The following is a 70,830-nucleotide window of genomic DNA, read 5'->3' on the forward strand; positions in this document are numbered from 1 at the left end:
AAAGCTGTAGGTTGGAGGCCATGTGAGGATGAGACTTTTATTAACTAACCAACATGATAAAATGAATTCACATGTAAAATAACATACAAAACATTTTAAAATATGTTCCCTTGTATTCTCTAATTAAACTAAGCTGTAAATATTATAAAACTGCTTGTCAAATTATGTAAATTGTCACACAAATGATTCATTAGATCATTCTAATAATTCCAAATAAGTTTTTTATTTTTAGAAATTGTCAGTCTTATTTTGCTCGACTCACTACAGGACTGCCCCTGTCTGAGCTTGGATCTGACAATAAGGAACCACGTCAAACTTTTCCGATTACATCTTTATTGAATTGATAGTCTTTACACAACCTATAATCTCAATGACTAATTTCTCCTAATAGCAACAGTATCATTCATGGTCCTGAAGTCTCTATCAGCTTCTGCTAAATTGGTAGTAATTACATCCAAAATGTTTCTAGTCCTTCGGACACTGTCTGACATTTTTATGTATTCGGTGTATCTTTATTATCAGCTGAATCATGACAACAATTTATTGAATTTTTTGAAATTTGAAAATTTATTGAATATTTAGTTTTCCTAATTTTCTTAATTTTTATTCCCCTTCAACCCTGAGAGTTTTACAAACACCACAGACAAAGTTTTAGGATTCACAATTTTTTTGAAAAACTTAAAAGTTCATCAATTTTTTTTACTTTTGCCATTAAAACAAAAACATTTTCATATAATTATCTTTTCCCTTAAATTGATTTTATTTTGTTTTATATCAAATTTATAATCATTCCTGATTTTGTTAAAAGCTCTTGCTCTGCTTTCATAGTTTCCTTTATTTTTATACAATTTCATTATTCATTCCCTAAACTGTGAACTTATTAAAGTTGAAATATATTTTCTTGAACATCTGAAGATAATATTGACATACTTGCTAGACTATCATGAGCAAATCACCAAAAAGCGTATCTAAAATAAGCATATCCACTTTCTAAATATTTGCTCTTATACCGCAGTATCTATCAAAGTGAACCAAGCAGGCTTGATATGATTTTCAAACTGCTTTTGTGACCCTAGCACTACCAGCTGCCTGTCAAAATCCCAATATTTTTTCTGTTTTCATTATTGTAATTTTTTTCATTATTGAAGTTTTTAAAGCTTTTCCTATTTTTACTTACTTCTGCCTAGATATGCAGTAGTAAACACTGAATTTATGAAGACAATATTTTAAGTGAGATTTTGCTTGGCTCCTATCTGTAGTGTCCAGAGACACTTGATACCTGCTTGACAGGTAATTCAGTCAACACCAAATTGAACAGCTGGGAACTTCAGAATTTTTGCTGAAGCCTGACTCTTCCCTGGCAATCTATTTGTACCAATAAGGTGTTCACATAAATATTCCTCATTGACTCCTTTTCTCTCACAAACAGTTTGATATGTTGTTCAGTTGTTCCTTCCAGTACCTTGAAATCAACAAAACCCATTAAGGAGTCTTCAAAGTCCCCAATTTTTTATTTCACGTTATTTTAAAGATTTTTTTAGTTGATTTTCTCAATGATTGAAATTTTATCACCTTATTTATATTTTCCAAAAAGCTGTGTTCTCATTTCAGTAGGTTTAAATTTTGCAATAAGTAGGACCGTAAATCTAAATTGCAACTTTATGTTTTTACTGATTTTCTTCTCTTTTGAAATTCTATCAGGTGTTTCAAGTATGAAAATTCTTCATCATTTTTAGCCATAGACTAGAGTTAGATTCTAATAATACTTTCTAAATCTTTATTTGCTTGATGGATACTCTGATAAAAATGTTTTTCTGGTTTTTATTATTTCAAATGTTTTACTGTATGAAATTGATTTGTGATGTTATTCTATTTTTTTCTCATTGATGATCACAGATTTTCTTTATCTGAATCATGATTGATATTCTGACCAAAATAGGTGTTTAGCACTCTGATCTTTTCACAGTCTAACTTTTGAGCACCATTTGCATCCAGCTTTCACATTGTAAGGAAGAATAAACCATTCCTAATTTTACTGAAATAATCAAGTGCTCTTCATTCCAGAAATACAAATTATTTGTCTTATATTGTACCAATTCTTGCATAGTATCAGAAGACATCCTAGGCTGTTCTGAATGTTGTGCAGTATCAGATGATTCCCAAGCTGTAGTTCTTTATCAATATCATCTCTTCTTTGTTCTCCTGTCCATTCAGAAGATTCATATTTATGACATTTAAAAGGAAATGTTAAGAAATGTTTGCATATTTTATTATCTCTTCATTCTGGGTGTCCATTTTTTAATATATACAAATTTGAAATTTATATAAATATCAGAACACCACACATTTACCACTTACCCCAAGAATTGCTGCACACAAATAATAAGCCAAACTAAAAACTAAACTATTTAGAACAGAGGACAACCACGCAGTCCAAGGATAATGATAATTGTGTGTCCCCTAAAACATGGGGTGCTTGGAGTAAAGGTATAAATGGAAAAAAGATCAGTGATTGTGGAAGCTGAGGTTAATTGACTATTCCCTCTTCTGAATATGCTTGAGATTTCCTACAACAAAACGTTTTTAAAAATAATGATAAGGCTCCAGCAGCCACACTGCTTACCATGACAGGGGCTGAACTGGTAAACAGTGCTGGGGATGCTGCTTAGATATTGCTGCCCGGGGCAGTCATGTCTTAATGGTCATCGGGAGAGCATAAGAAAATCAGCTCGAACTGATGTGTGCACCCTCGTTAAATATTACTAGTTAAAATTTACCATATATGCAGTTACTATAAGTATACGTTCAGAAGGTTTTCAGGATTTAACAATTAGGATCACTGTCAGAGTTAAATAACTGATCATCAGTCCCGAATCTATAGCAATGAGTCAGACCCAGTCCCTGCCTCAAGAAGTTTCCAGCCTAGCTGAAGACAGATATATGGAATGAAAGATTGTGATAGAAATTCAAGTATAATGCGAGTAAGGGGGAGAGAGAGAGATATTTATGACAAAGAACATCCAGGAGTGTTTACTGGATACCTCGAGAATTGAAGATGTGTTTCAAGATGGGTAGAAATGCAACAGGACGACGCAGGAAGAATGCATTCTAGGAAAGGGAGCCAGTTTCTTGACGACTCCTGAGTTCTTTGGGAATCCCAAAGTAACCCTCTTTCAAATCCTCCCAAGTCTTTCACATATCCTGCACTTCTCTACAAGGTCATCCATTGCCTGCTACCAAATTCTTTTTTATTTTACTATATAACATTTGAGGATTAATGTTGTTCAACTGTAGAGAAGTTCTTTTAATTCCTGGTTCTACAGAGTAATGATAAGAAGCATGTGTATAGTGCTTGCTGGGTTGTAAGCACTTCTCATATGTTCACAACAGTTCTACAAGGTGGGTTTTATTGTCATTCCCAATTTTCCAGATGATGGGTCTGAGCCTTATTTGTCCAGGGCCACATAGCCGACAAATGGCAGTCTTAACCATATGGACATTGTCACTCTCCAATAGCCACTCAATATAAGTTTATACTCAATAACTAGCCATGAGGAACTGGAATTGTTAAGAGTTTATACTTGTAATATCATAACATGAATGTGATAATCTTACTTGTGTGCCTCTCAGGCGAAGCTGTTGTCGAGAAAGACTCTGAAATCACCTTCATTAAAAAGGCGACGTGTGCTAACGCTGACCTGGAAAAAGGAAGACAGTATCTAATTATGGGTAAAGAAGCCCTCCAGATAAAATACAATTTCAGTTTCAGGTAAGTCATTTTGGAGTCTCTGATCTTTCCTTCAAAACTAAGTGTCATTTATCCTTAATTACATGTGTTTATGTGTCCTGCTGTTAACCAACAAAACATTAGGAGCATAAATGCAATAATGTGAATTTACACTTGATCTTAGCCATAAGGCCAAGAAGCAATGAAACAATATGAATTTAAAACGAAGAACCACTAAAAACCATGAGGGCGGCTAAGCACTCACTGATGGATAAACCGACTGAGGACCTGGGTCTGAGGATGCTTCTGAAGGCACTCATCCATCCCCCTCTATACAACATCTGCCCCCCTCAATAAGTTCTCGGACTGTTGTTTGTAAAGAGGGAAATGTTTAAATATGCATCTTATTGTCTCTTTTTAAAAAATAGATCTTGAAACAGATACCGTTCCTGCCTTTAATCATGGGAGCCCCAAGCAGCTTCCTGAGATTTGGGGGTTTGTGGTCCTTCCCAGGGGGAGGCCCGTGAGGCAGAGCCTGGCTGACAGTGTGGCCTCACGGGGCGTAAGCAGGCTGAGCAGCCTGAGCTCCGTGGAATTCAGCTCTTCGCTCTCTGCGGCCATCACCACAACAGGTTCATTATCCTTTTTTCCTTGGCAGGTACATCTATCCTTTAGATTCCTCGACCTGGATTGAATATTGGCCTACAGATACAACGTGCCCATCGTGCTCAGCATTCTTGGAGAATTTGAATGAGTTTGCTGATGACATCTTTTTAAATGGCTGTGAAAACCCCTGAAGTAGTTCAACTATGCACAGTTTTCACTGTGGACTCCTGTTGTTGAAGTGTTTTCCTTTCCTTTTTTTTTTTTTTTTTAACATTCTCAGTTGGTCTTATTTGGAAAGCTCACTTTACTTAGAATTAGTGGCACTTGCTTTTATTAAAGAACAATTTTAAGAGCTGTAACTTTCTGAAATAACATGGCCTTGGGGGGCATGGAGACAGACACTCATTCCAAGGTTATCGGACACCAGAAGCAATAAAAATTGGAACGTCTCCTAAAACCTGCCACTCAGGAATGTTTGTTGGGGACGAAAGAATAGCTCCATTGAAATGTAGTATCTTACAATAACATGGCCTTTGCTTGAAAGCAAATACCAGGGAACAGAATACTGATCATTAAAACCTGACTTGGCTTTCAAAATGTTCGAAAAAGCAAAAAAGCCTGTTATTTTATGCTAGGGACTCTTCAACCACACAGATGGGCAAATTGAAAGGTGGACAGAGGCAGCGACGGAGACCTGAGAAGGCCTGATGTCAGAGCCTCAGCAAACTGAGAAGGTAGGAGCGTCTGCCCTGGCCCCTCCCCTCCCAGTGCCCTCTCCTCACCATCACGGGGATCCCCCTCCTCCTTGCCCCTCCTTCGCAGCCCCTAGTCATTTCCCCCAGGGACTTGCTCTTGCCAAGACTTTCTAGCCTGAAAGGGAAGCCGCAGTGCAGCAACCTGGGGAAGAGAAACCAAGCGGGAATCAGGAGACCTTTGCTCTGGTCTCTGAGCCCGTTTGAACTTTACAAAAGAGGATTTGTAATAGGACGTTCATTTTTAAGTGACATTTTGTAAGCACTTTAGATCTCATGAAAGAATTTTCACCTAGATTCCCATTTACTATCTCAAGAACCTCACGAGGTGCAGGGATTTTTATTAACCCCACTTTATGGTTGAGGACACTGAAGCTCAGAAGAGTTAAGCCATTTTTCCAGCCTAGTAAAGGGCAGAGATGGAGACCAAAGCCCACTTGCTCTCAGTCCACACACGTCCCTCTTCCACATCATTACACCATCACATTGCTTGTCAGGTTTAATTTTCTAAGACCAATGTAGGATGCGGCTGGAGTTTCTTAGGTAGAGTTTAACCAGCTCCACTGAAATCTCACAAGGAGACATGAAGATAAACTCTGGATATAATAGTGACAGTGACTGAAATGCATTCCCTTCTTGAAAAATCTGCATTTTACCACTTAGGTGAAACGACATAAGGTTTACAGTGTGCCTTGTAAGTAACACTAAGATTTTCCACTTCCAGGGGCTAAGAATTTATTTTTGTTAATGTCAAAGCTCACATTGTAGGCACTCCCTTGGCAAAAACAACCCATGTGTCCAGTATGTGTCCAATATGCCCAAACTCTGCCAGCAAGGAGTGAGGGCCAGCACCCCCCACCCCCAGAGTACACCTGAAGCCTCTCCTGTCACCTTCTTGCTGAAGGCAGTGCTCAGGGGCACCAGAGTCTCTGAGCGGCTGGGTAGCCCTCTCCGTGAGCTCAGTGGCAAGTAGATTGGGCCACAGTGGTCTGATTAACCCTGAAGCACTGCAGGTTTCAAACATCAAATCAAACCTTTCTGAGTTAGCATGGTACCATTTAGAAATCCACCAGCTCCTCTTCAGCTGTGTCTTATGCATTTAAACCTACTTCTTTAGTGAGGCTTTCACAATCCTCCAAACAGGCTGGGGTCCCTACTGAGCCTTGCATTTCTCTTCCAAGGCACTTGCAACTACTTATCCAAGCACGTATAATTGTTTATTTAGTGTGCAGCTTCCTAGCACCACTGTAAGCTCTGTGTGGTCAAGTCTGGATCTGTTCTGTTCACCACTCTTCTCTGGTGCCAGGCACAATGCTGGACACATTATAGGAACTCATTGCTTGTGGATTCCCACTGAGGATGGGTCCAAGTTCTAGTCTTGACTTTGCCCCCGCGGGGACTTAGGGCAAGCCTCTTCATCTCTTTGGTGGCCTGTAAAACAAGGGAGTTGAATATTCAAATGTCTTTCTATAGCTCTAAGAAGGTATTTTATAATCTTACGTTGTGAAACAAGACAGAACCACATGGCATGTAAGCATGACATGTTTTTTTTCTGTGAGTATGGCGGGGGAGCTCAGTGAAGCGAGTGAGTGCGAGAGCTGGGGGCGCTTCCTGAGGCCTGAAGAAGGGCACACAGGATTTGCGTAGGTAGAGGGAGGCAGAAGGATCTTTGCGGTTGAAGGGAAAAGCATAGGCAGGTTTCTACTGGGGTAATAAGATTTAGGTGCTACAAATGAACACTATTCATTTAATAGCCATATGTTTAATTTTTTTAAGTTTTTATTTTAATTCCAGTTTCGGGTATATGATATAGTGATTCAGCTATATGTTTATTTTAACATGTATTAGAAAAAATACAACTAGCACCTCAAACTGTGATATACAATTTTCTTCAAAAATAAATGTATTTGTCAAAAAGTAAGTCTGTTTAAGGAAAAGTTTTAAGTAAACAAAAGCATAGGTTGTTCTTAGGGCAAAAATCAGGAGGTTGGCATGTACAAGAATGACGTTTAGGAAACTGTCTTAAGAAAATATGTGGAATTGACAATGAGCCAAGCTTAAGGCAGGCAGCTTCACTCCATATTTCTCAGTGAGGGATCCTGAGCCAAAGTCATGTTCAGTCTTACTTTCCAGCCTCCGTGATGCTAGTTTATTCAGCAACATCCAACAAATACGTCTTGATTAGTAATTGTAGGCCAAGCCCCATTCTAGGCACTTGGTACCTAGATCCCCACCCTTGTGGGACTTAGATTCCAGCTGGGGAGACACAACATGGACAATAAAGACAGTAGTTAGGCGCCTGATGCCCTCTGTTTGAAGGGGATAGAGCTATGGGGAAAAGGAGAGGAGAGCAGAGTAAGGGAGCTGGGGAGCGGTCGAGGATGTGGTTGCAGTTTTAAATAGAGGGATCTGGTCCGAGTAGGCTTCACAGTGAGACCTGAGCAGAGACTTGGAGGTGGCGAAAGAGGGAGCCATGTGGCCACCTATGGGACGAGTGTTCCGGGCAGAGGGAGCACCAAGTTCCCGCACCTGAAGCAGGAGCGTGCCCAGTGTCTTACAAGAAGAGGCAGGAGGCTGGTGTAACAGATGTAGAGTGAGCCACTTGGGAGGGAGGTGGAGAGGAGGCCAGCGAGGGCACAGGGACCAGATCACGCAGGTCATGGAAGGCTGGTAGCTGTACTCAGAGGGAAAGGGGAGCCATGGCAAGGTTTTGAGCAGAGGGATGACAGTAGGAGGTTATTGTAGTATATCAGGCAAGAGATGGGCACGTGAACAAAGCAGAGCTGACTGCCTCTGCAGTGAAAGAGAACGCACGCCATGGGAAGCATGGAGCTCCTCAGAAAAGGATGTTAGGATTTCTTACAGGATTTGGGCTTGTGATGGATTATTTTAGGGAAGGTTTAAGGAAGCAAGGCTTTGCTCTGTACTGGACACGGTCAGGAAGCAGGAGTAATCCTGTGATTGAGTATCTGAATTCTTATCTAACTAGAAGGAAAAGAAGTAGCAGTCACTGACATTAGCCAGCAAAGGGGGGATGTTTGGTCATTTTTGTGGTTTGGATAATGTTCTTGTCTTATTTTCTACTCCAACATGATTATGGAAAAGTCTCTTTTTTTTCCCCCCTCATCTTGATCCATTTTGTCTGATGTGATGTCTTTGTGTTCTGTGATGTCAGCACAGCCTGACTCTGAATACCAACAAGGTCAGCTCCTAGGGTCACCAAGCCCAGCTCCCAGTCTATCACCCAGCTGTCTTCTCTCTCACAGGCCCTTTTTTCCTAGAAAATGCACACACACAAATGATGCACAGATTTGCATCCAATTTCAGAAACCCCTGTGAAAGTCCAGCGCGTGGGCCTGAGGACCGCCTCGGGAGCCGCGCCTCCAGCAGCCAGATTGGAGAGACTCCCACAGACACAAGGCAGCTCTGCATCCTGTTTCCATAGGTTTCCCGATTCCTGAAAACAAACTGATTGTGCTTACTCAATGCGATGTGAGAAACATGTCACCAGGGACGTGACATGATCTTTAACTTTGACTGGGAGGTTGAAATATTCCTTTATGGTTCTGAATCAGAAAGGAATTGAGGAGGAAGAAAGAAGTGGAGGAGAGAGGGTAGAGGAGAAGAGAGGGAAGGGAAGGAGGGAGGGAGGGTTTGTTTTAAGACAAGATGAGAACTCCATTTCTAAGAACCTTCTGGATTCTTCTCAGCTGGCAGGGTCCACACCCTGACAGACATGTTGGCAGAGGCAGATCTGTTCCTTGGAACACAGGGTCTGCTCCTTCACTGTTTCCATCATTATAATCAGATATGTGTGCATTACACACACAGTCATGAATTATATGATCCTGAAATGTCCAAACCAGGAAGGACCTAGAGCTCCTCTCATCCAATTCCTTCATTTTCACCTGGGAAAACTGACCCAGAGGAGCAGCTAGCTGGTGATCAGAACCCTGTTAAGGGGAAGGTTTGGGACACGAGCCCGAGGCATCTCTTAGCCCGGCGTTCTTTCCACCGCGTAAATGAGAGGAGGTTACAGAGAAATCGATTTTGGCTCCCTCCTAAGACGCATTTTCTTATAGCCAGAGCCGTTCCAAGACAGAGGAGCCTCTCTGGGAGGGACCAAGTACCCGATCACTAGCCCCTTCCAGGAGTGGTACGGGAGACATTCAGTGTGGCAGGTTTGCCCCAGTGACGTCCAACGTGCCTTCAGCTCTGAGAGGTCATTAAGAGAAACAAAAACATCAGCTTCACTTCTTAAAGCCTCCATTTTCACATTTGAAAAATGGGGAGTACTAATAATTCCCACTTTAGAGGATTTCTGTGAGACTTAAGTGAGATAATACAGACCATGCATATAAAGTGATGGACACAGTGCCTGGCACGGCAAATGTAACTTGGGGTAGTTAGTAATACACCCCTGGCACAAGATGGATGATGAGTTCAACACATTTCTTGCCTGGCATCATGCAGATTGCATTACGTGGAGCATCTATCGACATTTCACAACTCTGTGGTGATTGTCATCATTCCTACTTTTAGGAAGAAAACAGCTGAGGATCTGGGAGGTTAACTTGCCCTAGGTCACACACCCTCACAAGTGGTAGGGCATCTTTTGGACCTGGGGGCCCAGGCTTTTAGCCTCTGAGCTGGATGGCCTTCTCACATACCGGAGGGGCAGTATTATCTCAGGACACAGGTGGGGCAGAGTGTGGCCAGTGAGAGCTCTGGGTACAGGGCACGGGGGCAGTGGGAACATAGGGTGTACAAAAATGAAGGGAGGCAGCACCAGAGATCAACTCTGCAAAATGTTACCTGAGGTCATTTTCCACATGGATACAACACAATTTGAAGAACTCTCAATGGACAGATCTCTCCACGTCCCCTCAAAGGACTCGAATTTGCCAATAGAGTTGATGTTTCCTCCCTTGTGAACCTCCTATGTAGAATCATAACATATGGAAGTTTAAAGCTCTCCTGGAGGGGCATCAAGGTGGCTCGGCTCAATCTTGATCTGATTTCCTAGAGATCCATCCAATCAACCTCTCCCCATTTCATAGATGAAGAAACAGGCCAGGAAGGAGCAGGGACTCGTCAGGTCTCCCACAGGGGAATCAGGGCCAGAACCTCATATTAGCACCTGGTGTCTCCTCCTACCAGTGGGGCCTAACAGGCAAGCAGAGACCAGAGCCCCAGGTGGGGTCCAGAGCTAACATTTTCAACAGATGAGATACAAGAAGTCAGAACTATCCTAGAAAGAGGGTTTTCTGTTCGTCTGAAGCTTGGGTTGTTGGGTGTGTGTGTGTGTTTTATGCGTTTTGTGTTGGTGTTTTGGGGGGTAGATGGAAAGGGGGTGGTGGCTGAAGCTGACTAAGGCAAGAGAAATCAGGACTGAGGAAAGGATTACTTGGCTTCATAAATTTTTTTCCGAACAGAGAATCTTTCAGAAATTAGAGCCAGGACTGAACTCGAATTCTCTGAGAACAGAGAAGGAGAAAGGAGATATGCCCAGAGTAGGAGGAGAAATTAGAAAGGAGGGTTCCTGGGTCTGCTGGGGCCTTGGGGCAGGGTTGGTCAGCATCCAACTCTCCTCCTGCCATCCCCTTCACTGCTAAAGGCAAAAGGCCAACGTGTGACCTGCTCATTAATTAAATGCTGAGTGTGGAAATGAAAAACAGCCCTTTGGTTTGGCTGCTCTGTGTGTGTGTGTGTGTGCGCGCGTGTAAGAGACAGAGACAGGACTTGTTACTATGGGGAAGTAATATGGTGAAGAAGTAAGAACTGCCACTGCTTGTGACCTTGGGAATGTTCTCGAACCTCACCAAGTCTCTCAGTTTGCCCCTCTGTGAAGACAGAGTAGCATTATCAGCCTTGGAGGGTGGCAAGGATTAGAAATAGTACCCAACTGCCAGCCCAGGGGGCACAGTCTGTGGGGGCCAACGGCAGCCAGCTGGCTGTGGGATTTCTTTCTTTTTTTTTTTTTAAAGATTTTATTTATTTATTTGACAGAGAGACAGCGAGAGAGGGAACACAAGCAGGGGGAGTGGGAGAGGGAGAAGCAGGCTCCCCGCCAAGCGGGGAGCCCAATGTGGGGCTCGATCCCAGGACCCTGGGATCGTGACCTGAGCCAAAGGCAGACGCTTAACTGACTGAGCCACCCAGGTGCCCCTGGCTGTGAGATTTCTTCCTCTTGGAGCTCTCTGTGCCTCAGTTCTGTTTTGGAAATGAGGTGAGATTCTCCCAGCTCAATTTACAGGGTTGTTGCAGGATGAAATAAGATCAAACACATGAAAGAACTTTTAAGCTGTAGAATTTTGGACAAATATGGAAAATAGCATTAATAACCAAAAGCATTTTTGTGCTAAGATACCATAGGCGGAGACAGCCTGATACGTTTTTAAAAGACTGGCAAGGGTCAAAAGGAATGAGATCTTGCCATTTGCAATGACATGGATGGAACTGGAGGGTGTTATGCTGAGTGAAATAAGTCAATCAGAGAAAGACATGTATCATATGACCTCACTGATATGAGGAATTCTTAATCTCAGGAAACAAACTGAGAGTTGCTGGAGTGGTGGGGGGTGGGAGGGATGGGGTGGCTGGGTGATAGACATTGGGGAGGGTATGTGCTACGGTGAGCACTGTGAATTGTGCAAGACTGTTGAATCACAGACCTGTACTTCTGAAACAAATAATGCAACATATGTTAAGAAAAAAGAAAAGAAGATAGCAGGAGAGGAAGAATGAAGGGGAGTAAGTCAGAGGGGGAGACGAACCATGAGAGACGATGGACTCTGAAAAACAAACTGGGGGTTCTAGAGGGGAGGGGGGTAGGGGGATGGGTTAGCCTGGTGATGGGTATTAAAGAGGGTACATTCTGCGTGGAGCACTGGGTGTTATGCACAAACAAGGAATCATGGAACACTGCATCAAAAACTAATGATGTAATGTATGGTGATTAACATAACAATAAAAAAATTAAAAAAATAAGAGACTGGCAAGGGGTCCACTATCTTAAAAAGTGATCTCCCCCAGTGCCTCCGATTTTCCCATCTTCCTATGAGGCTTCTTTCCTTTGATCCTGGAGGCTGGCCGTCTTAGGGCAATGTTTCACCAAGTGCCGTCCCCTGACCAGCAGTATCCCCATCACCCGTTAGAAATGCAAATTCTCAGGCCTCACCTTGGACCTACTGAACAGAAACTCTGAGTGGAGCCTAGAAATCTACATTTTGAAAAGCTCTCCAGGAAAAGCATACACACATCAAAGTTTAAGAAGTATTGTTTTGGAGCTTGTGGGAGTGCAGATTCTGATTCTTTAGGTCTGAAGTTGCCTGAGATTCCACATCTCCCGGGTGATGCCTGTGGTGCAGGTTCTCAGACATAACAAGGTTCGAGAGTGTCCTACAAAGTCAGGATTTTTGCATGAACGGAAGTAACACCCTAATAACCAAGACTTCAGTTAAGAGCAGTTGTGCACAGGCCTTTCAGGAATGGATAGCAGGAAAGCCTGAGGGATTCTGGGAGCAAGGGAAACACAGGGAAGCCATGAGAAAGAGGTCTTAAGAAAAAAAGAGAAGATAGGAGATCACTGAAGGTAAAGTAGGCCGCCCTTGCAGAATATGCTCAGGGCAGATCCAGGCGTTTATTAAATCCATTCACCCACTAAGTGCTGTCTATATGTTAGGCACTGTTCTGTATTTTTTTACACTCATCAACTCACTGAGTCCACTAACAACCCAGTGAGGCTGGTACTATTTCCATTTTACAGAGGAGTAAACTGAGGACCAGAGAGGTTAAGTAATTTGCCCAAGATCATTCAGCTAGTAAGTGCTGGAGCTGGGATTTAGAACTCAGGCACCCTGACTCATTAGCAGTAGACTATTTTGCCTCAGATATAGTTTTTTTTTTTTAAGATTTTATTTATCTGACAGAGAGAGAGACACAGCGAGAGCAGGAACACAAGCAGGGGGAGTGGGAGAGGGAGAAGCAGGCTTCCCGCTGAGCAGGGAGCCCCATGCTGGGCTTGATCCCAGGACCCTGGGCTCATGACCCGAGCCGAAGGCAGACACTTAACGACTGAGCCACCCAGGCGCCCCTGTCTCAGATATAGTTTCTGCCATCAGGAAGCTTACAGTACCATGAGGAATGCAGGCTAGGACTAAGAATGACCAACACTTGGATGATGCCTGTTATGTGCCAGGCACTATTCTGAGCCCCTTACACATATCTACTGTTTTAGCTCTTATAGCAATTCTAGGAGATGGGGCAGGGCACTGCTAAATGGGTCTGGCTATGCGCACAACTGCATAAAACAGGTCTCTCTGTTCCTGGAGGTTTATGCATAGAGGTCTCAAACACCTAAAGTCCCAGACTCCCTGTGCTAAGCAGAAAAGCTCCAATCCAGAAGTAACCTTTGCAGCGGGGTCTCCAATACCTGGTCCAAGCCCCACTTTGTGTCCTCAGCCTCCACACACCCTTTGCTTCCCAACGTGGCCTCCAGAATTAGGCCTCACTGTGCAGAAGAGCAGGTGTACTTGCCAGCCCTTCGGCTCACCCTGGCTCCCACAACTACACCCAAGTCCATGCAGCAGATGCGTCCCCCTGTGTGTGCTGCCCCAGGCAGGCCTGCGGGGCCAGGCTGTGGACCCTCCTGACAGGCACCAGAATGAGGGGCCTGCTGATGGTTGGTCCCTGCTGCTGCTGCTGCCTCAGCCCACCAGGGGCAGCAGCTCTAACCTGCCCTCCCTCCCTCCCCGACACACCAGACATCACTACCTCAGCACTTGGGAGTCAAGAAGTTGCCCAACAAATGAAAACTGACCTCACGTCTTTGCAAACCATTTTGACAATACATTTCAAGAGCCAAAATATGTGTCTATCCCTTGATCCAGTAATCCTCCTCCTGGTTGGATTATTTATAATAAATTTCCAAAAGTAGGGGGGAGGGTTCCTACACAAAGATTGTCTATACAGGATTAATTATTCATTTAATAAATATTTATTGAGTTCCTCCTATGTGCCAGACACAGTTCCAGATGGCGTAACCAAGATAAACAAGGTCCCCGCTCTCCTGGGAATTACATTATAGCTGTAGGAAAAGACAACAAATACCTACATAAATGAGGAAGGATAATCTATTTACAAAATTATCTGCAGAGAATTAAAATAAGGGTCTGTGGTGGAGAACAACTGGGTGGTTGCTCTTGATTATGGGGTCAGGGAAGGTCTCTTCAATGTTGGTAAATAAGATGACCTCTAAAGCTGAGATTCTCATGACGAGAAGGAGCAGTCGTATAAGGTTCTAGAACAGGAGGCTGGTGGTCCAGGGAGCTTCAAGAAGGCTGATCAAAGAAAACAAGTGATCCGAAATGAATTCAGAGGTGGGGGAGGGGCCAGATCACTAGTATTTTATAAGCACGGGTGGGATGTTTGAACTTAATCCAATAGCTAGTGCTAAGCAAGGGCATTGCACCAGATTATAGATGAGAAAGGAGCAGGGAGACCAGTTAGAGCTATTGCAGCTATTTTGGTGAAAAGTGATAGTAGCTTGAACTAGAGAGGTAGAAATGGAGATGAAGAGAAATGCTAGATTCAGGATATTTTTAGAGGCATGGCTAAATGGGTTTGCTGAAGGAATTGGGATGGGGGTGATGAAGGCAGAGAAATCAAGGATTATTCACGGATTCTTGACTTGAGCTACTACAGGTGCCAATTACACAGTGAGGGAAGACAGGAGAAGATAAAAATTTGGAAAATGAGAAGGGAAGATGTTATGGGTTGAACTGTGTCCCCCTGAAAAAGATAAGTTGAAATCCTAACCCCTGGCACTGCAGAATGTGACCTTGGAAATAGGGTCTAATCGATATAATCAGTCAAGGCCCTTACTCCCAACATGACTGGTGTCCTTATGAGAAGAGAGAAATTTGGACACAGAGACAGAGACACACACACATGGAGGAGAACAGCACGTGAAGACACGGACACTTGAGGAATGCCAGCCACATGAGGATGGGACAGAGGTTGCAACTGCCAGCTCATCATCAGAAGCTAGGGAGAGGCAGAGCAAAGGTTCTCCAGCAGAGCCCTCAGAAGGCACCAATCCCGCCGACACCTCGAGTTCAGACTTCTAATCTCCCAAACTGTGCGAGAATAAATTTTTGTTGTTTTAAGCCATCCAGTGTGTGATACTCTGTTCCGGCAGCCCTGGGAAGCCATCTAGAAGACAATAGGGGTTTCCGCAGGGAGCTTGTTATGTGTCCATGAGAAGTCCTGTAGATACCCATGTAGAGCTATCAAGCAGCGATCGGATACATGAGTCTAAGCTTGTGGTAAATAAAGCAATGCACCATATGCTATGACGTGCTTTAGACAATACATCAAGTACGACATATGAAGTGATGGCCTGAAGAGGTAAAAATGATTACACACATTCTATGAAATATTATGACGCCTCTGAAGGGAGTCATTATAAAGACTAGGTAGGAACCTGGAAAAATGCTTATGATAGTGTTACACACACAGGGCCCCATGATTGCCATTCTGCAATGACTGTCTGTGGGTGAGAAGCAGGTGTCAAACCATCTGATTCAGATCCCAGCTCCAAATCTTTGGAACGGCCTAGGATAAGTTGCCTGTCACTGCATCTTGCAGGTTATGTTTGTTCAATATATTGACAGCTACAGGGTAAGTGAAGGCAAGGCTGAATTGCAAAGTGCTGAGATGGCAGAGTAAAGAAGCAATCAGTGTGGAAGTAGAACTAAGCCAGGAAGTCTTTCTGGAAGAGCTGGCCTTTGCAAAATAAGTGCATGGCCCAGGGCAGAATGCCTACCATAGGCCAAGCATTGTGGCAGCATCAGGGATTAGACTCGGTAAAATCTCCAATAAGTCATTCTCTGTGAACACACTTGTGCTGGAACTCTTAGCATACACTGAGTGTTCTGATGGCTTATCCATGTCCCTTCATTCCTATGTGAGTGAGAACTTTGAGGACTGGGGCTGTGTCTTGTTCCTCTCCGTATTCTTAAGCACAAGACCTGGCACAGCGGAGATATAAATTAAGGTCTATTACATTTAATAGAACATCGGAATCAGAATTTGATTTTCATACAGGAATGTGCAACAAAGGACCACTGATAACCGAGTCCATTGACCTGTGGACATGAGGCTCCTTAAAATCCATTCAAGGTAGGGATCTGAAGCCTGAAGCACAGCTGAACTCTCAGTGCCTGTTAAGCGACTTTATCTAAGGTGAGCACAGGGACTTAATTGCTTTGAAAGATAGAAGCAAACCCCGCCAATTAGAAAAATATAACCAAAGAAGCCAACCCATTTTATAATAGCAAAGAGGATCAACACATTGAGTAGATGAGACTCACAGTGTGTAATCATAAATCAACTTAATTTCATTTCCCAACCCCCCCGACGGAGAGATGCCCTTTCTCTGCACCTTAATGAGAACTCAAGCATCCTACAACTTTTCTGATCACTCTCAGGAAATAAAAAGTCCTGTGATTGCTTCAGTCACCAAACAAACTTTATTTTTAAATAACTCAGTCCTATACAAAAGCAAAATTCCAAATTTGATTTAAAATTCAATCTTTTCTTCCAGCTGGGGCTTGCTGCCCGTGGGACCCCTACAGATGGGGGCATGGACAGCTGCCTCTTTATTTTCCCCAGATTTCCCTCCCCAGTTTCCTAAACGTGACTTCTGACTTCTCCAGGGCTAGAGGGGTGGGGGGTTGAGGAGGTGAGGAGAGGCAGAAGAAAGGAGAGCAGGAGAGGTCTTACCTGACCAATGTTATCATACAGTGGCTTTAAAGCTGACTCTTGTGTAGACACATCCATGGATTTTTCAGACGTTCCCCCCCATAAACCCTGAGGACCTCCCCATTATGTGGGCATGGCACTGCCTTGTATCCCATTGTTCAGTCCTTCTGCAGTCCTAAAAATCCAGCAATACCTTCAGCTAGCCCACCCCCACCCCGTTAGACACACCTGAGAGGCCTTCACACCAGTTCTTCAAGTGCATGGCTAACTTCTAGTCCAAGGGAACAGCATCCTTTGCACAAACCATCTTGAAGCATTCAGGCTGATCTGAGCAGTGCCACCTCTCCTTTGTCTTGTTTGCCCAGGATGGCATTCATCTCTCATCCTGTCAGAAGCCAGGCCACCTATCTCCCCATCTCAAGGTGAGCACACATTAAACTCTCTGAGTAGACTCCATGGAGCATCTCTCTCTCTCTCTCTCTCTCTCTCTCAGTGTAATTAACAATGTGATATTAGTTCCAAGTGTAAAGAGCCCCCCTTTCTTGACTCGAGAAAGGGAGACACGCAATTGCTCACTCCAACACAATCTTTGTTCAACTCTAATCTATTGGCAGCACTGAGGGCCTCAAGTTTCTTTCTATGGCACCATACGGCTAAGCAGTAATGAAGGGTACATGTGTGTGTCTATGTGTGTGTGTTTCTCAAGAGTTTCAGTCTATTAGGAGAACTAGAACATGTATCCGTAAGGCTAGCACAAGGGAGCAGAGTTCCTGTTGGACACCATAGGGAAGCCTCCATGGAGAAGGCAGCTCTGAGCTGGGTCTTAAAGAAAGACTAAGATACCCATAAGCTGAAATGAAAGAGAGAGGGAATTATATGATTAAATGTCCAGTGGTGGAATCAAGGACGTGTGTACAGACGCCACTAGGTGGTTTGTTTAAACAAGACGAGTGAAAGATAAAGCCAAACCAGACCCAAAATGAACAAGATAAGGGGTTTGAATTTTTGCCTACAGGAAATGAGTTTTGAAGGTTTTGAACAGGGCAGCAAGATGAACGATGGGTTTAGAAGGGCAGTGACTAATTCTTGGTGAAATGTGCTCATTTCCTTGAGTCATTAACCCGGATCCCATTAAGAAGAAAAATAAAACAAAAACCTTCCAGGACTTGCTTTCTTTTCCAGGAAAACCCTTGCCCTTTGGAACTTCTCATGAGTTCAGTTTGTAAAGCCATCCAATCCTGTTTTTACTCTTAGTTAAGGGTACTTGGCACAGCTGCCAGTCCCAGCACCCTCCTTTCAGCCCTGAGGCCCTCAGCTTCAAGCCTGATGGGGCTGCTCAACCCATCTCCCCACGGCCCCCAAACTGCCCTCTGGAAGAGGCCAAGGAGAGGGGTGTCCCTTTCTGAGCAGGAGGGTCATGGAAACCTTGCCTCGATGAGCCCGCCTACAAAGTCTTCACCCTGGGCCTTTTGAAGCCAAATGAGAAAAATCCAGGAGGCTGCAAAGCCAAGAAAACAGCAGGTTTTGATTCAAATCCCAGCTTTCCCCTTACCCTTACCTGATCTTGAGACCTCCCTCAGCCTCTATGTGTTAATCTGTAAAATGGAAACAAAACCACTTACCTCGGCAACAATGTTGCCGTGAAGAGTAAGCAAGAGGGAATTTGTAAGCATAGCGAGCACATAGCAGATGCTCAAAGAATATTCCTCCTTCTCCTTCCCCCCAACATCTCTGTGTCTTGGTTTCCTTGCCAATTAAATGTGATAGGGATTCAAGGATAAAGTCGAATCTGATGAATTTCCCAAACCCCTCACACTTACCCACACAGAGGCCAGTGAGAGCAGAGGGCCTTTCTCTGCTATGTCTGAGCTCTGGAAGCTATTTCTTCTGTTATTATTTTCAACAATTAAAAAAAAAAACTACAAAGTAGTTAGTAGTAGTACGCATTGGCCCATACTTAGAATGAGCCTACCTTCCCCAACCTCTCCCCATTAGCGCCATCGGACTCAGTTTCCCCATCTGTAAAGTGATTGTACCTGAGTCAGGTCCCCTCTTTTGCTCTCTGCAACTGCCCACTAGGTTGGGAGGATGGAGCCCGGCAGAGGGCATGCTGAGTGTAACCTCTTGGCCAAGGCCCTGGCGAAAGGCACCCAGCCAAGGAAAATTCTAGTGGAAAAAAAACGAAGAAAGGATTCCAGGTTTATGAGTCCCAGACTTTGAAAAACAAAACTGCTGAGTTGTCTCCTGAGTTAGGGGAAAAGAACACCACAGCCGCCTTGAGATTTCCAGGAAACAATTTGTGAAGGCTTTGGGCAAGCCTGGCAGGGGGACTCAGGGAGGCCCAGCTGGGTTGGATACCCTGGGAGGTAGGGGATGGGGGTGGGTGGTGTTCCTGTGGGACTCTGAGTGTTCAGGTGCTCCCGGGCACAGTGGAGTTACGTGACTGTATGCGGGTTATATGTGCCTCTATGTGCACACTTGTTTGTTTGCCTGTGGGCAACCCCCCAAGTACTTATTGAGCACTTTCTATGTTCCAGTGGGCACAGTGCTAGGGGGTAGGAATGCAACAACAAAGAAAACACAGTCCCTGAGCACAAGGAGCTGAGTTTAGCAAGGGATGCAGATTAGCAGGCATTTCAGTTGGGAGTACAAGCATCTGGGAGGCAGTCTGTATCACCAGCCGTTCAGAACACCACCTTTGCTGTCAGGCAGCCTGGGATGCAAGTCCAACCACCCATGAGCTCCACGACTTTGGAGATCTCCGACTCTCAGTCTCCCCAGCTGGAAAGTGACCATATTAAAATAACATCCTGGAGATAGCATGCATATGTGAATGTTTGATGACCCATCTCCGTCATGTGCTTGCAAGGTCTGCACCTGGATAAGCACAGACAATGTGCAAAGTCTGGGTGAGCTGTGTGCGGGACGTTAGCGCATCTGCTTGGGTCATGCATTTGGTGTGCCAGGCTCTAATCGGAGGTCACAAATAGTGGCCCACAGACATAGTTTGTGGGGACACTCACCCAGTTTGGGTCTGGTTTCTCGCTCAGGTGTATTCTAAAACTCAAGACATTCTACATCCAAATCCCGATTTCCAGTTTCTCTTCAAACCCTGGACAATCTGGCCATCCTGCGAGCATTTGCATGTGTGTGCCTGCATGCCGTGGTCTCTGCTTCCCATAGATGTGTCCTTCCCAGGAGCACTTTCCCTCCTGGCCGGTCTCCAGGTCTGTCCTTGGAGGGGTTCCAAGGTGGTTCAGGGGGGCCCTTGTGCAGACATGTTCTCTACGAAAGGAGAAGCAGGCCTGGGCAGAAGCTGGTGCCGGGGCCCCAGCCTTCCCAGGCAGCTCCAGTTTCGGTCATCAGAGGGTCAGAGAGAACTGTGGACCCTATCCCAGGCTCCAGCTGTGTGGCTGGACACTGGTTACCAAAGATTGTAACCAAGGATGGCAGCTGGACAAAATGGCTTTTCTTATCTATTTGGTTTTGCATTTCAAAAGTGCCTCAAGTATAGCTCCAAAATGATTAAGACAGTGATCTTCTCAGAAGGTGTTGCAGAATGTATATACTATGGTTCTTTTTAAAATGAGCAAATAGGGGGCACCTGTCTGGCTTAGTTGGTAGAGCATGCAATCCTTGATCTAGGGGTTGTGAGTTCAATCCCCATGTTGTGTGTAGAACCTACTTTAAAAAATAAATTAATGAGGGGCGCCTGGGTGGCTCAGTTGGTTAAGCGACTGCCTTCGGCTCAGGTCATGATCCTGGAGTCCCAGGATCGAGTCCCACATCGGGCTCCCTGCTGAGCAGAGGGTCTGCTTCTCCCTCTGACCCTTCCCCCCCTCATGCTCTCTCTCTCTCATTCTCTCTCTCAAATAAATAAATAAAATCTTAAAAAAATAAATTAATTAACGATAAAATAAAATGAGCAAATGGGCTCCTGGTATAAGCTAAAAATGTATTTGTTAAAATACATTTTGGGAACCTACAGGTGCGAAAGGTAGGACTGACATTTTCCTACTATCCCTGGATCCTCTTAAGATGGCAAATCAGTCCCTCATAATAGATATTTACTAGGCCTCCTTTGTGTATAGCATGTAGGCTGGGCAAAAGGGAGCTACACAGATGAATATGCCCTGCTCCCAGGCCTTCGGGAAACTCAGTCTTATGGAGAGACACCCAAGGAGAAATGAATGCAGAAACAAGAAAGGACGGGTATTATTGAGACATCTTGGGACCAGAGAACACCAGAACATAGAGGAAGACCTGTGACTTACTGTGCAAGCTCGTCCCCCTCTCTGGACCCCATTTTCCCTTTTGTAAGATAAGGTCAGAAGAGATGGGTGAATACCAAGCCCACATTCACAGCCCTGCCCAGCCACCAGCTTCGGCATTTTTTTGAGGGAGTACAGGTGTAGCCCCAGTTCTTCGCCTCTTACTCCCCGCCCCACATTCTTGTTTCCAAGCCTTGGCTTGTGCTGGGCATTCATCTGACTTGAGCTCTGAAAGAAATTCATCAGAGGAGGTTTTTCACATTGCTTTCTCTTAAAAAAAAAAAAAAAAAAAGTTTGGAGTCCAAAAAGACGAGACATCTGGTGGAATCTTCCAGCATCCATTACCATGGTTCCTGGTCCAGGTGGGGAGAGCAGCCCCTAGACAGGTGGGAGAGTTTACCCCTTCTCTAGCACCAGGGCTTGCTGTGAAGGATTCCTCTGAGGTAATTCTCCCACTTTGCAGATGGGAAAAATGAGAGCCAAGGATAGGAGGGACTTTCCTCACAGTTCTAATTCCTTAGCAAAAACTCTCCCCACTATTTTTCTCTCTCAGGCCGAGTCCTCCGGACAGAGCGAGCTGAAGACCCTCAGGCCATGTCCCTTCTCAGCCTGATGTTGACTGCTGTTGAGCTCAAACATTGAGTTATTCTTGCTCTGCACCGGCCAAAGGCCCGAGAAACCCAATCTCACACAAGTATGTGTAAAGGAAGAGCAGTATTTCGGTAGCCCAGAAAAAGGCCTTGGAGGCCTGGGGTATCCACCTTTAGGAGAGTCTTTGTTGCCAGAGTCCACAAAAGAAGGAATTTAACATGGATAAAACCAATCTCTTAGAGCAGCGTACACAGGCGACCAGAGATAGCAGAGAAGGAGTAGGTTGACTAGTATTTATTCCAAAGATGTTTGCCTTCCTCATTATTGGCATCTTGGGAGCTTGTCAAAGGGATCAAAAGGTCCGTCAGCCAAGCTCTTTGCCTCAACCACATCACTATTCCCATGAGTGTCATTGGCACTTTTATCATAAGTTGAAATTCCCATCTCGGTTTCAAAGTGGCCAGTCCCACAAATAATTGGAAAAACCCTAGGGACACCTCTGATGCCTACAGTTCAAAGAACTTCAGAGGCACTCTGTTGCTCGCCTTAAAATCTGGAAATCGGTTGAGAAAGTGAAAATCACCCGACATAGAAACTCCCTTCAACAAACAACCCCAGATTTCTTTTCAGATTTTTGTTAGAATGCGCTCTCTCTCTTCACAACACCCTAAAAACGGCCAAGTCGAAGATACTTAAATGTTTTTTGATGATGGTAAAATCATCATCAACGGTGTTCCCCTCAACTAAAAATGTTTATGGAGAGTGTCTTGCATGTTAGTCACCCACTGAACAAATGTTTATTGAATGCCTCCTCTGTGCTAAGCCAGGGGAAACAATAATGAAGAAACCAAATACAGCTCTACTTTAATGGATTTAATTCATTTCATTGCCTATATTCTTTATAATTCATATATTCTAGTGGAGCAGAAAGAAAAAAAACTTGATAAACAGGCACATTTTGTAAATTGCCAGTCATTATAAGTGTATTAAGAACCAAGATGGAGATTAACAGAAGGAAACGTGGGACGTTTTTAATCATCACACCAAGGCAGAGGGGGTATTCTATAGGCTGTAGATTTCACAAGATCATTTGGTGTATATATCTTTATTTTGTTGTTGATATCACTTGTATGTAAGTTACCCTCGGGAAGTATTGAATCTGGATTGAGGAACCCAGTATAATTTGGTCTCCTACTCCCCTAGGTGACTAACCTGAAATCATCCATTTAATTAAATTTCGTGGCTCAAGAATTGGCAGTTATCAGAGGAGATTAAGATAATGCTAACAGGAAAGCTGGTCACTGTTGTTTGTTTTGAAAGATTTATTTATTTGAGAGAGAGAGAAGGTGAGCAGGGGGAGGGGGAGAAGGAGAGCGAATCCTCAAGCAGACTCCCTGCTGAGCAGGGAGCCTGACACGGGGCTCAATCCCAGGACCCCAAGATCAAGACCTGAGCAGAAATCAAGAGTCGGATGGACAGAGCCACCCAGGCGTCCCACTAACTGTTTTTACTAAACACAAGCTGTAACAGACAAAGCGTGTTGCTGGCAATGAGAAGGAAGCATAGAAGGGCAAAACTGGGAGTACTCAGTGTTTATGAGGAGAGGGAGTATAGCCCATTTGGGGCTCCACATTTTAAGGGTTGATGGCAAATAGAGGCATGCCCAAATGGCTGTCAGTAGCTGACTGCATTCTCGGAACTAGCTCATGCACATCTAGGAGGTAGCCGTGGTGGGGCCAGAAGCCACGTCTGCCTCACTCACAGCTACAGCGCAGGGCCTGGCTTACGGCCTAACACAGTGTGAGTCTTCAAGTGAAATCGATGAAAATGTCTGCAGCAACTGTGACCCATTCTCTATCCCTCTCCCCACGGCCTCCCCCCAGGATAGACTCTCTGATTTCCTTCTCCTCTCCCAACCTGCCCTTAGGAAGACTCCTCCTGACCCCTAAATGGAGCCAATGACTAAGCTCCTTTCCTCTCACTAAAGAAGACCTGAACCTGTCTCTTGCTGAAGCAATGTCAAGAGTTAAGGGGCTGGAAAGGGGGCTGGCATACTGAACGGGAACGAAGAGTCAGGTAGCCCCACTTCACCTACCTGTGCTCAGATCACAGAACGTGTATTTGTAAACTGGAGGTGATGGTGTGCAAAGGATCTGAGGGCATCTGTCCCACTCTTGTCATCATTTTGACTGGGGCCACAGACCCCAATCCTCCAGAGGCTTACTTAGGCTGCAGTCTGATCCTGCCTTCTCCCAGAAGGCCAATGACCCAGGCCAGGGTAGTGTCTCCCTCCTCTCATGCCCTGGCTCACCAGCAGCCTGAACCACGCATGTGCAAAGGCACAGTTGTCAGAGCGTAGGGTGAATGGGCTGGAACAGCAGAGGCAGGTCAGACCAGGAGAGAATCCCAGTTTCCACATTTGGGAACCTGAGCACATCTCACTAGGTCCATGATTTTTAAACCATGTTCCTGGAGCCCAGAGTCAGGATAGGGAGGAGAGAAGCCCCGTGCACAGGCTCTGGGCCACCTGCTCTGCTTAACAGATCATCTCTGCCTCTAGCAGGTTTATATATTTGGGTTCCATGACAGAAAGCATTCAAAGACACAGTCCTACAGCTAATACAAAGTTTGAAAAACCCAACACATTCTATGATCTTTAAGGTCATTTTCCTCTTTCAAAAAAAAAAATCTATGAACTGTTATTTTTGAACTATTACTTAAGCATTCGTTTAGTCATCTTCCAACTCCCCCTTCCCCCAAACAACTGGTTTAGAGGCAAGGAAAAAACAAACAGAACATACATCTGACTCCTAGTCCAGTGCTCATTCCAATACATCAATATATACTCCAATATCACTACAGATTTTCAGGTAGGGGCAGAGAGAGGGAAGGTACAGCTCCTTTTCCTCCCAGCACCAAATTGTCAGAGCTTTGTCAGTTTTCGCCAGTTTTCTATTCTCCGGCTTAGAAGGGATTAAAGATCTCTGCTCTTGGAAATAGGGCAGGCCAGGAGGGGGAAGACACTTAGGGGCTTGTGACTTGTGCTCTACCAGCCCAACACAACTCACAAAACTGTAACTATCCAGAGTCCTCCTGACCATTCAGTACACAGTACCTTTCACGAGCCACAGGCCCACAAGGCTGTGAGGCCAGGCAGGCAGCTTCAACATCAAGAGCCCGGTGGCTGAAGGATGGGAACAAAACCCCCATCCTTTTGGAGCCTTTTGGTGCTTCCTAGGACAAACATAGCAGATAGGGATGTGAAAGGGGCCACGGAGGCTCAGACATTCCCCACTTCCCCCATTTGCTTTCTTGTTCCTCAGTCATGGCCTCACTCTCAGACCACCAGATCTTAGGGCTTAGCCAGATGGACTACATTTCTTTTTAAACTTCTTTTTAGGAAAAAAAAAAAAAATTCTCTACTGGGTAGAGATGAGTGGTCTCCAAAAGGTCTCATTTCCTTTCTGAGTCAGGTTCAGCCTCCCGGGGCTTGGCTTTCAATTTCTTCAGCCATGCTGTTCCCTGAGCCCTCAGAGGTCCTCTAGTGATGCCCCCTCAATTTTAAGAGCCCCCCAAAATAAGCCAAATGACTACAGATAAGTTTTTGGTACTTTCCAAAATTAAACTATTTCCCTTGGTGAATTTCCACCAAATGAGCTCATTAATTTGAAAACAGGAAGTGACACATGAAGGGAGTGAGGTCAGGTTGCTTGTGCACTTACCCTGCTTTATTTTGGGGGCAGAGAGGAGAGGATGGTTGGGACCGAGGTGGGGCCGGAGAATGGTTTTTACAGACCCCCACATCCTTCAAGGATTGGACCAAGAATCAGTGGATTTTTAAACCAGAAATCAATCCATTTCTCTTAGAATGCAAAGACCCTATAGAGACCACCGCTGGTCAACTTCCCCCAGATGGCCTCTGTTGGAGGCCCCGGAGAGCCTCTGCTTGTTTGTAAGCAGGTGTCTCCCCTCCAGGTTGGACCCGAAGCTCTTCTTTCACCAGCAGGTTTCCCTGTCCTGCAGCATTAGCTGCTCCCTCAGAAGCCGGCAGAAGCTCTGCTGTGGATGGATCAGAGGCTTAAATACGTCTCACCTGAAAAAAACAAAACCAGGGGCACCTGTGTGGCTCAGCTGGTTAAGTGTCAGATGAGGTCATGATCCCAGACCGATCCCAGGGTCCTGGCATCCAGTCTCACATGGGGCTTGCTCATCGGAGAGTCTGCTTCTCCCTCTGCCTGGCGTCTGCCCCCCCTGCTTGTGGTCAGTCTCTCTGTCTCTCTGACAAATACATAAAATCTTAAAAAACAAAAACAAAACAAACCAAGAAACAAAACCAAAGAAATAAAGCACAGTTCCCATAACCAGTTGGGTATCAACACACACACACACACACACACACACACACACACAAATGAGACCCTGATACATAAAGAGAATTTAATGGATGCCTCTGAGTAACTAAAACAAAACAAAACCAACAAAGTGGGCAGCCTCACTCCTCCCTCTGCTACCAATCCTGCAGATATCAGAGGTCTGATGGAGGAGTCTTTGACAAACTCGTAAAAATAAAGGTTGTTTGTATCTTTTAAACAAAAATTCCTTCCCAACACTAAGTTCCATAACTATTTTGACTGCTATACACAAATTCATAAAGAATATGTGTTCCTGTGTGTGTGTTTAGATGAAATCAGAAACGGTTCCTTAAAACATCTAGTTTTGTAAAGGCAGAGCGCCTTTGGAACAGCTTTGTACCGTTTCTTTGCCGACCGCCCCAAACCAGTAAGCTTGCGCGAGCCCGGCACTGCGCTAGGCTCTTTGCAGGAATCCGAAAGAGCTAAGACTGGGGACCCCAACCCCACGCGGGACTTCAGACAAGCGGGAGACCCGGTGGGGTTCAAGTCCCAGGTCTGTTTTCGTTTACTCTGCGAACGCTTCCCGAGTCTCCCAGAGTGCTGCCTTTGCGCTGGGGCCACGGCGCGCGGCGAAGGGCAACGGCAGCGTGTCAGCCCCCACGCTGCCCGCGCCGCCCCGAGCCTCAGTTTCCCCACCGGGGGAGAGGCGCTCGCCCCGCCCTCGGGGCGGCCCCGGGAGCCGGCGGGGGCTGCGAGGACCCGCCCCGCCCTCTCCAGCTTCCGCCTCCCGGGCCACGTCCCCGGCGCCCCACCGGAAGCTCCCGGCGGGCCGCGGGGAGCCGGCGGTGGTGGCGGCGGCGGCGCCGAGGTTGGTTGCACTGTACCCCGCCCCACCCCACCCCGGGTCCGCTCGAGGCTCCGCGGCCCCCGCCCCCGCGCTCCCCGGCCCGGGACGCCCCAGCTCCCGCTCGCTCGGGCGGGGGCTCCCCCAGTGCAGGCCTCCCCTCGCGGCCCGTGACCTGGACTCCACCGCTGCAGAGCCCGCCCCCGCACTCCCTACCCCGGCGCTTCCTGCGGGCAGCCGGGGCAGCCCAGGGGCTCGCCCATCCTTGACTAGTCGCCCGCGCTGCACTGCTCTCGGCACGGGGCACGCACCTGGAGCAATGGGGGTGGCGAGGGGACAGTCACCCGCCCTGGGGGCCCACAGACAGGCGACCCGGCATCATCGAGCCGGGCGACAGAGGGGAGAGGGGGCTCTGCTTGGGTTGGGGTCGCGATGGGCGCGTGGTGGCAGACCACCGAGACTCCAGGGGTCTAGTCCAGGCGCACCCCAAAGGTCAAGGGGATGGCTGGCGAGGGAGGCGGGGGTACGCGGCGCAGAGAGACTCCAACCTTGTGGATCCCCGCGGTGGAGTCACAGAGAGGGGACCAATGGAGGTTCAGAGGAGAAGATAAAGAGCAGCCAGAGAAGTGGGGGGTGGGGGTACACGGAGTGGATGCAGAAGCCAAGGGAAGGAAGGGAATTTGAAAGGAGGGCCAAGAATGGGGTCAAGGGCTGGTCAGAGGGCTGGTTAGATAGAAACTGGGACAGGCCCTGGGCACTGGTGACCCCAACATTGAGAACCCTGGGGAGATGGTTCTGGAGATTCCAGTGAGGAATTCTCTGCGTAGACAGTCTTTTCTACAAGTTCTGTTAAAGTGTGCAGAGAGTGTAGATGTGGGAGAGGCCTTTGGGATATGGGTGGAATGTGTGGTTAGAGTACAGGCTCTGGGTTCAGGAGTCCCCACACACTATCTGTGAGGCCTTGGGCAAGTCACTTAACCGGTTTGTGCCTGATCTGTAAAATGGGATGATGAAGACACTCCCTGCCACAAAGGGGTCCTGTGAAGATTAGATGAGGTGGTTAAAAGTACTTAACATGGCACTAAAATGCTGTGCCTATTATTCTTAACTTTTATTATTGAACAGGGCATACCTTGATGCTGATAGGGAAGATCTGGTAGAGAGGGAGGCATTGAAGACAGAGGGGAGAGGAAAGGGACCAGGGAGAAAGGGACCCAGAACTTGGATGGGGAGACAGGTGTCAGCCTATGCCAAATGAAGGGAAAGAGGGAATCGGTGGGGATGCAGGGAAGTTTGCAGGCTTGGGGTATGTGGTTAAGGGAGTGCCTTTCTGATAGGCCTTCTCCACAGTAGGCCTCAAGGTCATTTGCTGAGAGGGCCAGGCCACAGCTGACCCGGGTGAGGGTGGAGGTCCCGATTTACACCTGCAGCGGTAGGGGGCCATGTCCTCTTTGCCAGCAGCCCCAATATCGCTCCAGGGAAGGGGGACGGTTGAATTTTTCTAGGGTCAGAGGACATCAGACCTGCCTTGCCCACTTACAAGGCTCAAGTAACGTTGATGGATGTGGAAACACTGTAGAAGCATAATTTTTACCATCTCAATTCTTTCCCTTGATCTTGAGGAGCTGGAAGGGCTGTGGCGGTCCCTGGGATACAGTGTCAGAGCCTTCCAAGCACTTCGCTTGGGCCATGTACCATGCAAGGCCTCTGCCCACCCCCTCACTTGGTCACCACAACAGTCAGGTAAAGTAGACATTATTCTGCCCCACTTGACAGATGCCAAGACTGAGTTTCAGAGAAGTTAAAGACCATGTCCCAGGACCCACAGCTAGCGCATGGAAGACCTGGGATCCCAGCTCAGATCTGTCAGACCTCAAGGCCCGGGATTTGAAACCACTGTGAAAAGTTTGCAAAATCCAGCAGGATGGGAAGAGGTAGAGGGATCATCTCCTGCATTTGGTAGATGAGAAAACAGGCTGGATGCTCTGACTTCCAACCCCAGCTCTGTAAGCACCACCGGGTCGCCTTGCTTTCATCTCTCTTCTAAGGGTAGGAAACATAGAGGTTGGAGTTCCTCAGACTGGTACTAATGCTACTCCCCCACCTGGGGCTTGTGACTTCGGACCATGCACCTCCTTTCTCTGTGCCTGTGTGTTAAATTCCTGCTGTCAAATCCCCAGCAGGTCACTTGCACCCGCTCCCTGTGACCTAGTATTTATTTAGAGCTTTGTTCTCAGGGCCGGGGAAATTGCGGCGCCTGACCCAAGTGTGTGGCCACCTATGACTTCCTGAGTGGGGAAATGTGGGGAGGGCCCTGAGCAGTTCATGGTCCCGAGGCCTTGCTTCAAAGGAGTGGGGAGGGCCCAGTGTTGTCACCATGACTGATGAGGAACACCACGGGCAAGGTTGGGACATCAGAAGCCTCCCAGCTGCCTCGGGTTGCCTTGGCCATTGGGGTCCCAGCATCTTAGAGCCCAGAGGGGCCTTGGAGACAGCCTGTTACAAGTCCTTTTCTTTTCTTTTTTTTTTTTAACAGATGGGGTTATCCAGACCCACTGTGAGGAAGTGACTTTTACCTGGGGGAGACTTTGGCCAGGGTAGAGCTAAAGTGCCTGGAACTTGCATTTTTGGACCTGCCTCCAGAACCCTGGGGATTTCCACCAGGGCAGCAAGCACCCCCACCGAGAATTCTGGGCTCCCTCGAGGTCCCGGGGAACACAGAGCAGCCCCCAGCTGTGACTCTCTGCCGATGTCCCCAGGGAGGAGGAGGAGGAAGCCAGCAGCCACCCAAGGTGCTCAGACAGGGAAACTTTGATTGCAGTTCCTGAAAATCTGGGGCCCAGTTCTTTTTTCTCTCTGACTTGTTTTCTTTTTCTCTCTCACTTTAAAGAATGACTGGACACTCCTAAAGCGTTTTGTCACCATCCAGGGGATTTTTTGCACCACGAAGGGTAATTCCTGCCCCATCCCTGCTGTGACTCAGCTGTGACGTTGAACCACACAAGCCGGCGAAAAGATAAAGTCGTCAGACTCCTGCTCACCAGACAGAACTCACCTCTTCTCTCAGCACAGATTCCACAGGACTGGTCTCCTCCCCACAGTTGCTTAGACTGGGAGCCCCTGGCCAACCTGGGACCCCAGGATGGCGTCTGGCCCAGCCAGCAGCCCCCACCCGGCCCCTGATGAGAACGAGTTTCCCTTTGGGTGCCCCCCCACCGTCTGCCAGGACCCAACAGAGCCCAGGGCCCTCTGCTGTGCAGCCTGTCTCTCTGAGACCGTGAGGTGAGGGGTCGGAGGAGCCGGGGGGCAGGGGGGAAGGTGTCAGGGAGGGGCCCCTGACGGGAGGCAGGGGTGAGAGGAGCTGGTGGCTTTAGGCAGGTGACTTCACCCCCCAGGGCCTGTTTCCACGCCCTTCCCTTGTCGTCCCTGGCACAGGCCCCTCTAGGGATGGAGGGAGAAGTAGCCATGGGAAGATGTTAGCTCCCGCAGCAGAGGCCGGCCAGGGTGGAGGGAGGGAGAGTGTTTGTACCCAGCGGTGCTGCTTACTGACTGTGTGCCTGGTGCAGAGTGCCCAGCATCCTGAAGCCTCAGCTTCTTTGTAAGATGCCTCCACAGCTCTTTTCTACCTCCCGGGATTGGGACAAGGCCCAACCAACAGTATGTGGAAAAGTTCTTATAAGAATGAGTATAAACTCCCTTGGTAAATGACAAACTGCTATAAAATCCATCTCCTTCCACAATACCACCCATCACCTTGTACTGTTGCCTGGCAACCCTTTTAAAGGGGACACACAGATATCTATATTTATATATTTCTATAGAATATATTAAATTGTATATGTCTCTATATAAATACCTATTTATATTTATATAGAATACACATTTTACATATGTATAGAATTATATACATCACACGTATTGTGTAGAATATGTAAAAATATGTGTATATTTATATTTACAATATAAATAACTCAGGTGTGACATTAATATGATCATCAGCATCCCCATCTTAAGCAGCTATTATATGCCTACTATAGGCTAAGCGCTCTTTCCTTGGATCCTCAGAGGAGCCTGGGAAGGTGGATACTGTTATTAGCCTATTGTACAGATGGGGACAGTGAGGCCTAATGGAGAGATTAGGTCAGCTTGCCCCAGGTCAGATTCCTGGCAGATGTGCTCCCATTTTCTGCCATGCGCCCCCAGTGTGACCTTTGTTTGGGGCTTTACAGCGTCAGAAGGTGAGAAGACTGAATCAGGCAAGCTTGTGAAGTTCAAAGGCTCTGCCAGAGGGGCGGCCGGGCGGAGGGGAGAGGATGTGGCTGTGGGAAAGCCAGGTGGGCAGTTGGGGGGCGGGGAACAAAGCTTGACTGCTTGTACCATCGAGCTGATGTTTCTGGGTTCATCTCAGGCTTTTGCCATGGGTCTCTTGGCTTCCCTCCCCATTCCTCCAAAACGTGGCAGAGCAGGGGACGGAGCTGACAGGGTGTTGGAGGGACCCGGGCCTGAAGAGCCATGCCCGGCTCCTGACTCAGTCTACTCTTGGCTAACGCATGAGTCCTCAGGGCCTTGTTTTCCTGCCGTGTCGGATGGGCCTGACAGTGGCTATCGCTGTGGGTCAGCATCACGTGGGAGCTTTCTGAAAGCATGCAGGTGCTTTTCGCTCTGCTCAGAGTCTGACACCCACTCCTGGTTAAGAAGCTCGAGTTCTTTGAGGCCCCTTCTCGTTCTAATTGACTGTGGTCATCTGTCATTCCCGAAAATCAGAGACCCAAAGCCAAACAGAGGGAGCCAAGAAGCCTGTATATAGCCACATATCTGCAATCCCTTACCTGAGCCCCTGGGGTCAGATGTATTTTGGAATTCAGACTCTTTCCAATTTTAGAAAAGCGAGGCAGTGCATTACTACGTCATTCTTCCAGCGGGGATTGGGGCAGTCCCTTATAATCCAGCATATCAGTGTTTCTGCAGTGAAACAGAAATAGTCACACTCAGTGGGGTAAGTAAGGGTGATGGTAGCCTCCGGTCACCCCAGGTCAGGTTTGGCTGCCAACTAAGCTCACAGCAAACTACCGGAAGACATCCGGGGTGCCTAGTACTTTTGAGGTTTGCGAATGGTGGGTCTGGGATGGTGGCGAGCCGGCTTATTGACATTAGCCGCCACACCGGGCAAGGCCTAGGCTTTTGGAGCTATCAGGATGGAGGTTGGTGCCAGGAAGTCATGAATGCTTCACTCAGCAGGATTTGTTCATGTATCCCCAGGACAAGCGAGGATCAGATCTGTCCAAAATGCAGAGGGGACGACCCCCAGTCTGTAAGCCCGGGAAGCCTTGTGTCTCAGGAGAAGGTACGTGGCACCACCAGGAAAGGGTATTTGACCGCTTTTTTTCTCCTTCGGTCGAGGTTGAAGCCATTAGGCAGCTGGCCACAAAGTCCCAGGCAGGAACCTGCCCCTTGTCTAGAGTCTGGACTGAATTCAGTTTGTAAGCAGTGAGGAGCCTGACATTCACCGTGGCAAAGTGTCTTGCCCAAAGACACCTTGCTGATGTGTGACAGAGTCAGGGTGAGAACACCAGTCTAGACCGGGGGTCTGCAAGCTACGGCCTGCAGGCCAAAACCAGCTTGCCACCTGGTTTTGTCTGGCCCACAAGCTAAGAATGGTTTTGATATTTTAAATGGTTTGAAAAAGTCAAAAGAATGGCATTTTGTGACACATGAAAATTTTTATGAAATTCAAACTTCTGTGTCCATAAATGAGGTTTTATTGGTACACAGCCACAAGCCACTCATTCATGCATGGTGTGTAGCTACTTTTGCCCTACAACGGTGGCAGTGAGTAGTTGCAATAGAGGATTCAAAGTGCAAAATATTTGCTATCTGGTCTTTTATGGAGAAGTTTGTCACCTCTTGATCTAGACAGTTCTTTCTGCCCTGGTATGCCCTCAGACAGGGAGAAGTCCTTCTCAGCTTACCTCTCAAGCTCTGCCACGCTGTGCTTCTAGGAATAAGAAACAGCTTTGGAAGTGTGAGGGGCCACAGAGACATTTTCAGGCACCACAGTTTAGAACTCTAGCCCTTCCAAGTTGGGAGAACCCTCACAGGTCCGTCTGTCCAGGGAAGAGGCTCCCACAAGCCAACCAGACCTGGTCCATTCCCGCTAGCGCGTGATAAAGTGATAAAAGTAAGGAAATCATAGTGAGTTTTTTATAAAACTAAAACCTTTCCGTTCGTAGAATCAACCTTTGCTCTGGGGTTATATCCTCCCCATACATGTCTTTGTACAAATGAAATGATGGTGATAGTCGATGATAGGATTTTTGATAACGTCTTTACTTGGTAAAATAAAAAAAAAAATGACCATCTTCATGTTCATCTTCCAATTAAAAAAACAAACAAACTTGTATTTGCCCAAATCTATAAGAACCACTGCTCCAAATCTAGCCCCCGGTCTTACACGTCGGGCCCCAACACCCACTGGGGAGTCTCAGCACAAAACTCTGTAGCACCCAGGGTCTCGCCATTTGGCCACCCTCCCTCTCGGTGAGGTTCCTGGCTGCTTTCAGCCAGAGCTCCCTCCTTGCCCTGAAACCATGGCCCAGCGCTTGGGAGCCTGGTGTCCAGGGATGGTGTTGTAGATTGTGTGCACAGCCCAGGTCACGTTCATGCCTGTTTCTCCATGAAGAAGCCAGATTGGCTCTGCAAGGCCAGCCCAGGGCCTGTGATGTCCAGCTTACCTGTCCGTGGCTGGCTGTAAGGAAGCCAGAGGCAGACAAGCCTTCACACCTTCTTCTCCCTTTTCTCTTCTGGCCCCTCAGCTTCAGAGAGCTGGAGGAATTTCCTGCTCCCACCAGGGCTGGCCTTGAGGGCTCTCCCATCCTCTTCTCAGCAGCCACTCCCCTGCAGGCCCTCAAGGGAATCATAGTAAGGACCCCATGCGTTTTCCCAGAACGTTCCACTCTGCAACAGTGGTAAGAGCTAATTGGATAAACTGACCCGTGGAATGGCTTCCCAAGTCTCCCTGTCTGGACGTCTTAGTGAGCTAACCATGAGACACCAGCAGACCCGGATGTAGCTCTCTGTATGGGCCGCCGGGCTCCGCCTGCAAAAGAGAGGCTGTGTGCTCCCTGCCTTCTAAGGCTCCTGCCTGCTTGAGTGCTCCAGGGAGGTTGTTTCCGATTTGTCTGGTTTTTTCCCCTCTTCACAATATTAATACACATTCATTGTACAGATCTCAGAGGTAAGAGAGATTTTCAATCTCATAATCCAGTGGTGTTAACTTTTTCATCTTTGTGAACCTGAAATCCAGTGAGAGTATAAGTGCTCCGATTAAGGAGGAGCCTGGCACCCCATCCTTTTTAGTTATCCCATCTCTTTCTCCTGTCCCGGGCCCTGAGGGACTCTGGGGGCTCCCGGAGTCCTGCAGAGCACAGTGGGAAGCTTGCTGCCCTAAATCAAATGAAGTGATCTGATGGTAGAATTATAGGTACTCTGACCGCCTTCGGGGTAGGAGTGGGTGCTGTCTCCAGGGGGCCAGGGCAGCAGCAGGCCTCCCGCCCCGGCTTCCCCGCCTGATGGGGAAAAGCCGGGGGTGGGAGGGGGAGGGTATCGCGTGAGCCCGTGGTCCCAGACCCGCACAAAGCCACAGACCGGAAAGGCTAGAGAGGCTCCTCTGGCTCCTGACCCCAGTGGGAACTTTGGGGGACTTTTGACCAAAGGAAAGCAGCTGATTAGAAGTCAGTACTTTGCATATGTGGTCACTCTGAAGTTTGTGCATGCAGGTAAACCTGGGGACTGAGGTGTGGGGTGGCCAGAGCCCGGCTGGGTGAACCCCAGGGGCGCCCATGCCATCTGCTGATCAACGAGTCCTGATCCTCTGGCTTCTGCAGATTAGTGTCTCAGAAGCGCTCACAGCCGTGGACGCAGGAGCTAATAGAAGACCCAGATATTAAAGGATCACTGTTGACCTAGTTAGAGGCTTGGTTCTTGCCTGGAATGACCTTCTTCTAGAAGTGACAGTGAAATAAGGAACAGCCCGGTGTCTGGAAAATAACGTTCAGTTCTGTCTGCCGTGACCCTGTGAGGAGGATTGTTCTTTCACTCTCCTGCCTCGGAGACCACCCGCAGAGGCCAAAAGCAAGCTGGCCTCGGACGCCAGTGGCTTACGACAGGCCGCGGGCTTGTGACCCCACGAGACAACCCCTTCGATCCGGGGGCACCCTGACGCTCGCGCCGTGTTCCCCTTTGTACTGAGCTGGACTCTGTTTCCCTGGGGGCCACGAGAGGCAAGTCAGTCAGCCTTCGGCCCCCCGAAGTGCGCCCGCATCTGTGGGAAGACACTGACCATGTCCCTCTGGAGTCCGTCCCCAGTCTCTGTGCACTTGGGGTAACTATTTCTCCCCTTTATCGGTGTCCCTTGAAGTGTGTCGACCCTGTGACATCCTGTGTCATGGTGGCAGTAATATCCCCGTTTTACCGAGATTTTAGGTAAGATACTGAGGCTCAGTGAGAAGGTGCACCTGGACCCAAGTCCTACCGTAAGGGGAAGCAAGCCCAGGTTCTAAGCCCTGCCCTCCTTGGCTGGTGGCACCTTCTCTCAGTGGGTCACCCCAAGTGTTTTATGCAGATTTAAATAACACCATCAGCCCTGAGTACTGGAGTCCACCAGGTGCTACGGGAAAACAGGAATGGGCAAGAGTGCTTTCAACTAGGACACTCAGGCAGGGCTTCCTGGAGGGAGGTGGTCGTTGAGCTGAGCAGAAGTTGCCAAAGAGGGGGTGCCTGGGTGGCTCAGTTGGTTAAGCGACTGCCTTCGGCTCAGGTCATGATCCTGGAGTCCCGGGATCGAGTCCCACATCGGGCTCCCTGCTCAGCAGGGAGTCTGCTTCACCCTCTGCCCCTCCCCCCCCATGTACTTGCTCTCATTCTCTCTCTCTCAAATAAATAAATGAATAAAATGTTTAAAAAAAAAAAAAAAAAGAAGTTGCCAAAGAGGAAACAGGCTCTGGTACAGAGGCAGGCTGACCAGGTCCCCCCATCCCGGTGAAAGATCTCCCCCTCAGCACCAGCTGACCCCCGAGCAGGACCCGAGCCAGCCTCTGTGCCCGGTGTGGCAGTGGGGGCCGTGCCTGGCACCCTCTTCATACTCACATTCTCAGAAGCCCACAGGTCCCCTAGTGGTGGGGAGGGGGCCTGGATGGCACCCCCTGCTGACCCCATCACAAAGGGCCTGGGTGAGCACGGTGGCCGGGAATAACACACACCCCCAGACTTCTCGGACACAGACAGAAGGACAAGTGTTCCCTCGGGGCTGGGATTTTGTTTTCTGTTTCTGTTTCCTCCTTGGAGAAAATTCCACTGTGGATTTTATTTTTAGCTATTTGCAAGCACTGGGGCCACTCACAGGGGCCGCTTGAGGCTCCAGGCATACCAGGCTGGGCCCAGGACAGATGCCCTATTCTTCCTCTGCAGCCCTGGCCTGATTCCCTCTCCCGGCCCCTCCGGCCCCACCCTTTAAGGGAGGCCACCCTCTGGGTAAGGCGAAGACTCCCCGGTTGGGAGGAAGGACCCTGGTCGTGGACTGTAGGTCCCCGGCCTCTACTTTGCCTTTGCCCTGAACTGGCATCACCGCCTGCAAACCACTGGCCGTCCCTGAGCTTCGGATTCCCCACTTACACGAGAAGCGGAGCCTCAGAGCTCCAGCCTCCTCCTCGAGATCCTCCGGGGCCGTGCTCGCTCAGCTGCCGAGAAAGCCGCAAACCCTTGCAAGGTCTTGTAACTGTGGGCCAGAAGACCCAGGTCCAGGCGGCTCCTCAGTGTTCGAGTTTGCTGTGACCTCAGGCCAGCCCTTAACTCAAAGTTTTCCATCTGTCTTGAGAGGAAGCTAATCCCACCCTACCTGCTCCTGCCCTGTCGCTGCAGGGATCCTGTGAAAAAACACGCAAGAATGCTTTGGTCCAGTATAAATACAAACACATTTAGGATGTTCTCATCTCCCTGAGGAAATCCAATGGCAAAATAGGGTTTTATAGGATTAGTTATTAAGAGTTGAAGATGTGAAAGGGGTGCCTGGATGGTTCATTCGGTTAAGCGTCCAACTCTTGATTTCGGCTCGGGTCGTGATCTTGGGGTCCTGGGATCAAGCCCTGCATCGGGCTCTATGCTCAGCAGGGAGTCTGCTGGAAGGTTCTCTCCCTTTCCCTCTTCTTCTGCCCCTCCCCCTGCTCATGCTTTCTCTCTCTCTCTCTCTCTCTGTCTCAAATTGATAAATAAGTCTTTTTTTTTTTTTTTAATAAGTCTTTAAAAAAAAAAAAGAGTTCAAGATGGGAGAATTAAATGAGAAGCATATATATAACAGCCATGGAAGAAAAAAAAAGATACCCCAAGGGCAGTGCTTAATCCATGGAATAAAAACACGAATAATACACTGCTTATAGCTACTACTTATGGCTAACATTTATGGAGTTGCTATGGTAGGCAGAACAGTGTTCCCCAAAGAGGTCCACGTCCTAACCCCCAGAACCTGTGAATATGTTACCTTACGTGGCTGGATTCATCTGCTCCAGCCACCATCACATAGACTGGGTGGTGTGAACAACAGGGATGTCTTTTCTCACAGTTCTGGAGGCAAGAAGCCGAAGGCAGAGTGGGATTCGTCCGAGGCCTCTCTCCCAGCTTGTAGACGCTGCCCTCTTCCAGTATCATCCTGTCATCCTCCCGTGGTGTCCAAGTGTTCTCGTCATAAGGACACCAGCCATGTCGGAGAAGGGCCATCCTGCTGCCCTCATTTTAACTTCATTACCTTTATAAAGACCCTGTCCCCAAATGCAGTCATGTTCTGGAGGGTGGGATTCCCAGCAGATGAGTCGAGGGACACAGCTCTGCCCATAACAATGGCCACAGGGACTTTGCAGATGTGATTAAATCAAGGATTAAATTGAGAGGGAGAGATGACCCTGGATTAATTAGATGGGTCCAGGGTCATCACAAAGGTTCTCATAAGAGGGAGACGAGAGAGGGCTGGATACTTTGGAAGATGCTGTGCTGCAGGCTTTGCAGATGGAGGAAGGGGCCATGAGCTAAGGGATGCAGGCGGCCTCTAGCTGGAAAAAGCAAGGAAACGGAGTCTCCCCTCGAGCCTACAGAAGGAGCACAGTCCTGTTGACACCTGATGTGAAGGCTTCTGCCCTCCAGAACTGTGAGATAATAAATTGGTGGTGTTTGAAGCCATTAAGTTTGTGGTATTTTGTAACAGCCGCCATAAGTAACTAATGCTAGCGCTTACCAGTATTGTCGCCTCTGATCCCCACAACTCCATGGGGGGGGTGGTCCACTTTTTTTTTTTTAAGATTTTATTTATTTATTTGACAGAGAGAGACACAGCGAGAGAGGGAACACCAGCAGGGGGAGTGGGAGAGGGAGAAGCAGGCTTCCCACGGAGCAGGGAGCCCGATGCGGGGCTCGATCCCAGGACCCTGGGATCATGACCTGAGCCGAAGGCAGACGCTTAAGGACTGAGCCACCCGGGCGCCCCGGGGGTGTCCTACTATTATCCTCATTTTGCAGATAAGGAAACTGAGGCAGGAGAGGTTAACAAGTCTCCTAGGACCAGATAGCTAGCATGTGAAGAGACTGAAATGGGCTTTGCACCCCGGCAGGCCGACTCCAGAGCCCACCCCCTTAGCCCCTGTGGCACTCCAAGGAGCCCACCTTGGAGTAGTGGACTAGTGGTGGGCCTGGGGGCCCCCTGGCTGGCCACCTAGGCATCTGAAGTCCTCCCGAGTCACCCTGCCCATCCTCTGTCAGCCACCGGAGGCCGGCCATGGCCCGCACCCATCCATGCGTCGTAATGCATCCAGACCACGCTTTCCAGGCTGCGGTGGGCTTTCCACACACCAGCCCCTCCACCTGTGGGTGATCTCTCCAGTCCCATCCTTAGTTTTCTCCCTCCTATGACTCACTTCAAGCTTAGGGCCCAGGAACCATGTCCACAGCCAAGCCTCAGGCCCTCCGTTGGCCCCCCCGGCCCCCGCCCTGCGCTCCCACCTGCTGGAAGAGGCTGTGTCACTGCCCGCTCCCTGAAGCCAGTGCTTGTGCCCTCGCCCCAGTGAAACATCTGTGCCCTATTCCTATTTGGGAACAAGTTGTGCTCAAAGGCCCAGGACAGGGGCTGAAGGAAAGGCTGGCCATTTGCTGAGCTGTGCTGTGTACCCCAAACCAACGGTACTCATTAAACCCACAGCTCTTGCTTATTTCACTTTTAAAGAAGAATAACTAGGGTGGCTTTGTATTTGCTCAGCCCCAAAGACCTCTCCACCCACCCTTGCATCCAAATCTGCCTTCGTTTTGCCCCATGAGAGCATTCTTTTAAAAAAAAAAAAACAACAGAGCCCTTGGAAAATCAAGATGCAATAAAATCCACTCCTCTTAAGTGTACCATTTGATGAATGCCAGGAAATGTGTACAGTCGTGTGACCTCTACAGCAGAGAGGGTGAATGTTTCTACACTGGAAAAGGCTTCCTTGGGCCCCTGGCTAGGCAGTCCCCCGAGCTGCAGCTCCAGGCAGCCACTGATCTACTTTCTATCACTCGAGTTTCTTTTCTAGAATCTCTAAGAATGGAGTCCTAGCATGCAGTCTTTGACTTCTTGTAGCGTTTGACTTCTTTCATTTAGCGTAATGCTTTTGAGGTTCCTCCATGTTATTGCATTTATTCATATTTTATTTTTGTAAAGATTTTACTTATTTATTTAACAGAGAGAGACACAGCAAGAGAGGGAACACAAGCAGGGGGAGTGGGAGATGGAGGAGAAGCAGGCTTCCCGAGGAGCAGGGAGCCCGACGTGGGGCTCGATCCCAGGACCCTGGGACCATGACCAACGACTGAGCCCCCAGGTGCCCCTATTCATATTTTAATCCATCTGATTGCCAGGGAGCTTTCCAGAGCATGGATAGAGCACACTGCGTATCCATTCACCATTTGGTAGATATTTGGACTGCTTCCAGTTTGGGACTATTATGAGTAAAGCTACCCTGAACATCACATACACACAGAGATGTGTGTTTCAGGTTCTCTTGGTAAATTCCTAGGGATAGAATGTGTGGGTTGTACGCTTACTGTATAGGCATGGTTTGTAAGAAAGTTGCTTTTTAAGTATGATTTAACTTTACAATATACTTGCATAAATTTTTCCCAAGTGGCTGTACCATTTTGTGTTCTCAAGTTCCTCCACATCCTCACCAAAACTTGGTATTATCATTTTTTTTTTTGCATTTTTGCCCATCTCGTGAGTCGATAGTATATTTCACTGTGGTGTTTTGTTATAATTTGCATTTCTGGGATGACTGGTGATGTTGAGCATCTTTTCATAGGCTTACTTGTCATTTATATAGCTCCTTTTGTGAAGTATCTGTTCATTATTTTACCCATTTTATTAGGAGGCTTGTCTTATTTATTGAATTGTAACAGTTCTTTATATATTCTGGATACAAGCCCTTTCTAAATAATGCGTTTTGGAAAAAATTTCCTGCCAATTTCCCATGGGCTTATTCTTGATAAGAGTTGGTGATCTGGTGTGGGAAGAGCCCTGTGGCCATGCTTCTCCCTCGCCGTTCCTTCTTGGGCAGATTCCTTCCCCTCTGTGAGCCTCATTTCTTCATCAGTAAAATGGAACAAAAATCCTCTTCTGCCTTCCTTGTGGTGTTGTTAGGGGCCCGGGAAGAACTGTGATCATGAAAGCATTTTGTAAACTCCTCAGACCTATAAGCAGGTTAACAGTATTGTCCAGTTGCTGTTGAATACTCAGTCCTGTTGGTGTTGCTGCCCTCGGGCTGTCCATTATCTGGAAGGGACGGCAGGTGCAGGGCAGCCGAGCCTCAGTCAGTCACGGGTGGATGGCTGAGGAGGGAGGCAGTTGGGAATTGTGATGGAGAGGCCCTCTTGGGCTTCAGGAGGAAGAAGGTGCTGAGTCCTGCCACCAGCATGTCCCGAGTGTCTCCTCTGTAATAGACACTGCCCCACACTGGGAATACAACTGGGACCCTCAGAGACCCCCCCAGCCCATTGGGGGCAACCAAACAGTGAATGATGGTTGGAAAGCCGGGTGAGACCCAGCCTGACAGGAGAGAGAGCAGCTCTGCCCAGATCTCAGCAGAGGCCTTGATCCTGTTTTGAAGGAGGGTCCCGGAAGGGCTGATGCTCGCAAGGTGGAAAGGAGTCAGCTAGGCAGAAGGAACAGCATGTGCCAAGTCATGTGGGCCAGCCCAGCTTCTGCCCTGGTGGATCCTCGTGCTTTGCAGAGCCCCATTGGTGGCCATTGGGACCCCCGTAACATCTGGTGACATGGTTATTTTTTTTTTTTAAAGATTTTATTTATTTATTTGAGAGAGTGAGAATGAGAGAGAGAGAGCACATGAGAGGGGGGAGGGTCAGAGGGAGAAGCAGACTCCCCGCTGAGCAGGGAGCCCGATGTGGGACTCGATCCCGGGACTCCAGGATCATGACCTGAGCCGAAGGCAGTCGCTTAACCAACTGAGCCACCCAGGCGCCCCTGGTGACATGGTTATTGTTTCCAGGATCACCCTGAGGAGGCTGAGGCTGAAGTTGGGTGCCCCTTTGCTGGTGTTGGCTGCTCCTACAAGGTAAACATCTGCATGTGAGAAAGAAGGGTCCACTACAGCCCCAGAGCTCCGGATCTCCTCACTGCAGGCCCTCCCAGATTTTCCCACAACACCAAGCTACTCCTCCTGATGTCCCTTACATTAATGACTCTTTGGAGCAACAAATCCCACTAGTAAATCATCTCCATACTGGGGGAAGTTCTTCTGAATGTCTCCCCTGAGCACTGTAGTATCGCTAAAATATGCCCCCCTCACCGCCCCTGCCCCTCTCCGTGGTCCTGAATTAGCACTGCTTTCACAGGCAGGGCAGAATTGTTGCTCCAGAGACTGGGATGCTCCCGGCTCACCCTGGGCATGTCTGATGCCCGGGTCCTCATCCAGATCCCTCTTGCAGCACACAAAGCATCTTCCCTTTTGCTGGGTGAATGGACCTGACTTCCCTTGGCAGCCTTTGGGTAGCCAGACTCTCCCCCACTCCCTGGTTCTCCTCAACTTCCTCCGTTTTCACTGACCAGCCCCGCTCTCTTGGCAGGGGAGCCGAAAGCTCCTGCAGGAGCATGAGGTCACCTCCCAGACCACCCACCTAAACCTGCTTTTGGGGTTCCTGAATCAGCGGAAGGCCCAGCAGGGCTCGGGCCTGGGGTCTAGGCCCATGGCCCTGGAGCAGAATCTGTCAGACCTGCAGCTGCAGGCAGCCGTGGAGGTGGCAGGGGACCTGGAGGTGGACTGCTACCGGGCGCCACGCTCCGAGAGCCAGGACGAGCTGGCCCTGCAGCACTTCATGAAGGAGAAGCTCCTGGCTGAGCTGGAGGGGAAGCTGCGCGTGTTTGAGAACATCGTCGCTGTCCTCAACAAGGAGGTGGAAGCCTCCCACCTGGCTTTAGCAGCCTCCATCCACCAGAGCCAGCTTGACCGGGAGCATATCCTGAGCTTGGAACAGCGGGTGAGCATGGGAGGCAAGCTCCCCTTCGAGGTGGGCTCAGGGTGGGGGGGGGGGGGGGGGGGGCGGGCCTTGGCCCCGGCTTGTCTCCAGGGCAGTGGACCAGCAGCCTTCCTTCTGAGCATTCTCCCTGCTCCCTCCCCTCCCCTCCCCTCCCCCGCCACCATCAAAAAGTATCTGTCCTGTGTTCTGGGACCCTCTAGGAAGAGCACTGAATCCCAGTTATAGTCCAGGTCAAACTCCCCCATCCAGTGTGCTTCATTTCCTTTGCTTGAAGTTCTCCTGTGATAGGATACTCCCTTCCCAAGCATTTCATTCCACTGGGGGACATTTTTCACAATGAGAAAGTGCTTCCTTATACAAAACTAAAATCAGCCTCTCTGTGTCTTCCCGGCATTGTCCCTGGCCCTGCGTTTCTGGGCCCCCCTGAACAAATCTACCTTCCAGGCCCTGTGACAGCCCTTCCGGGAGAAGCAGTCACTGAGTATTTGCTTCTGGAAGGAAGGCACCTGCAGTGTCTTCACCCCTTCCTCAGAGCACCTGGCTTCACGCTGCCTTCATAGGCTCTGGCTCAGTCTCTGAAGGATAGGATTCTACACACTCGGAGTGGGGGTCCCGGACCAACTCCAGATAATCCGGCTGTCTGACAGCTCTTAGTTGAGCAGGACCATGCCCTCCCTTGTTCCAGAGTTTATACTTTTCCTAATATAACCAGTCACCATGCTAATATTGCTGTTTTTTTTTTTTTTTTTTCTGTCCAGCAGCATTCTGTCACTGCCTCATGTTGTGCTGGGCCTGGATTTTAGGTCCAGCTCCGCTGTTAACTTGCTGTGTGGCTCTGGGCAAGTCACTTGCCCTCTCAGAACTTCAGCTTTCCCATCAGGAATATTAGGGACTCAATTTCCTCTAAGGACACCCACTTCCATGCCTTCCTTCCCGACCTGAGCACACCCAAGAATAAGTCTGTGTTTTTTCAGATGTCAATGGGGGGAGCGTACCAGAAGAGCAAGGCAGTGGGTTTGAGTGACCGAGTAAAGCCTTTATTCATGTAACTCTTGCCTCAGTGAGAAGGTGGGCTCCTGAGGCCAGCAGCCGTGTCTCCAGTACGTCAAGAACCTTCCTGGCTCTAGTCCCTCACGCGTCGTGCAAGGCCTGAAGACAGAGAAAATGAGCATGGGCCCAGTCTTCCTTAGGGGAAACCGTCTCCCTGGTAGGAAGGGCAGAAAGACGTATCTTAAACTGCTGGAAGTGCCCTGCAGAACAGCGCTGAGAGAGACCAGTGGAGCTGGGGCGGTAGTGGGAGGCTTCCCGGAAAAGGGCTGTGTGAGCCAGGCTCCTGATGGCTAAGGAGGAGTCGGCCAGGGGAGAAGAAAGGCCAGGGAGGTCCAGGCAGGAGGGACAGCAGGGACAGAGGCAGATATGCGTGCCCGAGGGAGGCGTGGTCAGGAAGCCAAATTGGGGGCAGTTCTATCTCGGTACCCTACCATCCCCACCCTGTCCCCAAGCTGTGCTCTGGGTGTCCCTGGCTGAATGGGCTTCCCTGCAGGTGGTGGAGCTGCAGCAGACCCTGACTCAGAAAGACCAGGCCCTGGGCAAGCTGGAGCAGAGCCTCCGCCTCATGGAGGAGGCCTCCTTCGATGGCACCTTTCTCTGGAAGATCACCAATGTCACCAGGCGCTGCCACGAGTCAGCCTGTGGCAGGACCCTCAGCCTCTTCTCCCCAGGTACCATCTCCCCAGGGGCGCAGGCCAGCAGGGGGTGGCAGGCTTCCCTGGGCCCAGGAAACCAGCAGGGACAGCGGCCACGCTGGGGTCGTGGAGGTGGAGGTGGCAGGCTCCCTGCTCAGCCACGCGGAGCATGGGCTGTTTGAACTGGGCACGCCTTCTGCCTCTCTGACATCAGTCAGTCGTATTCTGCAAATAGGAATAAGATTGTTATCTGCTTCCTGTGGGTCTCGGATGTGACAGAGAGAGTGCTCTGAGCCAGAGCTTGTGGAAATGAGAGGCATGCAGAGGATGCTCCCCACAGGTGCTTACCGTAGGAACCCTGCCCTCAGAGCGCCGGTGGTCCGAAATAAGGCCAGTGGAGAATGAAGTGAAATGTGTGGTTGTAGATCGTGAGTGGCATGGGAGTGAGTGCTGTGCAAATCCGAGAAGTTCTCGTTCATTTCTGGGGCCCCCAGGCCTGGTGCAGTATCATGCAAGGCATAGTTACTCAGGAGGTGTTTCTCTTGGTTTTTGGTTCTTTAAAAGATTTTACTTATTTATTTGAGAGAGGGAGTGAGCGAAAGCGAGAGCACATGAGTGGGGGCAGAAGGAGAAGCAGGCTCCCCACTGAGCAAGAAGCCCGACGACGCAGGGCTGGATCCCAGGACCCCGGGATCATGACCTGAGCGCAAAGGACTGAGCCACCCAGGTGCCCCAGTAGATGTTTCTCTTTATTAATTGGTCTCCATTGATGTAACGACATGTATATTTGTGCGTAAAATGCTCAGACCTGTATGCTTTTCCTCTCTCACACGTGCGCATCTAAGTAAGCGGGTAGACTGTTAAGAGGATTTCTGCGGATGACGATTTTAATAGCCTCGCACATTTGCCCGGGCTTCATACCCTTCCTGTCCATCAGCTCCTCTCTTCCACCCACCACCAACAGGGCTGGGATCCACATAGGCACTGGCATTTGCCCCAAGCCGCAGAGCAGGGCTGGCTCCCGCAGCCGGGCCCCTGTCCTTGGGAGCAGCCCCCTTCATGGGGTGGCCTCACCTCCTCCACAGAGCCCTCCCCCCCACCCCAACCTTCTTTCCAAAGAGGAAAAAAAAGAAGCAGTGTCTCTGACTTCCTGTTCTACCAAGATGTAAGGGGACAGATGAGTCAGACTGTCAGCCCGTCCTTCCTCCACCTCTTCCTGCCTGCTTCCCTGGCCTGTCCCCTCACCCCAGCCCCTCCGAGAGGGGCCCTCACTCTGACAGCCACTGGCCCCCACACTTGGTTGGCCCTTTCAGCTGCCCACGTGCATAATCAGCAGGGGATGATTCATCCCCCGGGGGCCTTCGCCAAGGTGGCTCCCCCAGCTTCCATGCTTGGGGCCACTTGGCCTAGGGCCGCAGAAAGAGGTCAGTGTTGTGAGGCAGGAGACTGGGCCCAGCCACTTCCCCTCGCTGGGCTTGGTTTCCCCACTGCAAAGTGCAGGTTGGTTAAGTCAAAAGTGGGGTGCCAGGGCCAGCAGCATCACTGTCCCCTGTTAGAGATGCACATCCTCAGGCCTCGCCCGGCACTCGGGAGTCAAACTACGGGCCCGGCAATCTGTGGTGCAGACGGCTGGTTGACAGCCACTGGGCCAGATGATCTCCAGGAGCCCGGTTGGTCCTCCTTAACGCTCTAGAATTGAGACGAGTGCTGCGCTCCAGCCCCAGATTGCTTAGTTTTGAGCCACCGACCTTGGGCATGCCGGTTACCTGGTCGGAGCGGTGGACACGGTCCAGCTCCCCCGGTGCTGACTCCGCCTTCCACACTTCAGCTTTCTACACTGCCAAGTACGGCTACAAACTCTGCCTGCGTCTCTACCTGAACGGAGACGGGACGGGAAAGAGGACCCACCTGTCGCTCTTCATCGTGATCATGAGAGGGGAGTACGATGCTCTGCTGCCCTGGCCTTTTCGGAACAAGGTATGGGCCGGGCGGGGGAGGGGGCGAGCCTGGGGCCTGGTCCTCTCTGCATTTTCAATTTCACCTTTTATAAAACAAGAGCCTGAGTCCACATCTAGTGCCCATGGGTATCATGAGTCCAGGGGCTAAAATGCCTGGAGCAGCGCCCCAGGAAGGCAGGTAGCAATGAAATTCACGTGATGGGGTAAATAAGGAGAACTGCCTGGAGGAGGTGCTGTGGGGCCAGTGTGAATTGGAGAAAGGGAAGGAGGCAGCTACCACAACACCCCTTTGAGAATGGCCAAAACACCGACGACGCCAGATGTTGGCGAGGGTGTGGAACAGTCAGAACTCTCGTTCACAGCTGGCTGGAATGCAAGACAGAAGAGAGTTTGGCAGTTTCTGACAAAACGAAACATACTCTCACCCTGTGACCCAGAAGCCACCCTCCTTGGTATTTACCCACATGAGCTGAAAACTTTGGTTCTCAAGAACCTGCACACAGATGTTTATAGTAGCTTCGTTGAGAATTGCCAAAGCTTGGAAGGAGCCAGGGTGCCCCTCCCTGGGTGAGTGGATGCATGAACTGCAGGGCGTTGAGACAGCGGGATATTGTGACTGCTAAAATGACACGAGCCAGCAGGCCATGGAAAGACCTAGAGGACCCCTAGAGGCCTATCCCTGAGTGAAAGAAACCATTGTGAAAGGGCATGCACAGCACCATCCCAGCTCTGGGACGTCCTGGGAACGGCACCACTGTGGAGACCGGGAGAGATCAGTCGTTGCCAGGGGTCGAGTGGAGGCAGAGCACAGCGTATTTTTAGGGCAGTGAAACTCTTCTGGGTGCTCTAATTCTGGATACGTGTCATCACACATTTGTCCAAACCCAGAGAATGAGCGCACAGCACCGAGGGTGAACCCAGAGGTAAACCGTGGACTGCGCTTGTAGCAAATGCACCACTGTGGTGCAGGATGCCGGCCAGGGGAGGGGAGGCTGCGTGGGAAATCTCTACAGTGAGATTTGCTTGTGCTGCGCACCAAAAACTGCTCGAAAAAACACAATCTGTTAAAAATATTTAGAAGGACGACAGGAGCGGGGAGGTGAGGCCTTCCCTGCAGGTGAACCGGCAAGGGGGGAGGGGAAGGAAGGGGTGGAGGGAGAGAGGGCAAACAGGTGGGGCAGGGTGGGGATGCCACAGTGGTCTGGGTATGAGTCACTAGGTCAGTGGTTCCCAGGCCTGCCAGGGAGGGTTTGAAAATACCCAACGGCTAGGTCTCACTCCAGTACGTGGTAAGGCCCGAGCGTCAGGGTTTTTAAAACCTTCCCAGGGCCTTCTAAACTGCAGTCCAATCTGAAAACCACTGTGGCCGGCTGTGAGTGTCTCAGGGACATGTGCCAGAGAAGGGGGTCTGTGTCACTCGGCGTCTTGGGGCACGCGTTCGTGTTTTGGGACACGGATTGACAGCCCCTCCAGGGAAGGCCTGTCTGTTCTTGTCCCTCTGCCTTGCTCCAGGAGATCCCAGCTGTAGTTGATGGATGAAACATTCCAGAGCAGGAAGGGGCATCGTAGGTTACGGAGTCTGGCCTCCTCGTCAGTGCCTGGTCCCACCTTTAGCCCCAACCATCCACCTAGAGTTGACCGTGGCTCTGAATTCCTGGTGGAAAGAACATCTGATCCCTACTCGCAGGGCAACCCTTGAAGACTTCCAATCCCGGGGGCCTTGCCACACGCCAAACGCGGTCCTTACGTTGTTTCTTTGACTCTTCATCAGCCTGAGCTGGGGTCAGAGGGGCCGTACAGGGGTCCCTCGGGGCTGCTGCCCAGGGCCTGACCCCCCCCCACCTGCCCCCTACCATGCAGGTCACCTTCATGCTGCTCGACCAGAACAACCGCGAGCATGCCATCGACGCCTTCCGGCCTGACCTGAGCTCAGCATCCTTCCAGCGGCCCCAGGGTGAGACCAACGTGGCCAGTGGCTGCCCGCTCTTCTTCCCCCTCAACAGGCTACAGTCGCCCAAGCACGCCTACGTGAAGGATGACACCATGTTCCTCAAGTGCATCGTGGAGACAAGCGCTTAGGGCGGGGAGGGCCGCGCCGGCCGCACCTGACTCCCGAGGGAGCACCAGAGTACGCTGGGGGGGGGGGGGCTTAGTACGATGACCGAGGTCCTGTCCGTGGCGCCCAGGATCCTGGGGCACCGCGATGGCCCGGGCCGGCATGATCTGAGCAGGACTGACTGACTGTGGCTGGCTGTCAGCTTCGGCGGCAGCGACGGGGCCCAGGGTTGGGCCCACAAAGGTCCAGAAGGAGGCGGTAGCAGGACTGTTGTCCTCTGCGCTGACCACAGGACACTGGAGTCACTCCAGCCCTGCATGTTGAGGCAGCCTGTGACCAAGATGGGGCGGGAAGAGGGACCGGGCCTGGGGCATGGAGGGTGAGCAGGGGGAGGAGGAAAGAAGCTCTCTGAGCAAAGCGGCTCTCTGGACAGGAAGGCCTCTGTACTGGGGTGGGGAGGGCGGGGTGGCATCAAGCTGGGACTTGGGTTTGAAGACCTTGAGGCTCCTTCCAGCCCAGAAAGCCTCCAGGTCTGGGCCTCCTGGTGCAGGAGAGTCCTAGGGCTGCAGGGGTGCTAGAAACATTCAGGAACCTTGTGGCCTCCAGGTTCCTCTGTCACCTTCAGTGCCACCATGTGGCCGAGCTGGCCTGCGCAGCACCTGCCACCCCGGGTCTGGCAGCCCCATTTCCCAGCATGCAGGGGCCCGCGCAGGCCCGTGTCCTGTGCCTCCGCTAGCAGGGCTCCCCTTCACCACCTCCAGGTGAAAACAGGTCCCTCAGCTCCCAGGAGCAGCGAGAAGAAAGGTGGAGGAGGGGGCCATAAACCCTCCGCTCCCCCTCCCTCAGAGGCCCCACCTTCGGCGCTTTCCAGAATCTCATGTCACCTAATTAACCGAGGTGTTTCCTTCTTTCAGTTGACTGATCGGGGCCTCTGAGCCACTGAGCAGAGGTTGTCCTTTTAAATATGTATAAAACCAAAGAAAGAGATGGTTTTCATTTCTGTTGTGGTTTTCATGCAGTGCTTGATGGTGGGAGTTGGTTTGAACTGTGCCAAATTTGAAAAGCCCATTGCCAAGTCCTGGGTGGTGCTGTGAGTCTCGCAGAGGATGCCCCCCAGCCCGCAGGAGCATCTCCTCTAGGCACCGGGCTCCTCCTCTCTGTGCTGGGGAGAGCCTCCCCAGCCTGCCTCCCATGCTGGGTCCTGAGAACCGCAAAGGGGATGCCACACATAAGAGGCTGCTTAGAGCCCCAACATTGCTGTCACCTGGCCTGGCCTGGCCGTGGCCCACACCTGTCTTCCCGCCATGCAGGCCTCACACAACCAGTTCCTGCAGGGACCTTCCCCCGGCTTCCCAGAGACTGAGTCTTCATGTGGCCGCCCGGGGCTCCAGCTCGGGACCTCACTCCTCTGCCCACCAGCCTTCCTACAGCTTACTCGCCCTCTGCTTGCAAGGCTGCAGCAGACTTCACTCCTCATACCTTCAGGGTTCTCATCTGTAAAATGGGTCAGCAGCCCTGCCCGTTCTCCCTAAGCACAGCGCCTGTCATGTACCAGAAAACCCAGATCCAACCTGGGCCCAAACCTGGTATCCCGTTGTGCCTGAGCCTCTTTATTTGAACACAGGGGGGCAGCCCCCTCCCCGGCCCTGCCCAGCTCACGGGGTTTTCACGAGGCCCAAATACAAGAAGGGGACATACTAGTGCTTTGTGCTGAGGCACCTTGCCGTGTGTGACGGGCTGCAGACGTGTCAGGGCTTTTCCTCGCCCCTGGTGCCGACAGGCAAGCCGGCAATGGAGACAGACCTGCTTCCCCTCGACAAGTGGGAATAACAAGCAAAGGTCTGGCCCAGCAAGTTCTGGGAGCTTCTGCCTCAGCACCGGTGTCCTGGCAAATCCATCTTCATCCCTGCCTGCTGAGTGCTGAGCTAATGGGATTGAGGACAAGCTGCTTCTGAAGACAACCGTTACTCTTGCCTTTGCTCGCTGGTTTCCGACGGGAAGAGTACTTCTAACTGTGAGTCACAGCCACCGTTCCAACAAAGCCTTACTGAGACCCACCTGTCACCCACTGGCTAGACACTAGGGGGGAAAGGTAAGACATGCACCCCACCCTCAATAACTCTTAGTTCAGGGCAGGAAGCAGGTCCATAAGTAGATCGTTGAGACTGATACAGAAGAGTAGCTCAGAGAGAGCACCAGATCCCAGGTCCACTGGGTGAAGCAGGGAGGGAGGGCTTCATGGAAGAGGTGACATTTAAACTCAGCCTCAAAATATTTTGAGATGCAGAGGGTCGGGGTGTGGGGGAGAGGAAAGACCCCAAGGTGGGGAGCAGTCTCGGCTTCGGGTGGGGGGTGTGAGGCAGAAGCATGGAGGGGGAGGGGAAGCATATCGAAGGCATCAGGAGGGGTCCAAGCTGCCTGAAAACAGGGGACATGGGGGGCTGGGAGGGCTCAGATCACCTGCAGGTGGTCCTTTGGGCTGTTCGCAGCAGGATGAGACAATAAGTTCGAACATTTGCCGACGCATCTTGCAGCAAAGCCCTGAGTTTTGTGCGCAGAGCGCTTGACTCCTCACAGCGTTCCGGTGATTCCAGGGGAGGGAAGGCAAGACAGAGGCCAAGCCACCGTTTCATTGGATCCTCACTACTCCCCTGTGCTGCGGGCGGCACGGAATCCCATCTTAAGGCTCGGGAAGCTAAGGCCAAAGAAGCCAGGTGCCTTGCCCACGGTCAGGTGGGAGCAGGGGAGACAGCTGGAGTTAGAAGTTTATTTTCCTTCTAACGTGAGTTGAGGTCACGTCCTCACGGAGACCTCCGGAGGCAGCGGGTCCCTCTGCCGCCCACAGAGGGCCAGCCCGGCAGCCACCACCACCGCCCCCCAGGCCAACCCCGACCGCCCCTGGGAGGAGAGGGTGAGCATGGTCAGCACCCAGCACATCTGTCCACAGGCGCCTCGGTGTGATTCTCTGACAGCCCTGAACAGTACCCACAGCCACTTTTTATGCCTCTCATTGCTGATTGCTTACTGTAAGAGACACACATTGTAGAAAAATTAGGGGGAAGAAAAGTACAAAAGTACAATATAGGAAGAAGTAAGTCACCCATGAGCCCAGTGTCAAGAGGGACTAGGGACATCTTAGCAAATTTTCTTTGTCTTTTTGAAACAGTGGATACAAACATACACATAGACTTTTTTTTTTTTTTTTGAGAGAGAGAGTGAGCACATGAGTGGGGAGGTGCAGAGGGACAGGGAGAGAGAACCGTAAGGGTACACGCCCAGCGCAGAGCCCAACACGGGGGGGGGGGGGGGGGGCTCCGTCCCACGGCCCTGAGATCATGACCTGAGTGGAAATCAAGAGTTGGCTGCTTAACCGACTGCGCCACCGAGGCGCCCCCACACGCATAGACTTTTTAAAATGCAATGAGGGGCGCCTGGGTGGCTCAATTTTGGGCGTCTGCCTTCGGCTCAGGTCGTGATCCCAGGGTCCTGGGATCGAGCCCCCCCATCGGGCTCCCTGCTCCGTGGGAAGCCTGCTTCTCCCTCCCCCGCTCCCCCTGCTTGTGTTCCCTCTCTCGCTGTGTCTCTCTCTGTCAAATAAATCTTTAAAAAAAATAAAAAATAAAATGCAATGAAAATCGTACCAATTACAGCTTTACGCTCTCCTGTTTTCATGAACATCCCATCATAACATTTTGCCTCTTTTTGTAGACAAAGGCACAGAAACTAAGCGAAGGCAAGTAGCTCACCCAAGGCCACTCCAGACCCGTGGTGGGATAGGGACTCACACTCCTGATGTGATTCGTACTCAGATGGAGAAACTGAGGCACAGACAAGGGGAGTGGCCCACATGAGACCGCATTCCTCCTGAGGGGTAAGCCCCCACCAAAGGTCTAGACTCTTCTCTGTCCTGCATCCGGTGCCCAGCAGGGCTCGGGGAGATCCCAGGAGAGGATTTTCTTTGTGGGTCTGGAAGAGACAACAGGCCCCGAAGCTGGTGGACAGGACACCATGCCCACCGCCTGGGCCATGGGAGAGTGAACCGTCCTCTGCCTTCAACCGCTGAACCCCAGCAGAGCAAACAGGGCATGCTCTCCCCTACTTCCCCCTGCTTCCCTGCTGACCTCGAGAGCAGAGACTGGCTAAGCCTCAGTTTCCACTTCCACCCCGTGGGTGAACATTCTAACACCCCAGTGTTGTGGCAAGGGTGCCTGGGTCACAGAAACCACTGGCTTTGGGCACTGGGGGGTCCCTGGTCGAATAATAATGGAAGCAAGGATCCCCAACAGCCATGAAGTGCCTGGCTGCATGTAGCCCTTCAGGACCTCACGGAAACCCCATGAGGAAGCATGGTGATGATCTTCCCGGGGTGATGGACAAGGAAACCCAAGCTCTGAGGAGTAAAAACTACACCCCCAAGGTCACACAAGGGCCAAGAGCCAGAACTTGAACCCAGATCAGTCTATGCGAGCTCCAAACCCTTCAGTCCAGTGACTTGATCTGCATAATGTGGAGATGGCACCGCAAGGTGAGACCCAGTTTTAGTTCTGCACAGACTGCAAATTGATTTTTTAAAACAGCCCTGACAAAAAGATGACAGCTGTCACTTACTGAGCACCTGCTTGCTTTACTTGCAAGCACCACGCTTAATACTCATAACTGGCCTGGGAGGAAGTATCCTTTTCTTCACTTTACAGATGGAGATATGAGTTCAGAGGGGCCAGGCAACTTCCTGAAGGTCACACAGCTAATAGGCAGATCTCTGCCCCCACAGCCAGAGGCTTTGCCCGTTGTCGCGTCCTCTCCAGCGCTTTGGGGAAGTGGGAGAGGGTCAGACAAATGAGAAGTGATGGGTCTTCCGGACCGGCTGTCAGCCCTTCTTCTCCAGGGGCACCCCACCCTGCAGCACCACAAGGGTGGAATTGTCAGGCCATGGGAAGGAGAAAGATGGAGTCAGGGGCCAGGGGGGCCGCTGCTGTGCCAGTGACCCTTTGCCAGGAGCTGGATCTCACTTGCCACCTCCACAGCAGGGACATGTTTGTGTTAAGCAACACAAATTCATGTGGTCCAGAGTCTGGGAGGCCATTCCAGCGGTGGAGCTGGGCCAGGACTTTCTTCCTTCTCGGGTCCTTTCCTCAGTCCCCACGCATCTCATGGCATTTTCCTCCTCAGAAAACCTGCCGTGTATGGTGCTGATGTTGTCGTGGCTCTTAGGGCTGATGGCCGAGCAAGCAGGAGGTCAAGGTCACTCAGCAGGTTGGTGGCTCAGGGTGGCGGCCAGTGGTTCCTCTCTTGTGGAGGAGGTCAGCTGGGCCCTCGTCCCTCCCCACCTGCCCTGCGGACCCTGTCACCACGCCCTGGGGCAGTGGGCTCCCTTCTAGCCACGAAGTCTCCGTTCTCTTTGTACAAGTGAAAAGGAGCTCAGAGGAGGAAAGTGACTCACGCGGGGGCACCCAGCTGCCAAGAGGCAGAGCCTGCCTGGGACCTGGGTCTTCTGCCACAACGCCCAGCCCTTCCTCCTGCACCCACTAACTTGTAGGTATCGATCCTGAAGATTCTCTTTATGGAAACAACTGATCTCTGTCCCCACTCCCACCCCCAAGCACAGCTCCAACTGTCAAGAAATCCCAGGGCCAGCAGTGGGGCGGAATCTGCCTGGGACTCAAGCATCTGGGACAGTGGTTGAGAAAGCTTTCTGCAGCTACTGTCCTCCCACGGATGTCTGGTGGGGGCCGGGTGGGTGTAATGAGGTCTCTCGGAACCCCCAAGACCAGCGGAACGTCCAGTGTCCAGCCTCCCCAGGACTCCACACTCTTGCTGCGGGATCTTGAGCCAGGCATCTGCCATCTCTGAGCCCATTTTCCCATCTGCACAGTGGACAGGTAGGTGGTGATGGATACAGGCCTCCAGCTCTGATCAGGTTGGATTCTGGGCACAGAGAGTCTGACTAAGAGAGGCCCCCTTCCCATGGGAATCTTCGGTGATATCTTTTCGAGGCCCTGGCCCCTGCTTCTTGAGGACCTAAGGATCTGGCCCTGTCTGCCCTCACAGGGCCATGGTCAGGGCATCCCCACAGCACATGAGCTGGATTCCCTCAGTGAGGGGTCAAGGAGTGCGGACCACTTAAGACTCACACCCCAAGCCTCACACTCGCATTTGGTCAGGAGTACATGTGTTGGAGTCCAACAGTCCTGTTGAAGTCCTGGCTCTGTCATCTCGTAGCTGGGTATCCTTGGGCAAGTTATTTAACAGCTCTATGCCTCAGTTTCCCTACGTGGGAAATGGTGATAATAAATCCCTACCTCGTGGGGGCGTTGTGGGATGAAGCAAGCCCTACCCCCAGCACGGAAGCTGCTGAGCTAGCGGGTCAGATTAATACCAGGAGCATGCCTGTTTTCAGAGCCTTACCACCGATGCTGGCCGCCACTCCTTCCGGCCCAGGGGTCTCCCTGCAGCTCCGAAGGACAGCCCTGCCCGGCCCAGGGTTCGAGATGGAACCGGAATGCTGGGAGGGAGGGGAGAAGCTGACACAGACCACAGCCACCCTGGGGTTCCTCTTCCATCCCTGCCTCTCACGCTGGCTCCCACAAGCTGGCTGGCCCTGCCTCCTGGTGGAGGGGAGAGTTTGGCTCAGGAACAGGCTATCTCTTGGCCCCTGTAACGACAGGGAAGGGTGCCCCAGAAGGCGAGCACCTCTGGTCTAAGCCCCAGCTAGCAGCAGGAGGGGTCAGAACAGGAGCCCCAGGCTCAGTCTCCTCCACCCCCTCGGCCTCAAAGAGCACTTGACTGGTCCCCTCCCCGCAACCAAAACACAGCCCCCACAGGAGGGGCTGAGCTAGGTGAGGGCCAAGCCTTGGGGAGGTCACATTCCAGGAAAGGGCTGCAGGCCCCTTGTCAACAAGGAGAAAGCCAGCTTCCTGCTGCTCCTGAGACTTGGTTCTAGAAGGGGGGAGAAAGGATAGACAGGAAGACAGGAAGAGCTTGTGAGGACGCCCAGCAGGCCCCCTGAGGTCCTCTGAGGTATCTTTCCAGTGCACTGCAAGCTAGGGAGACAGGGGGTTCAGCTGCCTTTGCCCTGGATAAATACTTAATGCCTGCGCCCAGGTGTCATTGAGACCTTCCTTCACACAACCCTCTGTTCCCGAGCACGTTCAAACCTGAGACATCCTTTGATCTTCGCAACAGCCCTGAAAATATGCCATTACTGTTTGCATTTTATTTATTTTTATTTTTTTAAGTAGGCGCCACACCCAGCGTGGAGCCTGACTCGGGACTTGAACTCACGACCCTGAGATCAAGACCAGAGCTGAGATCAAGAGTCAGATTCTTAACCAACTGAGCCACCCAGGTGCCCCACTATTTGCATGTTATAGGCGAGGAGACTGGGGCTCATAGGGGTTGGGCAGTGTGACATGGATGGGAAGTTCCCACTGGATCCCCTCCCTGGCTCAGCTACCAACTCACTGGGAACCTTTAGCAAGCCTCTTCCAGCTCTGGGCCTCAGTTTACCCATGTGTAAAAGGAGGCTGCTGAACCAATGGCCTCTGAGGACCCTCCCAGCAGTGAGGTCTCCCACCACGGGGCAGCAACAACCTCCAGCCTGCCCCTCTTACATTTAAATAAGCACTTACATGCCCACTAGTTCGTTGCATTTTGTCAAGCATGGATTATTATCCACCCCATTTCATGCACAAGGAAAGTACAGTCAAGCAGGGATGTGAAACGACTTGCCCAAGATCCCACCACGTGTCGGTGGCAGGGCTGCCCTGTGAAGCTGGGAGATCTCACCAGACTTTTCACCTTGATTCCCTGGAGCTGCGCTGTCCGGTCCGTTAGCTACCACATCCACATCCTGATCCCCAAACCTCTGCAGATGCCACCTTTCATGGCAGAGGGACTTCGCAGATGTGGTGAAGGATCTTGGGACAGGGAGGTTCTCCTGGATCGTCTGGCTGGGCTGAGTATCATCGCAAGGGCTCTCATAGGTGGGGAATCAAGAGGGTCCGAGTCGGGGAAAGCAAAGTGACAGCCAAAGCAGGGGGAGAGATGTACCCATGGAAGCAGGGGGTGGAATGATGCACTTTGAAGATGGGGGACGGGACGGATGGATGGAATGCAGGTGGAAAAGCCAAGGAAGGAATTCTCCCCTGGAGTCTCCAGGACGAACACAGCCCTGCCGATGCCTTGATTTTAGCCCCGTAAGGCTCATTTCAAAACTTCAAGCATCCAGAATGGTAAGATGGTAAATGTGTGCTGTTCTGAGCCACTGACACTGTGAAAATGTGTTAGACCTGCAGTCAGAGCTAATACAGGGCTTGAAATGTGGCCGCTCCAAATTGAGATGAGCCTCAAGTCTAAAACACACAGCACTTCCCAGACTTAGTAGAAAAAGGAGAATTTATTTCATTACTATTTTTTATATTGAGAACATGTTGAAATGATCAATATGTCATCCTATTAGATTAAATCTATTATTACAATTCATTTTTCCTGTTTTTTTTTTTAATGTCAGTATTAGAAACTTTGGGATTACATATGTAGCTCACATTGCATCACTGTGGGTCAGCACTAGAGGACTTTGCTCATTGCCTTGGCTGGAAGGAGCAGCCCCCCCGCTTGGTGGGGATGGGGACCTTGTGCTGGGTGAAAAGATTAGCCCCCCACACACACGCTGCGGGCGAGGGTGCTGGTGGTGGGTGGGTGTCCCGGCGCCCTCCTCCCCCACTCCGATCTGCCTGGGGTGAGCCCTGCCTCTGGGCCAGCCCACGGCCCTGCTAGACGTGACTTTTATTTTTAGCAGCTGTACTTGCTGCCTCAGCACAGCAAGCTCTCAAGCTTGCTGGGTGTGGGCCAGCCCCACGACTGCCATCTCCCTGCCAGCGGGGGTCCCGGACAACACGACTCCATGGTTTGGGGCCTTTCAGGGCTTGTAAGCAAACCTCTCAACATCCCGTGGCAAGTAAATATTATCATCATCTGCACATTTTTTATGGCAAGGCCAAGGCTAAGAGGTCTCTACAAGCAAGGAGGGGGCTGAGCAGACGCCGAGCCTTCCTCCCCAAGGCCTGACCCCTGTCCACCGAGTGTGGGGCGCTTGCCAGGTCTCAGGCAGCCTTTCTCCGGGGGCATCTTATACCTTGGAAAGCATTCTAAGCAAGAGAAAAAGACAGAAGCAATTTGGAAGGAGGTGGTAGGTGGATGAAGCTTAGCCTCAGGCTGTGCAGGCAAAGCAGGTCAGAGTAATCCAAAAAAAAATCCATACAAACATAAAGGCAAAACAACACGGAAGACAGAATTGCCTTATAGTTCAGAACCCAAACTCCGGCCTCAGGACTACCTGGCTTCCAGGCCCTGCCCATCCCTTAGCGGGCTCTGGCTTGGCCTTCGCTGTGCCCCATCTCCTCCACTCCATGGCATACTGGTGCTTGGAGGACCACCAACGTCATGGAGGAGCACGCTAGTCCGCCAACCTCGGCGAATGTTCCATGTTGTTACTATTCACCAAGGGCTCCATGTGTATCAAGCACTGTGCTCACCAGTTACATAATTCCCCTCATTGATACACAACAAGCTCATGAGATCCCTGCTATCACAATCACCATTAAACTTATGGAAACTGAGGCAGAGGCAGGTGGGGTCCCTCTTCCAGGTCACACAACTTGTGAGGGTCAGAGTCAGGAAATTTTTGGTATTACGATACAATTGAGGGGCACCTGGGTGGCTCAGTCGGTTAAGCGTCTGACTCTTGATCTCAGTTCAGGTCTTGATCTCAGGGTCATGAGTTCAAGCTCTGCATTGGGCTCCACGCTAGGCATGGAGGCTACTTAAAAATTTGTTTTTTAATTTAAAAAAAGATACAATTAAGATGTAAGTCACATACCATACAATTCACCCATGTGAAGTGTAAAATTCAAAGGTGTGCATACATACACATAAAATGTACATATATACACATACATACTGGTGTATTTTTTTCTGTTTCTTTGGTAGAATCCTAACTGATACAGTCCAGACTTGTTTTTTGTTTTAAATAATGTTCAATTTTCAAAGTACACATTTGTTTTAAGTGGACAAATATATAATCATGTAAAATAATATAAAGGTAGGGTGTATTTTGTGGTTAAGTAATTATACTTCAATAAAGCCATTGAAAAATAATAATATAAAAGTGATAGGTGCTCATTATTTTTAAAAAGGGATCGGGAAAATAGAGAAAAGCATTCCACTGCTCAGAGATCACTGTTATTAGCATGGTGGTTTATTTCCTTCCAGAGATGTGGGTATCAGTACAGAAATTACACACACACACACACACACACACACACACACACACACACTTTAATATTGGGATATGTGTACATCATTCATTATCTTGCATCTCCGGTTTCCCATTAACAGTTTTCTGTACCATTAAAAAAAAACTATGAAAAATGTTTATTTGTGGCAATGTTGTATTCCATTATATGGAGGAGACAGAGTCATTTTACCATCCTCTTACTGCTGGCCAGTTCAGCTTCACCCCACTTTGATACACTGTCTTATACTTAAGTCTTCCATGATGCCTCTGATCACTGCCTGGGGAGAGATGCTCGGAAGAGCTACAAAATATCAACAGATGTAAACACTCTTAGGGCTCTTGATACACATTGAAATTAGTTTTCCAGAAATTACATACACAATTTACGCTTCCCAAGCAATGTATCAGAGTATATATCTTACCTAAGTGTGATTATATTTTTAAAATATGTGCTAATTTGCTGCATGAGAAATGGCATTTTAAGATGTTAACACAGGTTCCTTTGGTATCTGGGGAAGATAAACCTGTTTCATGTGGTTATTAAGCATCTACATTTTGTTTTATGTGAATTGTCTACACATTCCCTTTGTCCAAATTTCTAGGTAAAGGTTAGTATTTTTCTTATTAATTTGGAGCAATCATCACAAAGTGTGGTAATTAACTATCCATCCGCCCTACTTGTTACAAGACTTTTCTCACTTTGTTATTTGCCTTTCTATTTTTTATGACTTTTTGAATATACAAAAGATTTTCATTCTTTTTAAGTAAGCTCTGTGTCCAATGTGGGGCTTGAACTCATGACCCCAAGATCAAGAGTTTGCATGCACCACCAACTGAGCCAGCCAGATGCCCCAAAATATCTTAATTTTTTAAATGGAGCTGTATTTCTTATTAATATGTCTTCATCCAAGTAAGTTGTGTAGTTGGTTAATAGTATTGTACCAATTTCAATATCCTGGTTTTGAAAATGCGCTATGTTACATAAGAGGCTATCATCAGGGAGAGCTAGGTGCTGGGGGCCACAAGGATTCTGGACTCACTCTTTTTGCAACTTCACTTGAGTCCTAAATTTTTACTTCAAAATCAAAGGGTAAAATGTAAAAACAAAAAAACAAAAAAAAAAGAGAGAGTCATCATTTAGATTTTCTCTTAATTTTTATGGACTCTTTCCTCCATCAGAAATTTATTTTATATGTAGTGAGAGGCAAAGGCTCTGACTTCATTTTTCTCCAGATGACTGGCCAATTGTCCTCGCCCTCCCCTTGAACCATCCTTTCTAAAAATCTGGTAATCTGGGATGCCATCTTTATTATCATACACTGAAACCTATAGGTGATAAGGACTGTTTCTGGTCTTGTGTTTTTCTGATCCTTTTGCCATTTCTTACATCCTTACTGCTCTATTTTGATTTCTATAACTTTATAGTACGTTCTCAAATGTGCCATAACAGGTGGTATTTCCCATCGCCCATCAAATTATTCTCTTTTTAAAATTATTCTTATGTTTCAACATATTTTGATTTTTTATTCTTCTAGATACAATAAACGTGATTAAATATTTCAAAGATTTCTTGTGGGAATCTCATTAAACTTGCAACATCACTTGAGAAAAGCTGATGTCTGTACAATATCAGTTTTCCCACCCAAGACCATCATATGAAGGGACCTCCATTTATTTATCTTTGTGTTTCTCAATAAGGATTTGTAGTTTTCTTCTTATAGGATTTTTAGATTTCTTGTTAAGTTCCATCATAGGTATTTCATAACTGAGATCTTTTAAAATTATATTTTCTAGTTGGTTTTGTGGGTATGTAGGTGGTACACATGTACAGGACTGTGATCACCTTCCATATCCAGTTACTTGACTGAATCTCTTCTTAATTCAAGTAGCTTTTTCAGTGAATTCTCTTGGATTTCAAGAGGGACAAACAGATCCTCCTGAACCCAGCATAATTTTGTCTCCTTTCCAACAGCAATAATACTCTGGAGCCAAGAGGATCATTTGGTGCATAAACATAAACAAGTGACTTATGATCTGTGAATTTTAATTCCCTTATGAGTAAAAAACAAAAATAATACTAATACATAAAATCATCACCTAGCTTGTTGAGGTGCAATGAGAATCAGATAAAATATTTGATATAAACTCCAATTTCAGAGTCCTTAAGAAATGGTGGTGACTATCTCTCACCATCTTCTTGCTCCACATCTTATTGTGGAGGCTTAAATTTGCAGAACAATGTTGAGTAACAGTAGTAACAGATGTCTCTTTTGGATTCCTAATTTTCAGTGGAAGACTTCTACCCAAAGAGCCTGTTAATCAAGCCATCATGCTCTTATAGCCATAACATAAACACAACACGAAAATCACAGACTCCTCTTTAAGCCAATCACGCTCCCTTAAATTTGAAAGCTCAAAATCCTCCGATAATTTCATGTGTCAACTGTACATCAGTGAAGCTGGGGGGAAAAAAAGATGTTTTTGAAAAGCTTGCTGGAAGTTTCTATGCTTTGTTTTCTTAAGGAGTCCAGTTCCTTTATGAGTTTCAGTAAGTCTGGAATCCAAGTGAGAAAAGACCCAGGAGGTCAGGGTAAAGCTTCTGCAGGGCTTGTCTCCCCTGGGGGCTCAGACAGAAAGAGCACTGGACCTGGAGTCCTCTGACCTGGCTTCAGGCCCTGCGGGGTCCTTGTCCAAAGTCACATTACCAGCTCTGAGCCCCGCTGCCATCAAGGGTGGATCCGAATCACCAAGTCCCTGACCGGTGGGGATATGAGGGGTGGCTGGGATCACTCATATAAGGTCCTGACACAGGGCATGTTGGGTGGGAGGGAAATGAGCGCTCTGCTTATTTAAGGGGGCGGGGGGGGGGGGGGGGCGGAATTCCTAAAGCCTTCTCCCAATACATTGTTTATGAAGTGTTCGCCCATCAAATCCTCCTGACAGCTACTATGTTCCTGGCACTGTGCTAGTCTCAGTAATAATCAGTGGTCAACGTCTGGCTACACGGGGCGGTTAGGGAGACAGACAGCAAATGAGCACAAGTAAATGTGCCTTCCTGCAGGGAGGGCCGGGCATGGGCCGAACCGGGAAGCGCGGGGCAGCCGGCCAGAGTCGGCCCCTCCTCCGGTCCCCTCGGGTCGCCCGGCACCGCCCAGCACCCGTGGCCATAAGGAACGCATTGAGCGGCGCCTGCATTCCAAACACGCGGTTCTGCTCCCCCCCCCCACCCCCCCCGCCCCGGAGCCTGTTCCAGGACCGCGCCAGGCCCTCCCCAGGCAGCCAGAGCCTCTCCTGGCAGCCTGGCCTCAGGGTCTGATAAGGGCCTTCTCCCCTCCCCCTCCCCGTCCCCTGCCCCGCCCCGCCCCGCCCCGCCCCGCCCCGCCCGGCTGACCCCGGAGCCCCGCCCGGGGGGAGGGAGCGTGGTGGCAGACCTAGGCTGCCCTTGCGCGGGGGCGGGGGACGCTGGGCCCGGGAAGGCCACGTGGTCTATAGGGAAGGGGCCAGGTGGCCCCAGGGCTTCTGGAATCACAAGGATCCTGTTGCTCTGTTGTAGAAAAGTAACAGAAACATTTCAAATAAAAAATCCTAAGGTTGGCATTTAGAGCCCAACCAACCTTTCTAATCCGGTGTCCGGGAACTTCCCTGATGGAGCCCTTGTCTCAGGGTCTGTGGCTGATTCCCAGCCCATCACAGAACAGCGGCAGGGGGTAGGCAACCCCCCACATTGAGGGGATTGCTCAGCACCAACCCTGTGCCAGGCACGATTCCCACATTCATCTCATTTCCCTGCAGGGCCCGCTGTGGAAGCATCGGTCCTCTTTACAGGTGAGGCGACCAGCTCAGAGAGAGAACCCAGGCTTTGCCCTCCCAGCTACTCGCTACTCCGCAGGTCTACCAGCTGGCTAAGCATCCAAGGCACCCTGAGGGCTATTTAGAACACAGAGTGCTGGGCCCACACCCAGATTTGTGACTCAGTAGTGCTGGGGTGGGGCTGAATAATTTGTATTTATCACACATTCCCAGCTGATGCTGATGCTTTCCATCGATCCGATCCGGGGACCACACTCCAGGAACCTCTGGATCAATTTTCAGCTTTTAGGCCGACCTTACATTCCCCACAGACCACTTCCCATGGCAAGGATCTATAAGGAATTGCCTTACCCGTAACGATATCACAGGGTTACACTCCTGACTGTCCACCTGATGTCCCATCCTCAGAGGGATGCCCCCCAGGAGGCCTTCAGTCCTCTGTAAGTGCTCCCCCTCAACACCCCAGGACACAAACTTCCTATAGTGGGGGTGTAGCCATCAAGCGATGAGAGCAAATCGTTCGTGACTGTTCATGATGAATTTGCTCCTACGTGATCACCAGGAGAGAGGCCGGTCAGTCAGGGCCAGGAAAAGAGCTAGAAAGCTTGGGGGGAACTGTGAAAAGCTTCCAGAAGGGGGGTGTTCAGGACTAGGGCTGCCGAGCTGAGTGACGGAAGGGGCAGGACAGAGTCCTCTGCACCAGAGCATGCTAGAAAGAGAGTATTGGGGCAGCGGTAGACTCTAGACTCAGACAGGAAGCCACCTGCCATCAGCACTGTAACCAGGGGGTCCCTGGGCGTGGTACGCAGAGAACTGGGACACAGAGCTGAGGAAATGGAGGGCTTCCCAGAACTCATTTCCATTTTATTCCTCAGTGGGTATATGTGACTTCTTCGTCAGACTCTAGCTGGCTTGAGCAGAGCGAGAGTATTCTCACTCATGCTGCACCTTATTAATTAGGCTCTTCAATACTGACCTCACAGACGAGGGCACTCTTAGTATTAATAGTCACAGCAGCCATTTATTAAGCACCTGTTGTATACCAGGCACTTTACATGCATGAGCTCGTTCAGTCCTCCAACAACGCTGATGAGGTGAGCGCCAAGATTGTCCCCATTGTACAGGTGGGGAAATGGAGGCTAAGAGAAGTTAAATACTTTGGCAGAGGTCCCAGTGGCTAGGAAATGACAGGCCTATTGTCCCCACTCTCTCTAAACTGTCGCTTTCCACCCCATCCTCCTGCCCTCGTTTCCTGAACACCTGCTCTGGGCAGGGCTCTGGGGGGGACTGCAAGATGCATCATTCAAGTAGTCACCTATTCACCAAGCCTTTTTTTTGAACACTTACTACTTCGTATGGGCTTATGTATTTATAGCATGCCTTATGCCAGAAAACAGAAACTAAACGGTACAGCTGTGGTCATGTGACGAGTGACAACTAGAAAACCGAAGCTGAGAAGGTCCGAGGAACCCGGGAATGAAGCAGGCACATGAAGTGCGGCCTTTGAGGTCCTGTATGTTACGGAGACAAGCCCCAGATTGTCCCCTCAGCTTTCTTAGCCGCCAAACCCCGATCCCACGCGGTTCAGGGTTCATGAACCAGTTGCAGAGGAGAAACATGACTCTCCTAGGCCCCAAGGCCAGAGAGGCCTTCTCCTGATGAGCTGGGGAGAAGAGAGGGAGCGCTGTAGAATGTAAGGAGCACTGTCCCCAACCATGCACTTTGGTGCAGGTCTCAGGGGCTCTTTCCTGGATGCCCCTCTGTGTTGGCCGAGGTCCCACAGCTTCCGTTCAGAGGGGAGAGGGTGACAACACAGGGCAAGCGTGCCTCCCCCAGCTTAATCTGTATGCAGCATTTATAGGAAACTTTTGCAACAAACTGGCAGTCTACTAGCTAAATGCAGGCCTCAGGGGAACTTTGTTTGGCCTGAGAAGTGTATTTAAATTGACTGAATTACAGGGGATACATACATGCACCCCAATGTTTTTAGCAGGATTATCAACAAGAGCCAAATTATGGAAACAGCCCAAGTGTCCACCAACTGATGAATGGATAAAGAAGCAGTGGTATGTATGTACACACACACACACACACACACACACACACACACACACACACACAGAGAGGAATATTACTCAGTCGTCAAAAGGAATGAAATCCTGCCATTTGCATTGACATGGATGGAGCTAGAGAGTATTATGCTAAGCAAAATAAATCAGCCAGAGAAAGACAAATGCCGTATCATTTCACTCCTATGTGGAATTTAAGAAACAAAATAAATAAAGGGAGAAAAAAAGGGAGAGAGACAAACCAAGAAACAGACTCTTAGCTATAGATGATACTGAGGGTCACCAGAGGGGAGGCAGCTGGGGGGAATGGGGGAAACAGGTGATGGAGATGGAGGAGTGCATGTGTTGTGAGGAGCACCGGGTGAGTGGATGGAAGTGTTACCTCACCGAAGTGTATGCCTGAAACTAGTATCCAGTTAACTAACTGGAATTTAAATAAAAACTTTAAAAAGTTGTATTGAATTAGTTGTCAAGTTTAAATAGTTAGATTTCACAGAAAAATCCAGATTTGTTATTTAAAAAAGGAGGGGGGATTTGACAACACGGGGCCTACATTTCCAAAGGGCAAGGATTGACTAGTTTTCCAATCCCCGAACCCCCCCCCCCCCCCCCCCCCCCCCCCCATGGTTCCCTCAAGGCCTTTATGTTTTTAACTTCCATGCCTGGCTATGCAAGCCCTGGGGAGCTGACAGCCCTGAGTCGTGGCACACAGGTGTGTCTCAGATTCACTGGTAACTTCTTTCCACGGCGGGTCCCAGATGGGCTCCTTGGATTTTGGGTGGGGCTTGGACCAGAATCCTTCTCACAGGTATTGTGATGCAGAGGCTCCCTCCTCATCAGCCTGGAGGGCTGGGGGGGCTGCAGGGCGGGGGTCTATAGCTGCTCAGCCCCGCTGATCCAGGTAAGAGGAAATGGTCCTCAACACAACTTGCGGCAAGTACAGTGGGGCTGGGAGTTCAAGGTTATGCCTGCGAGAGGCGCCCTGAGTGCAACTCCTCTGAGTTGCTGGAGAAGTCCTGAGCTGTTCAACCTTGGCTGCACCCTAGAACCACTTGGGGGAATTTTCAACCCGTGCACCCCAATCCCATGCCCCACTGCTGGACCAATTAGAACCGGTGAGGATGAGAACACAGGTGTCTGCGTTTTAAAGCTCCCCAGGTGATCCCAGTGGGCTCCGAGGGGTGAGGAGCAGGACGCAAAACCCAGCGCCTTCTCTGAGCCAGATCTGGTATGGACTGTAGAGACGCAGAGGTGAGTGAGCAGAGTTCCCAGATAGGGAGCTGACTTTACAGTAAGTGTGGTGAGTACTCTGCGGGAAGCCACGCGGGGAGACTGAAACCATCTCCCCCCATGCTCTGGAGGAGAGGCCTGGGCTAAGTCTGGGGAGTAAATACCATCCAGCCACATAAAGAAGGGGAGGGAAAATCCCAGCCAAAGCAAGGGTACAGTCCAAGACTCTGAGGCCCGAGTGGAGGGGGAGGAGGTGGAGCTGAAGGTTGTCTGGCATAGCTGGATCAAGGCTGGGGTAGGAAGCAGAAGAGGCCACAGACGCAGGAAAGGGCCAAATCGCAAGGCGATTGAACTTGACCCTGAAGCTAACAGGCACCTCTGGAGGGTTTAAAGGCAAGGAGTCATAGGGCTAAGAAAAAAAAAAAAAAAACATGAAGAGCTCATGATGAGCTGGAGTTACCAAGGAGGGCTTCCTGGAGGAGGTCAGACTTGAGTTGTGGGGGAGGCGTAGAATTTGGAAAGCTGGCAGAGAGGGAGAGGTGGGGGCATTTTGAAAAGCTCTTAAAAACCCTTCCCTCCCCCACACCCTTGGAAAACCTTTGCATCACACAGCCTGCCTGTGTTAAAGATGTGTTTGTTATTTGAAAGCTGTGGTTTCTCTTTAAGAGATTCTGGGCCCCATCCTTTGACTGAGAACCAGGAAGGAATGAAGAATGCATCCTCTTGCCCCGAGAGCTAATTATTGAAACTCTGTGGGCCTCCCTAGGTCTTATGGCGTCACTGACCTCTACCCCCCAACAGCCCCTCATTTCTAACTGGTCAGTTTTCAGTACATTTTTATGGGCTGCCCCACAGCCAGCTGGGAGCTTTCTTCCCATAAACTCTCCTTGAGACAAATAGCCAGGTCTCACATATTAAAATGAAAATGTCAAAGGGGTTGTTTAAAAAATATAAATATATATTTATACACATAAATACATATATAACCTCATTTGTGAAGCCTCAGCTCATAAAACCCATGTCAGAGTCCAATAACATCTGTCCTTTTTTTCTGCAAAGCTGAGGGTCAAGTTAGGATGTGGATAAAAATCACTTGATGGCTTGTTTATCCATTCACTCAACAACACTTACTGGGCATTTACTAGGTGCCAGGCTGTGAACTGGGCACCAAGATGAAAAGATGCCTCAGGCCTGATTGCTCCATTCCCCATAGCCCTCTAGGGCTCAAAATATTTTACAGAATGTTTACACATGCAATTTTGTGAGCTGTTTGTGCTGTTGTTCTCCCCATTTTTCAGAGGAGGAAATCGAGCCTCTTGAAGGTTGGATAACTTGCCCAGCATCATGATGTTAGTCGGTGTTCGAACTTGCTCTTAGGTCATCCAAGTTCACATCTAAGTTCTGTCTACTCTACCTTGCTGATTTTTAAGCAACACCATCTAACTGTTACTGGCTTACATAAGACGATAGCTCCAAGTTGATCTGTTACTTGTAATCTGCCCAGTATCTCTCCCCACCTAGAACCCTGGTTCCCTTTTTGGGGGAATTTCCCATTGTGAGGAAGGAAAAAAACTAGCCTTCATTTCCCATGGCCACCATTACTGTGAAAGCATAGTGAAGCCAGAGTCTTTGCCAGGGTCATCTCCTGCCTGGATAGAGATTAGGCATGTGTGAAATACAGCCTCAGCCAATCAGGGACTTGTTCCTTAAGCTGACTCTTGAGTGAGTGGTGAGGGGACCGTTGCAGCTAAAATTCACTCTCAGTAGAGGCCCCTGGATCAGACTGTGCCTGCAGCGTTCCATTGGCTGGGGTTTCCTTGACTCCCTTGGCTCTGCCCTTTGTTCAAGCCTGTTCTCCAGCCTCTTGTTGGTTCTGTGAGCCCTCACTGTCTTCCCACAAGTCCCTCCTTGCTGAAGATGGCCAGAGACGGTCCTGGTGACTTGTAACCAAGAATCCCAACTGATACAAGGCCATAGGTCCTCATCCTGTTTGCTGAGCTAGCAGGAAGTAGCCACCTTTCATGGTGCTGTGGGCACTGACCCAGGAGATTCTTACCAGGAAAGCCATTTTTGAAATGAAAATGTTGACACAGCCTCTGTTGCCAACGCCATAGAAATATCCCAGCCAATAGACCCAGCTGCTGCATCTTGAACAGCCAGGCATAATCTCCTGTTCTGTCTCACCACAGGAAGTTCCAGGCCTCTCCGCTCTTCCAGTGGCCACCAAGTTTGATCTTCTACAACCCCATTCCTATCTGGGTCCTTCTGGCCCCTTTCCTGTCCTGAGTGTGGTGAAGCAGGCTGAAGAAAACCCCAAGGGGATGGGCTGGGGGATACAGACAGAGTGCGGAAGGGTAAGGAATGGGGGAGAGACCTGCATATGTATCATCAGGTGCTCAGGAGATAAGCCCATCAGGGCCTGATCAGTAATCTGTAATCATATATATATATATATATATATATATATATATCACAAAAAATATATATATATCATTCATTCATTCACTCATTCATTTAGAGATAGCTTTATTTTAAGAAATTGGCTCTCAGGGTTGTGGGACTGCCACGCCTAAAGTCCACGGGCCAGGCTGACGACAGGCAGGAGTCAGTGCCAAAGTCCTGAGAAAGCATTTCTTCCTCCCCGGGAAACCCCAGGTTTTGCTCTTAAGGCCTTTAACTGATCAGATAAGGCCCACCCACGCTACCAGGGGTAATCTTCACTTAGATCAACTTACTGCAGATGGTAACCACATCTACCACATACCTTCACAGGCACACCTAAATCAGTGTTGGATCAAGTACCTGCGCGCTACGGCCCAGCCAAATGGATGCATAAAATTAACCATTGCAGATGGGCCATCCCAGAGGGCCGCCTCCTGGTAAGCCCCATAAGCTCCTCCTTCCCGGGTGCCCACTGCTCTGGACCCCCTCTCAGCCTCTCTTCTAACCACCCCCCCCCATACCCTGAGCCTGTCCAAGCCTCCCAGGTGAGAGCCAGACACTAACGATCTGAGCCACATCTGGAATGAAGAGCTCTTGAGCTCACAGCCTCCTACCCAGGGCGTGTCCCACACAAGCTGGGCGGCCTCCACGCAGCTCTGGCCCAGATGTTTCCTCTCCTCCGTGGCGGGAGGCCTATGGGATTTTGAGTTATAATCTTGGAAAAAGCTGCTATAAGACACAGAGCTGAGTGGTCCTAGCTAAACTTCTTGGAACTACTGTCCCACTTTAGGCCCAAAGATCAGGGAGCAGGACAGACCAAAGACAGAGACCAGACTTGAGAGTTTTCTTCTGAGGGCAGCAAAAGAGTGAGGATTATCTTGAAATAGCTGTAGAATTCTGGTGGCGGGATCCAGGCTCTCCAAGCTGAAAGGTCACGTAGGTGTTCCCCCCATCCAGGCAGAGACTCCCTCTGAAATTCATGAGAATGTCACGTATCACAGAACACTCAACCAGAAGGGTTTTTAAACAAGTTCTGGCAATAGAGAAACCTGAGGGGACTGCTGGAGATCCAACAAAAGCAACGTGACGTAAATCTCTGGGCAAGGAGGCAGAAGCTTCCATCACAGGATGGCTCATCTGCTGATTTACCACTTGACCTTGAACAAATTGTTCCTGGATGACCTTGAGCAAGCCTCACCTGCTCTTCAGGCACCAGCTACAAATGAGGAGCGGGTGGCCTGACTTGGAAGGTCTTCTCCAGTTGTTCTGACTTCCTGCTCCCCGAGGCCGGTATCTAACATGTTCTAGCTACGTGGCCTTGGGCACATCACTTAACCTCAACCTCAGATTCATCACCTGCAAAATGGGGGACTCATAATCCCCGCCTTGCTCATCTTGTAGAGTGACTTTGGGGATGGAGTGAGAGACGTGAGGGTCCCCTGGGTAAACTACAAAGCGCTATTCATATATAAACTATTGTCGTAAGATGAAATATTGTGCGATGTATCGAGGGTGTCTTAAACTGCACAAGCCCCTACGGGAGATCCAATAGCAATGTTCACAGGGGATAAAGGGCATGGGGGTTAAAGGCTCCGGAGCCAGACTGCCTGCGTTCCTGGCTCACCTCTGCCAAGGTTACTGTTTCTTCATGAGTGAAATGGAGTAATAATAGCTCGTGTGAAACCCAGGGCAATGCCTGGCGTGTGGCATATGTTCCATCCACCTTGGTGATCGTCATGAATATACTACCATAAAGCAAAGGAGGCAGAGTGGCTTGAAAGATGTCTGTAACCCTCCCTGGAAACATCTACCGTAGAATGGCATAGATGGACTAAATACCCAGTGCCCTTGCTTTGGGCATGAATCCTGTGTGTCTGTTGTCTGTCTAGCTATCAATTCTATATTTTATAATCACGCTATCTGTATCATATCAAAGTTCTGATTGAATGTAATATGTGGACCTAATTCATATGAGAGAGAAGACAAAATAACTATCCTATAATAAAAGCGGTGTTTGGTAGTCAAATCTTTTTTTTTTTTAATGTTTTATTTATTTATTCATGAGAGTCAGAGAGAGAGAGAGGCAGAGGGAGAAGCAGACTCCCCACCTAGCAGGGAGCCCGATGCGGGACTCAATCCCAGGACCCTGGGATCATGACCTGAGCCGAAGGCAGACGCTTAACCATCTGAGCCACCCAGGTGCCCCGTAGTCAAATCTTGATACAAGAGCCTTTGTGGAGAAAGACTAGGAACTACTCGTTCTAAATGTTATGCTTTGACCAGTGAGTAAGTCCGAAGCCCAAATTAGGAAGTGACTTACTTGAGGCCACCCAGAGAGGGAGAAACCAAGCTTACGTTCAGTTCACAGAATAACATAATGTCGTCAGAGGGGCCTTAGAGACCCCCGGTATTTGCTCAAGGCCACCACTCCTTGTCTTGACCCCTCTCTTAATGCACGATCACAATAACCTGTTGATGGGTCCATCCCTCCAGGCCCACCCACCAGCTCCGTCCTGTCCGGGGTTCTTCTTGAGGCCAGAGGCTGTGTCTTTCTCTCTATGACACGTCTCCCTCGACCGTCACCCCCTCTTCCTCACACAGCGCCCGCCCACAACACGTTTCCCTAAAAGGCTCCTGAACGTGGAAATGTGAGTAAAGCACCACTTTAACAGATGGGGAGACTACATTTCAGAGGAGGGAAGGGACCCACCTAGGGTCCTGCAGCAAGGCTCAGGGGGAGGGCCCGTCGTAGAATCTCCTGTGTCTCAGTGAAGTCTTCTTTCCTCCCCTCCTGGGCTGGAAGGGGGGCAGACATTTGCCTT

The 70,830-nt window shown here is 49.6% G+C and overlaps 2 protein-coding genes across 7 annotated transcripts in view; both read left to right on the forward strand.

The window, feature by feature from the left end:
• C5 (complement C5) overlaps positions 1-4,596 on the forward strand; it is an 87,670-nt gene extending 83,074 nt beyond the window's left edge. The window contains exons 40-41 of the mRNA XM_025888322.2: positions 3,631-3,769; positions 4,386-4,596. Coding sequence (XP_025744107.1) covers positions 3,631-3,769; positions 4,386-4,524 — 278 coding nt within the window. The 3' untranslated portion in view covers positions 4,525-4,596. The remainder of the gene's footprint in view (positions 1-3,630; positions 3,770-4,385) is intronic.
• A 22,209-nt stretch (positions 4,597-26,805) lies between these two features.
• Positions 26,806-51,751, forward strand: TRAF1 (TNF receptor associated factor 1). Of its 6 annotated transcripts, none has more exons than XM_025888107.2 (10): positions 26,806-26,933; positions 28,686-28,958; positions 29,446-29,701; positions 29,800-30,191; positions 32,169-32,253; positions 41,477-41,542; positions 42,054-42,464; positions 44,008-44,185; positions 45,978-46,126; positions 47,968-51,751. In XM_025888107.2, the coding sequence occupies exons 4-10, from the start codon at positions 30,052-30,054 to the stop codon at positions 48,184-48,186; spliced, it is 1,248 nt and encodes a 415-aa protein (XP_025743892.1). In that variant the 5' UTR covers positions 26,806-26,933; positions 28,686-28,958; positions 29,446-29,701; positions 29,800-30,051; the 3' UTR covers positions 48,187-51,751. The 6 variants fall into 6 exon arrangements, with proteins under 6 accessions (XP_025743892.1, XP_025743891.1, XP_025743893.1 ...); XM_025888106.2 differs by having other exon boundaries at positions 28,686-28,915; XM_025888108.2 differs by having other exon boundaries at positions 28,686-28,843.
• Positions 51,752-70,830: the final 19,079 nt, after the last annotated feature.

This window comes from Callorhinus ursinus, unplaced genomic scaffold, assembly GCF_003265705.2.
Source record: "Callorhinus ursinus isolate GAN/ISIS: 27379988/994484 unplaced genomic scaffold, GSC_fseal_2.0 scaffold24, whole genome shotgun sequence".
Lineage (NCBI taxonomy): Eukaryota > Metazoa > Chordata > Mammalia > Carnivora > Otariidae > Callorhinus > Callorhinus ursinus.

Coding starts and splice junctions, on each gene's coding strand:
- TRAF1 (XM_025888107.2), top strand. CDS start 30,052: ATGGCGTCTGGCCCAGCCAGCAGCCCCCACCCGGCCCCTGATGAGAAC. Junction 32,254..41,476: donor GCCTTGTGTCTCAGGAGAAG/GTACGTGGCACC, acceptor TATTGTTTCCAG/GATCACCCTGAGGAGGCTGA. Junction 46,127..47,967: donor CCTGGCCTTTTCGGAACAAG/GTATGGGCCGGG, acceptor CCTACCATGCAG/GTCACCTTCATGCTGCTCGA.